The sequence below is a fragment of the Capricornis sumatraensis genome, chromosome 1 (assembly GCF_032405125.1).
Source record: "Capricornis sumatraensis isolate serow.1 chromosome 1, serow.2, whole genome shotgun sequence".
NCBI lineage: Eukaryota > Metazoa > Chordata > Mammalia > Artiodactyla > Bovidae > Capricornis > Capricornis sumatraensis.
The window spans coordinates 20,637,757-20,708,634 of NC_091069.1; the positions used below are offsets into that span (position 1 = coordinate 20,637,757).

The 70,878-nt window shown below is 47.7% G+C and overlaps 1 protein-coding gene across 3 annotated transcripts; it reads left to right on the top strand.

The window, feature by feature from the left end:
* Positions 1–7,302: 7,302 nt before the first annotated feature.
* On the top strand, positions 7,303–56,748 carry LPIN1 (lipin 1). 3 transcript variants are annotated; one of them, XM_068984650.1, is made up of 20 exons: positions 7,306–7,506; positions 8,301–8,396; positions 11,224–11,531; positions 14,322–14,447; positions 16,565–16,669; positions 20,224–20,353; positions 21,675–21,993; positions 22,998–23,091; positions 23,759–23,949; positions 24,950–25,043; positions 25,749–25,818; positions 29,372–29,464; positions 32,685–32,764; positions 38,467–38,593; positions 39,854–40,002; positions 40,523–40,609; positions 45,300–45,452; positions 48,613–48,727; positions 50,270–50,373; positions 54,238–56,748. In XM_068984650.1, the coding sequence occupies exons 1-20, from the start codon at positions 7,315–7,317 to the stop codon at positions 54,395–54,397; spliced, it is 2,793 nt and encodes a 930-aa protein (XP_068840751.1). In that variant the 5' UTR covers positions 7,306–7,314; the 3' UTR covers positions 54,398–56,748. The 3 variants fall into 3 exon arrangements, with proteins under 3 accessions (XP_068840825.1, XP_068840751.1, XP_068840684.1); XM_068984583.1 differs by lacking the exon at positions 16,565–16,669 and adding an exon at positions 29,142–29,219 and having other exon boundaries at positions 7,315–7,506; XM_068984724.1 differs by lacking the exon at positions 16,565–16,669 and having other exon boundaries at positions 7,303–7,506.
* Positions 56,749–70,878: the final 14,130 nt, after the last annotated feature.

Here is a 70,878-nt window from a genome sequence, read left to right on the forward strand (position 1 = left end):
ATATTTGGTACCTACTCACCAGCTCAGTTGGTATAGCATCTGCCTGCAATGCAGGAGACCCTGGTTCAATTCCTGGGTTGGCAAGATCTGCTGGAGAAAGGATAGCCTACCCATTCCAGTGTCCTTGGGCTTCCCTTGTGGCTCAGCTGGTAAAGAATCCGCCTGCAATGTGGGAGACCTGGGTTCGATCCCTGCGTTGGGAAGATCCCCTGGAGAAGGGAACAGCTACCCACTCCAGTATACTGGCCTGGAGAATTCCACGGAATATGTAGTCCATGGGGTTGCAAAGAGTTGGACACAACAGAATGACTTTCACTTTCACTCACCAGCATGTGTTTAGGAGACCTTGGAGGGGCAGAAGGTCAAGCAGAGCGTGGCTGCTTCCAGGCAGCGTGTGCTTCTTGGTCAAGCAGATGCTGGAGGTGACCTGGGTCTACTTTCTCCCCTTGGTCTCCTGGACCCAGTCTGTCACTCAAAGAAACTTTTAATTTTTAAAATATATTTTTACAGTCTTTATTGAATTTATCATAATATTGCTCCTGTTTTATGTCTTGTGTTTTTTGGCATATGGGGTCTTAGCTCCCCAGCTAGGGATCAAACCCACACCCTCTGCTTTGAAAGGTGAAGTCTTAACCACTGGACTGCCTGGGAAGTCCCTCCAAGAAACTTTTTATCTGTGTTGTAAATTAAAAAAAAAAAAATTGGTAAAATACACGACATAAAATCCAGTCTTTTAACCAATTTTAAGTGAACAGCTCAGTAGACGCAATACAAGTACACGTACGTGGCTGTGCATTCACACAGTTGACGGTCACTGTCCAGCTCCAGAGCTCTTCTCACCTTGCACACCTGAAGCTCTGTCCCCATGAAACACGAACTTCCTTCTCCCTGCCCCCACCCCTGGTAATCACCATTCTGCCTTCTGCTTCTGTGGCTTTATCTGCTCCGGATACCTTGTACAAGCAGAATCACACAGTATTTGTCTTTTGGTGACTGGTGTATGTCACTTAGCATAATGCCCTCAAGGTTCAGCCAAGCTGTAGCATGTGTCAGAATTTCATTCCTTTTGGAGACTGAATAATGTTCCATTGTGTGTATCATACTGCATTTTGTTTATCCGTTCATCCATCGATGGCCAGTTGGATTGTTTTTACCTTTTGGCTGTTGGGAATAATGTTGCTATAAACACAGATATATCTCTTTGAGACCTTGCTTTCCATTCTCTTGGCTGTGTACTCAGAAGTGGAATTGCTGGGTCATAGGGTAGGTCTGTTCATGGGGTTTTCAAGGCAAGAATACTGAAGTGGTTTGCCATTCCCTTCTCCAGTGGACCACGTTTCGTCAGAACTCTCCACCATGACCTTTCCGTTTTGGGTGGCCTTACGTGAGGCATGGCTCATCGTTTCATTGAGTTGGGCAAGGCTGTGATCCAGGTGATTAGTTTTCTGTGATTGTGGTGTCCATTTTGTTTGCCCTCTGATGGGTAAGGATAAGAGGCTTGTGGAAGCTTCCTGATGGGAGGAACTGGCTGTGGGGACGACAGAGGATGAGATGGTTGGATGGCATCACCTACTTGATGGACATGAGTTTGAGCAAGTTCTGAGAGTTGGTGATGGACAGGGAAGCCTGGCGTGCTGCAGTCCATGGGGTTGCAAAGAGTCGGATATGACTGAGCAACTGAACTGAACTGAGGGTAGGTCTATTTTAAATTTTTCTGAGGAATCACCATGCTGTGTTCTATAGCTGTACCCTTTACCCTCTGATAGTGTATGTAGGTGCCATATTCTTTACATCCTCACCAGTGCATGTTTTTTCCTGCTTTTTAGGCAGTAGTCATCCTAATGAGGCAAGAGATAGATGGGCCTCCGGCAAGGCATTTACAACTGGCCTCCTGTTTACATTTCTCTGGGGTGAGAAAAGATGGACTTCAGGCAAGACACTTAGAACTAGCCTCCTGTTTGCATTTCCTGAGACAGGAGGTAGGTGGGCTCCAGGTTAGATATTTACGACCAGGCTCCTATTTGCACTTGGAGATGGAAATAACAGAAACAGTATAAAGAGCCAGGCTTTGTCTCCTGAGGACACCTTAAGATAACAGTCATGGCAGGAACAGAGAAGGACTAAACTCCATTTGAGTAAAAGATCAAGAAGTCATTTATTAAAGCAATTATCCTTCAATTAAAAAATAAATTAAAAAATAAAGAAGTCTTTTATTTCCCATCCTTGGGGCAAGGGAGAACACTGCACATGCTCAGAAAGACTTCTTGGGGTCAAAAGGAGGGGGCACCACCCCATAATATGTGATGCCAAGAACCCTCCCCCCAGCCCCCATAGGCCTCTGGGTTGGAATTCTTGAAAAAAGTAGGGCATGGGTGTTGGAGAGGGTCCTATGGTAGGTCAGGTGAGGAAAAAGAAACCAGATAACTGGCCAAAGGAAGGCAAAGACCCAGAAGAACTGCCCTATGTAAACGACTTATCTGCCTCTTTACTCCTCGTTACAGGGGCCACCCACATCCTTTCTCTCCGGTGTGCATCTCTGCCTTGCTTCTGTCTTAACCATTTCTCTGTGAGCTCTCCCACTGGTGCTGTGTCTCTGATAATAAACTTTATACCTGTTTTTACAGTTTTCACCTTCTTGAGAAACGCATTTATCAGTAGGGACAAGAGCCAAGGCAAGCTTTGTTCCAGCCACTGTCTCTTGCTGGTAGTGGCTGAGATTCTTGGTTTTCATCCAGACCACCCAGGTTCGATTCCGGGCAGGGAACTAAGATCTCACTTCAAGATACCGCTCACTGCCGTGTCTCTGAAATCACAAATAGCTATGAGGTGGTAGTGAATGCTCTCCTTTTTAAAAAATTTTCAATGCTTGGTTCCTGCTGGCCTAGGGCGTAGACACTGACAGTTCCTAGGAGCGTGTTGGCAGGTGGGGCCCTGGCTCAGTCATTTGTTAAGGATTATAGAACAGATTTTCTGCTTCGGAATGGAGATATTTTCAGATTTGCAAATAAGTTATTCAATAGAGAGGGTAGCTAAAGATCTCAGAGCAACTTCTGATTATTTGTGGTAGAAAAAACACATCAGCCCACCCATGGCCCGCTACAGGGGAAATCCCAGGGCTGGAAATCGAGGAATTGATGTCTGCCTCTGTCTTGGTTGTGGAGCTCGCCTGAGCCATGTCCCACCTCTAGGCTTATTTCTTTAAAACGAGGATGTTGGGACACGAGCTCAGTCAGGATCCCGCCAGCTTCAGAATTCTCGGTCTCTGCCCATTTACCTTGAATTTACTCATTGGTGGGCAGGGAAGGATGCTTCGTTCTCGAGAACAAGAGTACAGATCAACATTTCATTTAAATTATGAAAGATGCCCTTCCAGTTGCTACGGATTGAAGAATGCAGCCTTTATCTCTGGATGATTGGAGCTGGACCTCGACCTTGCAGGTCACCCGGGCCGGTATGCTCATTTGACAGAAGAGAGGCTAGGACACAGAGCTGGTAATACCATCCAGTTATGAGCTTTCTCTTTCTTATGAATAAAAAATGCCTATCAGCAGGTCCTGAGGCCTTCTCAGGAGCCCTGCCAGCGGAGCGGTGACGTTGGCCTGGGTTCAGGACTGCAGTGCTGGGGAGCGGTTATTCAGGGGTCACTGTCATTCAGGGGTGGGCAGAGCCCATATGTGAGGGTGGTGAAGTTGGAGGAAGCCATGGGGGATGGGAGAGGGGCTCAACATAACCAAAGCCAAGGTCAGATTCCAGGTCGGTGACCTTGGGCATTTGCTGCATTGCACATTTGCTTGTCCTTCAGTTTTCCTACCTGAAAGGCCTTATACCTGCAGGGTTATTGTGAGAGTCACGAGAATATGACACAAGGGGCTTCCCAGGTGGCGCCAGCGGTAGGGAACCTGCCTGACAATGTAGGAGATGCGGGTTCGATTCCTGGGTTGGGATGATCCCCTGGAGGAGGGCATGGTAACCCACTCCGGAGAATTCTTGCGTGGAGAGAGGAGCCTGGCGGACTCCAGCCCATAGGGTTGAACACAACTGAAGTGACTTAGCATGCACGCACACACATGACAGAAATTGTAAGAAAATGTTATTATACTGCAGGCACTGCTGTCTCATGAGCCCAGGATGTTAAAGTCCAGGTTGACCATTGTGGTGATGCTTTCCTTTTATAAAATGACTCCCTAGAGAAAGTGTCAGAGTTATAAATAGTCCTTTTCTCTATGGCTCAGGAGATGTCCCGCCTCCCCTTGTGCATGGAGTTGGTTAACCTGTACCATTAAGCCAACTTAGAACGTGTGTGATTTTATGAATTTAGGTACCTGGGCCTTAGTGAATGGTGGAGGCTGTGCAGCTGGGAGGCAGGTCTGTGCATCTGAATGTGTTTACTGAAGGTCGGCTTACTTCTGCATCTGAGGGAGGAAGTGTATTAATCCAGAGAACGTCATTTAAAGTTGTGCCATGAGCCAGAGGACTTTCTCATGCTCTTTTCTTTGAGGGTTTTGCTCACTGCTTCAGTCTCTGGCTTGTTCTGTTAGAATCAAATCAGCAGTTCTTGTTTGCATGCAGGGCAGTTGACTGATCACTTTAGTGCTTCAGTTTCCTGTTTTGGGAGCAGGGAAAGTCGCAATCACTTCTGCTTATGTTGTAGGGGTTGAGATGAGAGGCTCATCGAAGGGAGTTTCTTTTTTTTTTTTGGTAATTGAAAGGACCAGGCTTGATCCTTGGCCTCAAGGAGAAGCTGGCTTCACTGAGTGACATGAAAACCACATGGCAAAATGGACACACATCAGAGCAAGAAAGTTCACAGTTACAAGCTGTGTAAATGGAGGTTTGCCAGGGCCAGGTGGGCACACACGTGCCGTGGCGGCTGCTGGAGTCATCGTAGGGCTCCTGGGTGGTGGTCAGTGTGGTCAGTCCCATGAGCTCCTGGTTAGATCTGCTAAGGAATCTAACCTGCTTGAGGGCAGGGAAACCGGCCGAGGGCTGGGGACCCGTCAGTCGGAAGTCACGTTGTGTGACCTCTCGGTGCTCAGATGATATTTGAAACCACGTGGCCTCACGAGTCCACCAAAGTATACAGAGCGGAGGGCACAGAACTCTGTGGACTCGGCCCTGAAGTGGAGGTGCTGCTGGAGCCGGAGGAGGCAGGACTCGGCAGGGACAAGACCGTGAGCCACACCCCCAGGGGTGGCTGGGCCCGTCTGAGCGTCTGAGTCCCATCAGGGCGGGCGACTGGCATCTGGAGGCCGGATGAGGCTGTTTGGGCAGCTGGGCGGATGCGGGTCACACTGGGGTGGCCGGTGGAGCCCCAGCTGTGAGGAGAGGACCAGGGCCCAGCGCCGCGCGGGCTCCCGTTGCTCCGGCCCCCAACGTTTGCCTTGTTTTTCCCCTCACTGCCGCCCTTCAGGCTGGCGTCCTTTCTTGTCTGTGTGATCATCAGCAGCTGCAGATTGGCCTGCCTGCCTTCAGGGTCTTTTCCTGCCAGCCTTCTCTACCTTTTTGTAACCGCAATGCTCTTTCTAAGTCATGGATGAAGTCATCATTTTGTGTTCTCGAGTCCCCAGTGGCTTCCCATTGCTACCACGTGCTGGCCCGTCTCCTGGCAGGTGTCAGCTCTGCTCCCCCATTGTGTGTTACCGCTGCAGGCACACATCTCTTCACGTGCAGTGTCCTGTCCACCTCCCTCTGCCAGTGAGCATCCCTGCCCTCCTCCCCGCCTGCTAACTGCCAGCTCCTCCGCGATGGCTCTTCTCCTTCCCTGGACAGAATTCCCTCAGTTCAGTTCAGCTGAGTTGCTCAGTCATGTCTGACTCTTTGCCACCCCATAGACTGCAGCACGGCAGGCCTCTGTGTCTATTGCCAACTCCCGGAGTTTACTCAAACTCATGTGCATTGAGTGGGTGGTGCCATCCAACCATCTCATCCTCTCTCATCCCCTTCTCCTCCCACCTTCAATCTTTCCCAGCATCAGGGTCTTGTCAAAGGAGTCAGCTCTTTGCATCAGTGAATATTCAGGACTAATCTCCTTTAGGATGGACTGCTTGGATCTCCTTACAGTCCAAGGGACTCTCAAGAGTCTTCTCCAACACCATAGTTCAAAAACATCAATTCTTCGGTGCTTGGCTTTCTTTATAGTACAACTCTCAGATCCATACGTGATGACTGGAAAAGCCATAGCTTTGACTAGATGGACCTTTGTTGGCAAAGTGAATTCCCTCAGTGTTTCCTTAAAAGAAGCCTCACGGATGTGCATTCTCCTTCTCGAGCCCAAGTCCCTCTTGGGGGCGGGGGCCTGTGTCTTTTGAATCTGTCTTCCCAGCACCAGGCCCCTTGCAGAGTAGTGGCCCTGGATGTTTGCTCAGGGGACTCCAGTGGGTCAGCTGTGCAGACAACCTGAAGCCTGGCACAGATATCCCTCAGAAATGTGAGAGCATGGGGCAGGCAGGCAAGGCCCAGGGTGGAAATTGTCCAAAATAAAAGTCATTTTTTTTTTCCTTCTCAAGGAAAAAAAGTCATTTGTCTCTAGTAATATTATTAAATACCTACTCTTTTGGGCTTCCCTGGTGGCTCAGCTGGTAAAGAATCCACTTGCGATGTGGGAGACCTGGGTTCGATCCCAGGGTTGAGAAGATCCCCTGGAGAAGGGAAAGACTACCCACTCCAGTATTCTGGCCTAGAGAATCCCATGGACTGTATAGTCCATGGGCTCACAAAGAGTCAGACACGACTGAGTGACTTTCATTTCACTCTTTTTGATGTGGTGGGGAATATGAAAGATTTCACGTACCGTCTCTCTTCTCAAGAGTCTGGAGATTTGGTTTGTAAAACCTGCACATGAGTTAGAGCAAGAAACGTAAGGACGGTGTCACAGGTACCGTGGACTCGGAGAGGAGTGGCCCAGGGACGACTGAGACTAAGCCTTGCTGGGTGGCTGGGGTTTGGGGTGGGGGTAGCTGAGTGAGGCGTGGGAGTCCCATTCCGGTAGGGCAAAATGCCCTGAGCAGGGTATGAAGTCAGGCGTGCGGTGCGCACATGTTCATCCTGACTGGCTCTTGGCAAAATGTCAGTCGCTCAGTTGTGTCTGATTCTCTGTGACCCCATGGACAGTAGCCCACCAGGCTTCCCTATCCATGGGATTCTCCAGGCAAGGATACGGGAGTGGGCTGTCCTTCCCTAGGGGATCTTCCTGACCTAGGGGTGGAACCTGGGTCTCCTGCACTGCAGGCAGATCCTTTACCATCGGAGCCACCTCTGGAGCTGAATTAATTGCGTGTGTGTCTCGCTTGTGTCTCTGTCGCCCAGGCTCAGACCATGAACTACGTCGGGCAGCTGGCGGGCCAGGTGTTCGTCACTGTGAAGGAGCTCTACAAGGGGCTGAACCCCGCCACCCTGTCGGGATGCATCGACATCATTGTGGTCCGCCAGCCCAACGGGAGCCTGCAGTGTTCCCCCTTCCACGTGCGCTTCGGGAAGATGGGGGTCCTGCGCTCCCGGGAGAAGGTGGTGAGTGGCCTGAGGGCAGGGGCAGCGTTATGTATCCGGAGCTCCTCGAGGACCCTTGACAGTTAGCTCTCCTTCGGGAAGGCTGGTCCCTAAATTGGCAATTAACAACTGTTCTCGTTAACTGTGACTGTGTCAATTTCTCCAAGATTTATAGTGGCATAAAGCAACTATTTATTAAGCTCTAGCGGGGAGGCGTCTGGCATGCAGGAGGCTGGCTAGTTTCTGCTCTTTGCTGCCTGGGGCCTCAGCTGAAGACTCGGGGTTGGAGGCTGGACTCCTCCGTGGATGCTCTGGCTCACTGGGTGGGTGGTCCTCAGCTGGACTCTGAGCTGAGGCTGTCGTCCAGAATGCCTCTGTCCTCTCCACGTGGCCTGGGCTTCATTATACCGTGGTGGCTGGCTGCAAGGGTGAGCCGCTTGCAAGAGAGGGGGCCAGGCGAACTAGCTTCAGTAGTCACTGCTGTTGTGTTCAACTCACTGGTGCCACAAGCCTGCAGGGATCCAGGGGATGATGGAGGGGGGGAGTAGACTCTGTTTCTTTTTGGCTACGATGTGACGTATGGGATCTTAGTTTCCTGACCAGGGATCGAACCCATGGCCCCTGCACTGGAAGCGTGGAGTCTTAGCCACTGGAGCACCAGAGAGGTCCCCTAGACTCTGTTTCTTGATGGACCAGATTGACCTGTTGAAATTAGGGACTGTGAGATATTTGGGAATGTATGTAACTGAAGTGTGTAGAGACTTGCGCATTCCCTGTGACGTTTCCTGTCGTGGTGAAGTATGTTTTTCCTTCAGGTTGACATAGAAATCAACGGGGAATCTGTGGATTTGCACATGAAACTGGGAGATAATGGAGAAGCATTTTTTGTTCAAGAGACTGATAATGATCAGGTAAGGACAGCTGGGTGATGCTGGCATGTATGCTCATTCAGTCGTGTCTAACGCTTTGTGACCCCATGGACCCGCCAGGCTCCTCTGTCCGTGGGGTTTCTCCAGCAAGAAAACTAGAGTGGGTGGCCGTTTCCTCCTCCAGAGGATCTTCCAACCCAGGGATCAAACCCAAGTCTCCTGCCTTGGCAGGGGGATTCTTTACTGCTGAGCCACCTGGGAAGCTGGGTGGTGATGCTTACTTCCTAGTTTTGAGCTTTGTGGGACGCTTCTCTGGGAGATGCAGAAGTGCAGGTGCCTGCTGTGTGGGTGAGGGTGGAGGAGGAAAGTGGCTTTTCCCTGTACCAAGGGATCGAGCCGCAGGGTGGGCGTGTGGTGTGTCCACACAAGACACGTCGGTCCCCGCCTCCTCCATTTTCCAGGGAGACAGAGGAGCTGAAGGATGCTGGCCTGAAGCCATCATCCAAAGTGTACAAATTATACTTGTGTGTCAAGTCTAGAATGGCTGAGTGACCAGATCACATCAATTTTTTATTATTAAAAACTGTTTAACAGCTTTATTAAGATAGAATTTTTATACCGTGTGATTTATCCATCTCACGTGTGCAGTTGTATTTTCACAGATACCTGCACTGATCACACAGTTAATTTTAGAGCTTCTTCATCACCTCAGAGACAGGCTATCCCCTCCCCTCTCCCTAAACCCCAATCTCCCCACTACCCTGAGCCCTCAGCAACCACTAATCTACTTTCTGTCTCTATAGAGCTCCCTAATCTGAGCTTTCATCGGAATAGAATCTCATGGTTTGTGATCTTTTGCTCCTGGCTTCTTTCATGTACCGTAATAATTTCACGAGTCACCCATATTGTGTCTGTGTCCGTACTCCATTCCTTTATTTGGCTGAGTAATACTCCACTGTATCTATAGACCATGTTTAGTCTCTTTTCATGTGTTGGTGGACACTTGGGTTGGTTTCTACCTTTTGGCTGCTGTGAATAATGCTGTGTACAGGTTTTCATATAGGCATATGTTTTCACTTTGGGGAGTTTGTACCTGGGAGTGGAATTGCTGAGTCATTTATTTTTGTTGTGCAGTTGCCAAGTCGTGTGCAACTCTTTGTGACCCCATGGACTGCAGCACGCCAGGCTTCCCTGTCCCTCACCATCTCCTGGATTTTGCCCAAGTTCATATCGATTGAATCGATGATGCCATGCAACCATCTGGTCCTCTGTCGCCCTCTTCTCCTCCTGCCTTCAATCTCCCCCAGCGTCAGGGTCCTTTCCAATGAGTTAGCTCTTTGCATCAGGTGGCCAAAGTATTGGAGCTTCGGCTTCAGCATCAGCCCTTCCAAAGAGTATTTAGGGTTGATTTCCTTTAAAATTGACTGGTTTGATCTCTTTGCTATCCAGGGGACCCTCAAGAATCTTCTCCAGCAACACTGAGTTTCACACTGAGGAGCTGCCAAGCTGTTGTCCAAAGCCGCTTCGCCATTTTCTGTTCCCATCAGCAGTGCACGAGGGTTCCGATCTCTCTGTAGCCTCATTGTTACTTTCTCTCTGGCCTTGTGATTCTAGCCATCCCAGTGGGCGTGAAGTAGTATCTCATTGTGGTGTGGATTTGCATTTCTCTATTGCCATGATGTTAAGCACTTCTTCCCATGCTTATTGACCTTGTGTATGTATTCTTTGGAGAAGTGTCTGTTCAGATCCTTTGATGATTTTTTTTTATTGGGTTATTTGTCTTATCATTTGAGCTGTAACAGTTCAGTATATAGTTCAGAAATAAGTCCCTCTTATGACTTGTTAAGGGACTTATATGATTTATAAGAGAGATGATTTGTAAAGATTTTCTTCCGTGGTGTGAGCTGTCTTTTCACTTTCTTGATGTTGCCCTTTGAAACACAAAACTTTTCAGTTTTGATGAAGTCCGTTTTATCTGCGTTTTCCTTGTGGCTCATGATTTTGTCGTCATATCTAAGAATCCTTTGCCAAATTCCAAGTCATGAAGGTTTAGCGCATGTTTTCTTCTAAGATAAACCATTTCTTTTCACTCTTTCATTCACTGAGAAGGTCGCTTTGAAGGGATCTGATGCAGTGATTCCTCAATAAAATCCTCTTGAACTGGTTCCTTTATGGGAAGATAGCCTGGCTATCAAGGAATGGCTCTGAGTAGCTTCAGGCTTTAAAATGAATATCCACAGTTTCAATCTCAGGACAAAACCGTCCCAGGCTTTGCTTTCTTTCAGTCTCCCCGGAGATGTGACCTATTACCCACCCTTCCCAGCCTCAGCCTCACCTTCCAGGTGTGGATTTTATACATGTAGTACATGATTTGATGTTCTCTAAGCCTCTTAATTTTATTTGGTATTTGGCTACACCAGAAAAACTTTCTTTAAAAATTATTATCATCATCTTAATTCAGTGTGTATTAAAAATACACATACGCATTCTCTTTTACACACACACACTGGAGTACAAAATTAAATTCAGCTCCCAGGGTATTATAATAGCTCCAAGCCGATTTTTTCCTCTTTTCCCTGGAAATTTCAGACCATGTTGAATTTTGGTAGTCTGAAATGACTGAAAATTACTTCGCTTTCTTACAATCATGAAAACGCGGGATTCAGTACAAAATGGCATTTAGTGACAAGTTGACTTTATGGCCATCTATCAAATCCTGCATTTGGTTGCCCTGCGCTCCTCATTGCACCCCTCCATCTGTGCTTGGACCCCTGAATTTATGCTGGCGGGTTGTCAGCACCGTTCCAACCCTTAACCACCCGCCCCCAGCTAACCTGGTTCCTTCTTGGACATGTTTGCTGCCCTTCAGGAGGTGATCCCCATGCACCTGGCCACCTCCCCAATCCTGTCGGAAGGAGCCTCGAGGATGGAGTCCCAGCTGAAGAGGAACTCCGCAGATCGGATAAGAGGCCTGGACGCCAACACGTCAGCCCAGGTCTCCCCTCCCAGTGAGACCCCGTCGAGTGGCTCTTTAGTGAAGAAGCGCAGGAAGAGGAGGAGGAAGTCGCAGCTGGACAGCCTGAAAAGGGACGAGAACATGAACACGTCCGAGGATGAAGACATGTTCCCCATAGAGATGAGCTCGGACGAGGAGGCCGAGCCACTGGACAGCAGTAGGTAAGTGTCGGGGACAGAAGGGGCGCACTAGATGAATTCAGTGTTTCGGATGGTCCTGTTTTTTTAAATTGATGTATCCCTGATTCACGGTGTTATGTTAGTTTCAGATGTACAGCAAAATAATTCACTTAGATGTGTATATATTCCTTTTCAGATTCTTTTCCATTACAAGTTATGATAAAATACTGAGTAGAGTTCCCTGTGCCATGTAGTAGGTCCTTGTGAGCTACCTATGTTTCACATAGCGTGTAAATGTTAATTCCAAAGTCCTCTCCCCTGCTTTCCCCTTTGGTAACCATAAGTTTGTTTTCTATGTTTGTGCTTCTATTTCTGTTTTATAGATAAGTTCATTTGTATCTTTTTCTCTTCTAAAGATTCCACATGTTAAGTGATATCATATGGTACTTGTTTTTCTCAGTTTGGCTTAGTATGACAATCTCTAGGTCCATCTGTGTTGCTCCAAATGGCATTATTTTATTATCTTTTAAGTCTGAGTACTATCCCACTATATATAGGTTCCACATCTTCTTTATCCGTTCATCTGTCGATGGACCTTTAGATTGCTTCGGTGTTGTAGCTGTTGTAAATAGTGCTGCTGTGAACACTGGGGGGCAGGTATCATTTTGAATCATGGTTTTCTTCTCTTATATTTGCCCAAGAGTGGGTTTACAGTAGAAAGATTTTTATAAATGTTTCCCCCACTAACACACACACACAGAATTTCTTATTTTTCTGTTAATGCATTAAAGACTGAATTTTGGAATCCTGCAGGCCCGATTCTAGAGTCACATGAAGATGGGATGGACATTGTAACCGAGACAGGATTGATAATAGCCTTGGTGATAACTCCAGCCTTCCAGATCAGAACCAAGAAACGGGAGCTCAGGAAGTGAACACTTCATTCACATAACTGTTGTTTCAGAACCTCCTTATTCTCACTTGAGCACCAACTATGAGCCCGGCAGTTGGACCAATTGATAGCCGGGGGCTGACCTGTGATAGACTGAGGGCCATAAATGAATCTAGAACATGATCAGTTTATCCACAAGCAGACTTTTCCTTTTCAGTTTTCATGAGGCCCAAAGTTGAGTTGGACATGTGTTTTATTTTTCTTTGCTTTTAATAGTGTGGTGAAATTCTATTTCTATGAATTACTATTTTGGTGAACAGGGCCAGTTTTAAAAGCCAAACTCTTTCAGATTTTTATGCAATTCAATGTAATTTATGATGACTGTTTCTGTGTCTTGTTAACACAGAAGAAGGGTGAAGGATGGATAACCGAATCACTTTAGTGTACATGTGCCCCTGACCCAACATTGTAAATTAACTGTACTTCAGTTAAAAAACAAAAGGAGGAAGAAGAAACACAGAATTCACCTCCCGCTTTGTTGTTTAGAATTTTTGTTTTTCTAGCTAACATGTAAAGGCCTGTGGGCAATGTTGCTTTACCTGACTGTGGCCTCTGCTTTGCTGTGGGCTCAGAAGTGGATGGTGGTGGTTGTTGAGTAGCTCAGTTGTCTCCGACTCTTTGCAACCCTGTGGACTACAGTATGCCAGGCTTCCCAGTCCTTCAGTATCTCCCAGAGTTTGCTCAAACTCATGTCCGTTTAGTCAGTGATGCCATCCAACCATCTCATCCTCTGTTGTCCCCTTCTCCTCCCGCCTTCAGTCTTTCCCAGCATCAAGGTCTTTTCCAGTGAGTCAGCTCTTTGCATCAGGTGGCCAAAGTATTGGAGCTTCAGGTTCCACGTCAGTTCTTCCAATGAATATTCAGAACTGATTTCCCTTAGGATTGACTGGTTTGATCTCCTTGCTGTCCAAGGGCCTCTGAAGAGTCTTTTCCAGCACTGCAGTTCGAAAGCATCGCTTCTTTGGCATCAGTCTTCTTTATGGGAGGGTGGTCAGGCTTATTACAGTCACCTGCCCTGCATGGCTTTTAATTGCAGAGTTTAGTGTCAGATGTTTGAGGTCACATCAAAAACAGAGACAGGTGGCCTCTGCATGGGTAAAATAGTGAGTCGTATTTCTTATTAAAGCATGCTGTGCCTGAAAGGAGGTAGATTTGCAGCCATTTTGCAAGTATAAGACACGATTGGCTGTGTCATTTATTTATTGTGCTGGACGAAACATTGTGTCCGTTTGGCCATTCAGGGATTTGGTAGCTCAGTCATGGGTGGCAAGAGTTTTATAACCTCTGGGACCAGTTTCAGGTGCCATCCACCTCTCAGGCTTTTTCGAGATGAAGTGTGAAAGATAAATCTGTAGGACCTACGGTGTAACTGGGCTTCCCTGGTGGACAGTGGTAAAGAATCCTCCTGGCAACGCAGAAGATGCGAGTTTGATCCCTGGGTCGGGAAGATCCTCTGGAGGAGGAAATGGCAACCCACTCCAGTATTCTTGTCTGGAGAATCCTATGGATAGAAGAGCCTGGAGGGCTGCAGTCCATGGGGTCGCAAAGAGCTGGACATGACTGAATGACTGAGAAGTCATGCACACATAGTGTAAAAAATGATAACAAGCAGTGTGGTCATCAGGCCCCTGTCTAAGTCCAAGTTCTTAAACAATCGTTTTCCGGTTATAATTCAGCCGAAGCGTGAACACACGAAACGTTTCTCTGAGTAACTTTTTTCATTTCTACTGCCCAGAATATGCCTGGGGTTTTACCAGGAGATCATGTTGATCTACAAAGCATTAGAGATAAGGAGAAATGGAAATTTGCCTTTATTATGTATCTATCAGTAAAATCTCTTTGACTTTGATGTTTTTTGTTTTTTGTTTCTCTTTTTCCAGAACTCTTCCTGATGATATACCTCCATTCCAAGAAGATGTCCCTAAGGAGAGCCATTCCCCTGTCATGACTTACCCTCAGTCAGCCTCTTACCCTAATTCTGACAGAGAGTGGTCACCCAATGCCAGGTGAGTGTCTGGTGTGTGTCCATGTGTGTTTCCCTGTCCTGGTCCAGAGGATTCCGAGTCAGCCACAGGAGGCATGTTTCACAGTGAAATCTATGTAAGAACATGAATAGAATTAGAACTCCCCCAAATTCAGCTTATGCTAGAAGGTTTGGATCAGGATTAAACACGGAACATGGGCAAATCATAAACTTCTATCTAGTAGCAAAATCAAACTGCAGATATGAAAGGGAAACCACGTGTTAAGTTACATAAAGCTTATTGTCAGGGGGAGAAAACAGTGACAGCCTTTTTTTGGATACTGATCCCTAAAGTGAGATTTCAGGAGCAGGGCAGCTGCATCAGGGGCCCTGAGGTCATCTGGGGCTGTGAGAATGATGCTGTCTTCCCCTGCTGCCCTCAGTGATTTTGGTTTCCCCGAAATGGACTCTCAGGGGCCATAGACTTCCAGGATGAGGTTGAAGAACCACAGCTGCTCAGTGTGCAGAGAAGACTCTAAAACATTTCAGGCTGTGAAGCCTGTGAGGACATGTGAGCCCTTCTGAGCAGTTTCCAGAAGAACTGGGTAGGGGACAGATCTGAAGCATGTGGGGATGGTTATCACCCCCGTTGGGACAAAAATTCATTCTTGGGTGGCAAAAAAAATCTTAGATATTACAATAGCCATGTGACCTCCAAAGGGGCATAGTAACATAAGCAGACGTGGAGTATATTCAGGGCACTGCAGTTTCATGGTGGAGGGAGGGCTCTTAGGAAAGGAAAGGTCTCAGGGGTCTGGCGAGAATGCAGAAGAGATGGGCGGCACTGGTCTAGGTGACAGTGACCTGCTCGGGTTACACGTGCTCCTAACGTGTCAGGGTTGCTCCTGGTGTCAGAGCCCCCACGTCCTGGAACATGCTTCAGGGCTTCCCCCCTGAAGTATACACGTCTCCCAGTTCCAGTTTGACTGGAGTGATCTCATTAATGAGACTGCATGGTCATCGCTGTGTGTCGAAGTTGAGGTTGGAGAGAAACAGACGCATCACATGATCATGAGTGGACATCAGCCAGGGTGGGACTGGAGGCCTGTGGAGTCCTCTCCCAGGGGTCTGTCCGTCCTCAGGCCAGCCCTGTCCGGTAGAAACATAATGCTAGATACATATGTAATTTAAAATTTTCTAGTAACCACCCTTAAAAAGTGAAAAGAAACTGATAAAATGAATTTTGATGATTTATGATGTATTTATTAAAAATTATTTTCAAGTAATCAGATTTTTTTTTTCAAGTCATCGTTTTGTAAAACACTGTGGAACTGTTTCACATTCTCATTTTCACAAGCCTTTGAAGTTGTGTATCTCAACATGTACAGACCCTCTCAGTTTGAACCAGTCACACATCAAATGCTCATAGCCCCACGCAACCTGTGGCTGTCTTACTGGACTGTATAGGTATAGAACCTATACAGGTTCTAGAACCTCATACATTCTCTCCCACGGTCTGTGGAGTTATAATCCTAAGGAGGGAAGTACATAAGTACATAGTACTTTAGGAAGAAATTATGTGGAATATTTAGAAGTGACTAATAGGTAGAAAACTCTGTTCAAACATTCTACATTAATTTTAAGCATTTAAAGCAAATCCTTTAAACACAATCCTGAATACATTTCTCTGTCTCCTCTGTTTTGCTCTATGAGTCCAGAATAATAACCATGTCAGGTGAGGTGATCTGACCACGGTTAAATGAAATTACAAATTAGAATACATAGACACATATCTATACTTGGGTTTATGTATTTTCTTTTAAGAGACAATTGCCAGCCCAGATTACCCAACATTTTGGAGTATGTCATTTGATTAGGCACTGAACTCTGACCCAAGAAAAGCAATTCATTATGGGCCTGCGGATGAAACAAAGTGAAACGGGCGTCTTGGCGGTTTTCTGTTTTCATGGTTAAGAAGATTGTGTTGATTTCTCTGTGATTTCAACATGTGGTCCTCTGCCATTGTCAGCTGCCCAAGTACCTTCACCTTCTTACAGTTGTTACTGTGAGAGCAGTCAAATACCTGATAAGAAATTTTATTTCATTGAATTGACCTCTGATTTCTCTTTCTTTTAATGTGGATCACATGGTATGCTGTAGCCTGGTAGATTGCAGGAGGCCCCCCCCTCATCTGGCGGTTGCGGCCGAGGGCGGTCTTTCTAGCTCTTGCCCTCCACAGTCTTCCCACTTCCACGCTTCGGAAAGGTAGAGGGGTTATTTTCCCGCTGTGGATGTCTTTATAATAAAAACTTTAACTCTTATAAATAAGTAAGTTTTGCCATTAACCAAATTACTTATGTGGAGAATCTGTATAGATTCTTGGAAGTGAAAATTTTGATCTAATCCTTACCAATTTATTTATCCACTAACCAAATTACTTATGAAGCAAATACATATAGATTATTTCTTTTCCTTTCATTTTAAGCACTTGTAGATGGTTATATTTTTTAAAAGTACTAAGTTTGACTCTGGAAATTAGGGTTAAGCATAGAGTCCTTTCTAATTTTGTGATGTGCTTTGAAAAATAGAATAAGGAATTGAAAATTGCGAATATGATCTTTGTGTCTGGGGTTGTTCAACAGATAAGTTTACAAAACTTTTTTCAGATATCACTTAAGCATGTCTGCCTGCCCATTTAGTCACCCAGTCGTGTCCAACTGTGACCCCATGGACTGTAGCTCTCCAGGCAAGAATACTGCAGTGGGTTACCATCCCTTCTTGAGGGGATCTTCCCAATCCAGGGATTGAACCCAAGTCTCCTTCATGTCAGGCAGATTTTTTTTTTAACCATCTGAGCCACTAGGGAAGTCCCATCATTTAAGCATAAGGAGAGTTATTGCAACTCAGTAAAGAGCTTATAGACTTTCTGAGTAATATGATCAGATGTGTCCACAGTATTTGTAGAATAGAATTGTGGAGAGTAGCATAGGATGGACCAGAAGGTTCAGAATGCCTAGGTTAGCATAGGATGGACCAGAAGGTTCAGAATCCTAGGTTAGTGTAGGATGGACCAGAAGGTTCAGAATCCTAGACGAGTTTTCATTTGATGCAGAAGCCATAGGTTCCTGCCTCCATCCCTTGGAATTGCCCACACTTTGACCTGCCTCCTTTGTAAAAAACTTGAGCAGTGAAGCTGTGATTAACTTCTGCCTGGGAAACTGTTTTTCTTTTTGAAGAACCAAGTCTTGGGATATATTTAATACTTCCCTCCCAGGTTATGGGTGCAGAACAAAGGCCATTTTAAAATGAGGTCAGCTAAGTTGTGAGCAGTTATATAACTGATGTGCCTAAATGGGATTTCAGCAAAAAATGCCAATAGCAATTATGGCTAGTAAATGCATTATTGATACAGATTGGTCAGTGTGACCTTGAAGCTTACTTTTTTGAACAACCTTTGATCTTGAAAGTCTCATATTTGATAATGGGCAATTTTGGAATCCTCTTTCTCATCAGTCACACTCAAGTGTCAGGAGTCTTTTCCCTCGTTTATGTCCCATCTGTCTGAATTCCCTCAACACTCAGCACAGATGGTGCGTGTGTATTTGGGTGCAGCATCCTTCTGTGGGGCTGGTGTGGCTGAGGGCACGTGACTGAGGGGTTGTGCGCCCGGCGTATGGATCACACAGGGCTCGGTCCTTTGTGAATCTGAATTTGCCCACCTCAGCATCTCGATGGCTTGTAGCTTTCATCACAGGATCAGATGTTAAGGATTCTGGATTTGGGCAGGGTGATGGAGACCTGTGTTCAGTGTTTACATTCTCCTAGAGCAGGGATCCATAAACTATAGCCTGTGGCCCCAGTCTGGCCCACCCTCTGTTTCTGTAAAGTTTTATGGGGCACAGCCAATTTGTCCACATACTGTTTGTGGCTGCATTTCCACCACAAGGGCAGGCTCAAGTTGTTGCCACAAAGACCACAACACTCCCAGAGCCTGGAGTACTTGCTGTCTGGCCTCTTGTAGAGGAAGTTTGCTGACACTTGGCTCCAGAGCAGGCTCAGTCTAGAGGGCTTTCCTTTAGTGCAGTGGATACTGTTCCAGAGAATTGTTATAGCAAAATAAAAAAATATGTTCCCTTTAAGCAAACAGTTTGAGGTTTGGGTGCTGCGCTGATGAGGGCAGGAAGCCAGTTATGATGGGTTTCCCCCTTGATGCCTCTGGAGAATCATCCAGGTCAGAACTGTCGGCACAAGGGCCCCTTGCTGGAGGCCGCAATGCTCTCTTTGCACATTTCATGGTCCTAAACATGTAATTCTGGACACCTCGGTGCCAGAAGAGCCTTGCCCTTCAGGGAAAAGCAGAATTAGGAAACTGGAGGAAGCAAGAGCAAGGAGGTGATACACACTTTCTCTCTCAGATGTCTGGAGGGCCCAGAGTTCCTTCTCAGGGGTCAGCTTTCTGAAGGGCATACTGTGTGTGTGTGTGTGTGTGTGTAGAGGTGTCCCCTTGGTTACACACCACAGTATGCGATCTCAGGCTCCTCCTGCCTCAATGTGGCAGACTGGCCGCATCAAGCCTGAAGGCTGCCACATGCCTTTCCATGGATGGAGGGTGCGGATGCCAAGGGAGGAGGGACCAGCCTGTGTCTACTTCAGTGTGAAATGATGCAGAGGAGCATTGAATCTATTTGTCTGAAAGGCTGGACTAAAGACAGCCAGCGTCAGTTTAGCCATTAAGGGTCCTCATCTGTCTGAGACAAGCTGTGGTTCATCTACGAGCTCACCTTGTTCCGACAGGCAAGTTCTGTCCCCTCGGAGCCGATGTCTGACTCAGGCAGATACGTGAGACCAAGCACATGATGTGAGGGGCTTGAGAGAGCCCATGTGAGGTGTGAGAGAAAGTGGAAAAGGAGAATTGCAGGGCTTGGTTTCTCACGTCATTAAAACTGTTGTCTGAAAGGAAAGGGTATAGGAGATCAAAGACTCAAATATTCAAGTGGGTCTTTTTTTCTCATCCGTATGTTGTTTAGAAGGCTCCAAGAATTTTGTACCTAAATCGATGGTTTCTGTAGTTGGAGAGAAGTAAGACAGCTCGGGTCTCAGGAGAGAAAAATATAGAAAAAGTGGAGACCCGAATGCAAGTCACAACCACTTAAAAGCTCGTTTGAGAATTAAGCTTCGTGCTGTGTTGTTGTAGGAAGAGTTTTAGCAAATAGGAATCTGGGAAGTATTTCTTGAAGATAAGATATTTTGCAGAATCTCAGCTCAGAGAGCCCTGCACGTTAGTGAGTTACTGGTGGCATCCAGCATTTGTGGTAAAGTTGACACATGATCCACTTCTTTGTTTTCAAAGCCGGTGCAGATGTATAAATATCTTCAATATAGGATGTGATGGGTGCATGTCCAAGATGGCCCGGACCTATTTGCAGCTGCGTGAGAGTTGAGGAGTTTGGTTTGAAAATTGGGCTTGCCAGGAGCCTTGAGGTCAGAGAGAGGCCTGCAAAGATGGCAGCAAATGTTTTTCTTCCCTTTTCCATTTCATCTCTTTTTCTCCATTCCCCCCTTTTAAATGCTACTTCTCATCTTTACTTGGAATTTGGCAGCAGGCTGGGACAAGGTTACTCAAATGGGGAATGCCTTCTCCCGGGTGCGTGTTCTGTCCACTCCTGGTGGCCACAGAGGGGATAGTCACAAAGCTGTGGTCACAAGGCCGTGGTGCGTTGGGGCCATTTTCTAGGTTCTCTGAACCATAGAATGCTGGGCACAAAAACATTTCCAAAGTTTCTCTTCCCACTTTAATCTTCCATTTGTGTTTCCTTAAGTCCTTCAGTTTCCCGACCCTCAACACCTAAAAGTGATTCAGAACTGGTCAGCAAATCTGCGGATAGGACAATTCAGAAGAATAATCTAGAAATGCTCTGGCTCTGGGGAGAACTGCCCCAAGCCACAAAGGTAGGTTTTTTTTTTTTTTCCTTCCTCATTTCTGCCATCCATCAAAGGTAGTTTCTGAAGACATGAAATGGTCACAATCTTTTCTTTCAAGAAATTTTATTTCATATTCCAATTTGTTATAAGAATCTCAAACTATATTCTGGTATTTCAAGCTGGGTATCTGTAAATACTGTAACACCCTTAGAAGATGATACCACCTCTTATATCCCCAGTAAATCTTTGTGATGTGAATAAATAAATGAGTGAGTAAGTGAAGACTGAAAGCATTTGTGTGATAAAGAGACAGCTCTTTGGAGAGTAGGTCTGCTGAGGCTGAAGCTGTGGGTTCATTGCCTTTCTAGGTTATATTTAGCTTTCATGGAAAATGCTGATTTCCCTGCCTATAAGCGGTCGTGCTGACCCAGCCAGCCATCTTTACAAATGCATGTCATCTGTTGCTGGAGAAATGGCACAAATGTGCAAACCCATCACTTTGGCAAAACAGTTCCGGCCACAGATCCACTACTGCATCGTTTTCTTCTGTGCTCGAAGCTGTAGGATCAGATGCAGAAATGCATACTCGCTCCCCGCTTTCCAGCCCACAAGCTGCGTTTTGATTTCTGTTTGGATAAATCTTTTCCATAACTGGAAATTCCTTGGAGAGTTAACGTCAGAAATGCCCTTTTCCCACTCATGGGAACCAGCCACCAAATCTGCCCTTGTTCACTCACGTTTTGGGGGTGGACTTCATTGAACTGTAACACACATGCAGAGAAACACCCAGATCCTGAGTGCCAAGACTGAAACATCTTCACTTCACACACTTCACACAGGTGAATGTGTCCACGTGACCTGCATCCAGACCAGGACTAAATCAGAACTTGGAAGCCCCCCCGACCCTTTGCAATTACTGTTCTGACGCCTCCCCCCCCCAATAATGATAAACCCAGTCTTGGCTTTAATAGCAGAGTTTAGTTTTGCAAGGCTCGTCCTGTTACCATGTGTCATAATTCACTTTCAGCACCTTGATCGCCCTGTGGTGTGAATACATTCCCCTTTCTCCTGCTGAACATTTGTGTTAGATTGGTGGTCTCATTCACTCACTCACTCACTCACTCCCATTTGGCAGTTAATGTTTTATATGAAAGTTCATTTGCTTTGGAAATACTAGCGTTGGTTTCCAGACCTTGTGGCAAGTATGGGAGTCACCAGGTGCGCCACCCCCTCCCACCCGCCAAGGCTTCACTGTGTCCTTTACAGTTGTGCCTGCCCAGGGCCCTTTGGTTGACTCGACTCTTCGCTGACCTCTCTCTCTCTCTCCCTCCCTGCCCCTTTGATCCAGTCCTCGCCACACAAGATGAAAGAGTCCAGCCCGTTGAACAGCAGGAAAATCTGTGATAAAATGCACTTCCAAGCCATCCACAGTGAATCTTCAGATGCGTTTAGTGACCAGTCACCAACACTGGTCAGGGCGTCTCCGGTGCAGCCACTGCTGGAGCAGAACAAGCCGCAGACAGAGATACAGTTTGTGAACGAAGACGACATTGAGGCTTTGGGAGCAGCAGCCCCCCCTTTACCCACGATCGAGGAGCCCAAAGCCCCTTCTGCCCACACTGCCCCAGTAGCTGCGAGCAAGACGGATTCGCCTTCCAGGAAAAAGGGTGAGAAAGCCGACGCTTCCCAGTGCCTTCCTGTGCACTGGGGGGCTCTGCCCTCCACAGCCTCTTCCCCCGGCCAAAGTTCAAGATTCTTCAGAGGGGAGACAGGACATCTCTCTTGTTCAGTCCCTTGCCCTTTTGCTGGATATGTGTTTTCTCAGAATTGAGTTGTAGAAAATCTGACCTGAAGGAGGCCTCAGGGATTGTGCAGTGATCCACCCCCACAGCCCTCCACTGGACAGGTCAGGGATGCTGGGGTCCCCCATGCTGGGACTGCACCAGACACTGATGATGAAGCTAGTCTGCACCCCGCTTTCCTTGCCCCTGGTTTCCCTCTAGTGCATTGCCCTGTGTTAATTTCTGCATACCATGTATCACTGTTTCAAGTGATTACTTGTTTGTTTTTTTGCCGGACTTCCGTACTAGAACATAACGTGCTCTGTGAGGTCAAGAATATTTCTGTCTTTTTACCTGTTTCCCTGGTGTTTCGTATACTGGTTGGCGCATGGTGGGGGCTCCATACATGTAGTCAAATGCCCACCTGGCTGCCTGTCCAGACCAATGACATGAAGCCTCATCTGTTAGCCGCGTGGCTTTGTGCGCGGTGGTTCTAGTCTGTATGAACCAATGATGTAATTCTTTGGCCACAGTAAACTGGAAGGCTGCAGTCTTGGTGCCAGGGGCCAACGATGTACCATTCAGGAGGCTTCAGAGTACTGATGGGGAAGTGCTCAGTGAAAGCTTTGCTGTTTAGTGATAATAATAACAAAACCAATACTGATAATAATAAAAATACCCATCACTGTGTCAGTGTGCTGAGTGCTTAGTACCTCTCAGGCCCCTCCCAGCTGGGGAGCTGAGGCTCACTGAAGCTCCCCGACTCACTCAGTGGACCCTTCTGAGCAGATCTGCACATGGTGCTCAAGTACTCTTTCTAGAGAGGCTCGGAAGTCTGTGAGGTTGCATCTGAAGAACGGTGCTCTGACCTGACCCGTGTGCCTTTTCAGACAAACGAAGCCGACACCTGGGGGCTGACGGCGTCTACTTAGATGACCTCACAGACATGGATCCCGAAGTCGCCGCCCTGTATTTCCCCAAAAAGTAAGAGCCCTTTTTATGCTTCCTGTTTTGTATATGTTAACCGGGGAGCCGCTTTTTCCTTATATTTGATTAGAAAGTGAGTGAGAAAAAGCTGCAGGAGTTCCATGTTTTACCGTGGGGAGCAACCTGTCAAAGCATGGACCCTGTGTAGACGTGAGGGCATGGCTGTCCCCCCCTCCTGGGATGGCTTTTGAGCTGGGGACACAGGCTCAAGGCCATCTCCCCAGGTACACCAAGGTGATGTTGCAGCGGTCAGTGATCCTCATCCCAGATCAGCTATGCACAGCCCTGCCCCTCCCCAGGGCAAGTCCCCTGGGGCCTTGGGGGCCCTGTGGTCTGGGATTCCCATCATTTGTGGGGAGTCCTGGCTCCGCAGAGGGCGTGACAGGATGGTGGCCTCTTGGGAGGGCATGCTCTCTATTCCGTCAATTCCAGTGCATTTGGGAGAAAAACGCAGGGAGGGGTAGGGGTTTAAAAATGGTTATTTCTCCTCCGAAGGTCATTCATGTAGCTCGTGTGCCTGCCATGGCGCCTTAGTGAGGGTCTGCTGGGATGACATCGTTTGTCCCTCTCACTGCCGGGGTCACCGGACATCTGAGTGAGACATCTCCCACCCGCCAGGCTCGGGAAGTCCTCCTCACAGCCCCTCCCTCTCCTCTCCTTCCAGCGGAGACCCTTCTGGGCTCACGAAACCCGCCAGCGACAACGGAGCCCGCTCCGCCAGCCAGTCCCCTCAGTCCGTGGGCAGCTCTGGCGTCGACAGCGGCGTGGAGAGCACGTCGGACGGCCTGAGGGACCTGCCGTCCATCGCCATCTCCCTGTGCGGGGGCCTCAGCGACAACCGGGAGATCACCAAAGGTACCGCGCGGCCGCCGCCATCTTTGAGCCGGCAGCGCCCCCTGGTGGCCGCCGGCTGGACCGGCCCGAAGCCCCGGGCTCATGAAGGAGCGCACGTGACTCACTGTGGCTCAGGACCCAAATGTTGCTGCTCGGCGGCGGCTGGCTGGCTGACCGCAGTGTTCGGCAGGGCACACACACAGGCGCCCCAGGCGACAACAAGGCCACTGGGTCACTGGTCGTCAGGCGTGTTTGAGCACAGCTTGTGCCTGTCCTGCAGTGGGGTGGGGCCCCAGGATAGTGGGAACGTCAACAGTGGGAAAAGAGTGCTAGCAAGTGTCCAGAAATGCTGGAGGAGGGAGGGGTGTCTGAGCGAGCCCTGGACCCTTCTTGGCTGTGTCAGAAGGGTGTCTCAGGGTTGGCTTAGGTGATCTGAGTTAAATCATAGCCCCCACCCTATTTTTATCCCTAGTTTCCCAGGATCTCATGCTATTTACATGGTGAGGTGGCCCTGAGACCTCCAGAGAGTGCAGTCAGCCACTGCAGCTGATGACCCCTGGACCAGGTGGCTCTAGGTGTCCCCACCTGCTCTAGGCAGGTCACCGAGCTTTCATTCATGACTTTGTCCATCCTCATGACCACTGGCGAGGAGGTGGGTGTGGAAGGTCACACCAATGACTGTGACTCACACCCGGGTGACCATACCTTGAGCTCCAGTGGTCTGCTTCTGCAGGGGCCTGTGTTTATGGTGTTTCCTACACGTCTGCTCCCATGTAAACACATGTGCCCTGATTAAGGATGCACTTGTCCCCCATCCTCTGGCTGCCCCCATCTCTCTTCATTTATGCACAGACACAACCCCCAAAACTAACTGAAGGCCCCTTGGCAAATAGGTTTGATAGGATTGTCTGCATAGCTGGATGGCATAAACTCTCAGAAGATACTTGTGAGGGAGTGAAAACAGGCATGGTGTTTGTACTAAATCTTCTTTGTATTTCCACCCCCCCCCTTGCCTTCACAGATGCATTTTTGGAACAGGCCGTGTCATATCAGCAGTTTGCGGACAACCCTGCCCTCATTGATGACCCCAATCTCGTGGTGAAGATCGGAAATAAGTAAGTTCCTCCCGAAAGTCATTTCAGTCGTTGTGTGATACCTGTTCAGCTTCAGCTTCTCAGTAACCCTTAGAAATGTATAAACTTAAGTCTTTGTTAAAATCTATTATTGTCTCTTCACTGTTGGCAAAATGCTGCATCGCTTATATGGTTAGAACGTTGATGTAACTGGATCCTGTGGGGCTTGCATTCAGCTGCACCAGATTTTACAGTGGGACGTGTGACGTCACAGCCCTGGCCTCTATCACAAGATAGACCGGGCACCCACTCCTTGAAAGCTTTGTTGTCTGGGGTCAGGGAATGTGCATGTATTTTTACAGGCTGCTGGCAAACTTTTCCCCATTAGAGGAAGCCACAGATGTTTACGTGTTAACTGAGGGTCTTCGTTTCCTTTTCCCTGAAGTGTAGGCCAGAAATGTTCCAGCGCATCAGTGGCTTGACTCCCAGCGGGGCATGGGCTGCTCTCAGCTGGCCGCTGGCTCACCTGCCATGTCGTTTGTCTTGCTGCCACAGTGGCCGCTGGGGGTTTGGCTGGAGGAAGGTCTTCTGCAAGGTTGGGGCATGTGGCAGCTGACCTGGGGTGTTTGCCACAGTACTGGGCTCTTTAAGGACCCTCTGAATGTCCAGAGCCTCACATGACCGTTTCTCGGGACATTAGAGGTCTGAGCCTTGGTCTTCTGACCGCTTTTCCTTGTTTTGTGTCAGATACTATAACTGGACGACAGCGGCGCCTCTGCTCCTGGCCATGCAGGCCTTCCAGAAACCATTGCCAAAGGTGAGCTTTACCATGAGAAAGAAAAGGGACATGAAAATGATGGCTCGCTGAATCTGGGGGGTTGGAATTTAGCTTTTATTTTAGACTTCCCTGGTGGCTCAGACGGTAAAGCGTCTGTCTACAGTGTGGGAGACTGGGTTCTATCCCTGGGTTGGGAAGATCGCCTGGAGAAGGAAATGGCAACCCACTCCAGTACTCTTGCCTGGTAAATCTCGTGAATGGAGGAGCCTGGTAGGCCACAGTCCATGGGGTAACAAAGAGTTGGACACAACTGAGCAACTTCACTTTCTTTCATTTTCTTTAGAAACCATGAGGTTAATTACAATGTGCTGGTTGGAAATTCACGGGTATAAACTGCAGGTGTCTCCCTTGCACTTTGAATGTCCTTCTCCCTTCTCTTGTCAAAGCAAAAGCTCCCAGTGGAGGCAGCGCCAGACCGAGTCCTGCCTCTCTAGGATTCCTGTCCCCGCACCTGCTGTGCCAGGGACACAGATGGGGGCAAAGCAGGTGGATGCTGAGCCCAAGGGTGATGAGGGGAGACAGGGTAGTACTATACCAGACACCAGGTGCCCACACTCACATCAGGCCTAGCTCAGCCAGGAAGCAGGCTAGGGCCCGATTGGCCAAGGAGGAGCAAGTGGGCAGCTCCTGGCTGCACCTGAGAGCAGGTGAGCAGCTACAGAAAAGAGCCAGGGTGGCAGTCAGATGCACTGCAGCAGCCCACCATGCCCGTGTCCTCCCCCTGCCGGTTCCCCAGGCCCCTCCTGGAATTGATCGCTTTCCGGCATTGGGTCTTTGTTCCAAATGCTCCGTTCTTTCGGCTGCAGAGCCCACATCTCACACTTGGATCCTTCACATGCTTAGCAAAGGCTTTGTGCTGCTGTGGCCGTTGTGGTCCGTCAGGCAGTTCTCATACCTGAGGGTCGTGCAGGCCTATTTTGACTTTGTTTAGCTTACGTCCTCTCCTTTGTGGCTATGTGTGTGCGCGCGTGCACACATGCTTTGGGATTGTGACTGCATCTTTCGTGGAGCTTTATCTGTGAGTATTCTTTGTGGACTGGGCTGAGGGCCTATGCTCCAGAGTGGCTTCTGTTTTGTCCTTGGCAGGTTCTGTACAGTGTTTGTGGCCCAGGACAAGTTTTTGTCTTACGTGTCTCAGTTCTTACAAATCAGTGAGAAGAAAGACCAGTGCAATAGAAATTTACTGATAAAGGCTATATAGTTCACAGAAAAACAAATACACATGGCTCCTGAACTTAAAGAAATTAGTCTTTGTGGTAGGCAGCCTAAATATTGTACAGGTTGTCAGTAATTTTTTGGACTCTTTTTTTTTGTGTGTTTATTTAATAATAGAAATTATTTTTATGCAGAGACTTCATCAGTCTTATCTTTTGAGGTTGCTAGGTTTTGTATCACACTTGGAATGGCCCTGCTTCCCATTTCAAAACTTATGAAAATATGCCCTGTCTTTTCTTCCAGCATTTTCTTAAATCTTTGATCCATCTTGATTTTATTTTGAAAGTCATGAGTTGAAGTATCAGAAATGAAATCAGTGGTGTTTTTTTTTTTTTTTCCAGCTGGTTATTGAATCAGGATGCTTTGGTTGCAGGAAACAGAATGACCACAAGTGACAGGATTAACAGGGGTTTATTATTTGACATAAGAAACTTAGAGGTTGGTAGTTTCAGGCTAGATGAAGCTGAATGAGCCTCTGTGATTTTCCTAGTTTCCCCTTTATGATCCCAAGATGACTGTTTTATCCAACAGCTCCTCATACAAGTGTCCAAAATAGGAATGACGGAGACAGGCTTCTCACATTTAATTGGCCACAGTTTGGTCACATGATCACCTCTCAGCCAGTTGTTGGCAACACAATGGAATGGCCATGAGTGGTGCAGACAAGTCTAAGTTTCTCCCCCCAGAATTGAGCCTGCCTTCATGGATAGTACAGTCTGATTCTTGAGCAGAGTTTTGGCTGTGATGGTGAGAACCAAAGGGGGTGTGGTTCACCCAGGGAGTCAACTGAGAGGGTCATGGTTGGCTCCCTAATTATCTCCATATGTTTCATTATGTAACTCTCTACCCATTGATATGCAATTACAGCTTTATGTTATATTACATTCCCCTGTGAATTTAGGTTTATTTCTGGACTTTGTCTTCTGTTCTAATAATGTGTTAAATTATGTCCCAAGACTGCATTCTTTTAATTGCTATAAGTTTTAAATATATTTTTATATCTAGTAAGGCTTGTGCCTGAGCTTCCCAGGTGGCACTAGTGGTAAGAAACCCACCTGCCAATGCAGGAAATATAAGAGACATGGGCTCAGTCCCTGGATTGGGATGATCCCCTGGAGGAGGGCATGGCAACCCACTCCAGTGTTCTGAAGCAGCATAGCACACACACATGCCAGGCTTATGCCTACTTGCTTTCAGTTTTCTTGGCCATTTCTGTTTGTTTTATAAATGAACTTTACAACCAGTTTGTCTAGGTTTGAAAATAATCCTGTTTTTTTTTCTTTCAAATTGGAATTTTGTTTACTGTATGGATGAAGTAGAAATAGGAGGAGTAGGGTAATTGGCATCTTTGTGAATTGTCCTGTTCATGAATCGAGGGGCATGATTGGCTTGTTCAGTGTATTCAGGTTTTCTTTTGTGTCAGGTAGGGATTCTTAAATGATAAAAAGAAGCACACTTCAGGCTAAATATGTGAATTGTTTATCTTTCCACTTACCTGCAACTTGTTTGGTTGAAAGACAGTTCTCTCATTACTCGCTGAGGTATTAGGGCCTGAGAGTTCTATAAACCAAAGAAGGGAAATTAGATACTATTTACTTTGGTACTTGAATTAGCCTCAAGATGACTATTTTGTTCTTTAAAATGTGTAGAAAATTATTATTATTTCTTAAAATTTATTGGAGTACAACTGATTTACAAAGAATATTACTAATTAATATTTAATCTCCTATTTAACTTGCATTTATTTAGGACGAGAGTATGGATTTCCTTTTTAATACTTGAGCTTTTAAGTCAAATGCATCTATGAATATTCAGTTTGCTAAAATTTGGAAATTTACATCTACTAAAAAGATCCCACGCATTTTACTTTTTGTTTAAAACTGTTTACCTTGTACCTCATATTAATCATTTCATTTTTCATTTGATAATCATCTTATTGAGAATAACAATATCTTAATCAGTAAACCACTTTAATTTGAAAACTTGCTGTCTGACTAATCACTAATGATTTTCAATGCTTTCTTTTTCTGTTGTTGTTGTGTTGTAATTTATTTGTTGTTTGTTTATTCCTTTAACATCTTCTTAAGTCTTCATGCCTAAGTTACCTTAATGTAATTTTGGATGCCATTAGGTTTTGCTTCTCGAAAATTTTTAATCCACAAATAGTATGTCGTGTTTTCTCTGATTTTTCTTTGTTTTTTTTTTTTTTTTTTTTTTAAATCTTACTTTAATTTGCATGTGTGTGTCTTTTGGTTTGAATGTGCTAAGTTGATCTTTTTTTGGTTCCATTATTTATGTTACCATCCATTTAAAACAGGCCACGGTGGAGTCTATCATGAGGGATAAGATGCCCAGAAAGGGAGGAAGATGGTGGTTTTCATGGAGGGGAAGAAACACCACAATCAAAGAGGTAAGCTTGGAGAACACAAGTGTTTCTGCCTGGCTCAGCAAGGGCTCGTGTGTCAGTGAGCAAACCCATCACACTGAGCCAGGAGCCAGCTCTGCCTCCCTGCAGGCGAAGGCAGCGTAGAACAAGGGGAGGTGGAGAAGGACCTGGATGGGTGGGCAGAGGTGGCCTCACTTCCTGGCTCTGTTACCTCTCAGCTTGGAAAGTGTGGTCAGGTCACTCCCGCTCTGGAATGTTTCTTCATCTATAGAAAAAAGAGATTTAACCTGATTTTTTTTTTTTTTAATGTTTAAGTAAAATATCTTCCTGTTGCTCATGAGAACAGTTTTAGCAAGGCAGACTTATAGCGTAGACTGATTCCTGTTAGTCATTTCATGTCAATAGCATGTCTAAAATATACATGACTTTGGTTTCTGTTTCTATAAACCCTTATACTTTTCTTCAGACCTTTGCCAGCCTCTCAGCCTATTTCTGGAAGTACTTTCTTTCTTGGCTTCCATATCAGTGTGTCCATCTGCCCTCCAACCCCCTGCCCCAGGGGCTGTTTGTCCTCTGGCTCAGCTGCTGTACAAGTGGGTCCTCAGGATTCCCTGGTGGTGGCTCAAACAGTAATGAATCTGCCCGCAACGCGAGAGACCTGGGTTCGATCCCTGGGTTGGGAAGATCCCTGGAGGAGGGCATGGCAGCCCACTCTACTATTCTTGCCCGGAGAATTTCATGGACAGAGGAGCCTGGTGGGCTACAGTCCTTGGGGTCACAAAGAGTCAGACACAACTGAGCAACTAATACCACTGCTGTTACAGGGTTGTCTTAGGAACCTCCCTTCTTCAAAGAACTGCCTTTTATTCCCCAGGCAACCTCACCCATGCCTATACAACGACTCCATTTTTATTAACCAAGAAGATATTTTATAATTCACATTAATTTATCAAATACCTAGCTAGGTAGATGTCTCCACTTGGATGCTTCAGCTCTTCAAACTCGTCATTTCTAAAATCAAACGGATGGTTTTCTTGAGAGTTCTTCCTTTGCTGGACCACATTCAGAAAACGATACCACTCTCCGTCTGTAAGCTAATACTTCCTTTTTCCCTCACCTCTCTTTTCAGTTTATCATCCAGTATGTTGCTCCAATTTTCCATTTCTCTCCGTCTTCACCCCCAAAAGTCTAGGCTGCCATTTTTTTCCTAAGATTGCTTGAAAATGGTCCATTTGTATCCACTCCTGCCTTTTCCTCTTTCTCATTCTCTGTAGTTGCCTTGGTCTTTTTAGGGTAATAGTCCAGTTTATATTACTCCCTTCTTAAAAGCTTTTAGTGGATTCCCAGATTCTTAAAGACCAAAATCCTTAATATGGTCCACAGGCCTTGTGTATCCTGGCCCCTGATTCCCTGCAGAATCTCATCTTCTGCCGTCTCCCCCTGCCCTCTCTGCTGTGGTGTCGCTTCTACCCCAGGACCCTTGCCTGTGTTATTTTCTCTGCCTGGTGTCCTTAGGACCCCTCTCATCCCTTTCACTTAGTTATCTAGCATCTTAAATGGCCCTTTCTTGGCAGGTTGATCTGGTCTGCTGTTCTCTGCCCTCATGGCCCTGCCTGTGAACTTTTCCTTCACAACTTTAGCCAGCATTTATAATTATACACTGATTAGTGTGGCTATTTGACCCTTCCAGACCCTAAACTCCATGAAAACAGAGACCATGTATGGCTTTGATCCCTGTGGTCTCCCTAGGACCCAGATGGACCCAGAGCAGATATTAGAGGGAATGCTGATCATACGAGGACAGTAGCTGAGTTGGTTATTACCAGAGTGAAAAAAAAAAAAGCTCAGATGTTCAGTTTGTTTATTTTATTACTTCAAAGGGAAAGAGTCTGTTGGAAGTGTTTTTACCAAGATGACACTGTTTTGGGGAGTTTTCTATTAGCATCCCTGAGCTTTTCTGACCGTCTCATTTCCTCCAAGAGGGAATAAACACGTTATAGCTAGCATTCACTTTACTTTAGAAGACTTAAAGTGGAAAACGCCTTTCTGATTCCTTTAGTAGAGAACAGAATGTTCTAGAATTTAGACAAAAGGCTATTTTAGGGACCTATTTTTTTTTTTTTGTAGAGTATCTAGAGTCTTGTTAGTTGGAATTGAGGGAAATGCCAGCATGAAATGAGGAAGAGTTATGAAATATCTCTTAAATATCTCTTAAAAACACTAACCACATTTCAGATAGACATGTATTTTTGAACAAGTCTAATAAAGAATTGTTAATAGCAGTGGCTAAGTTACCCGCCTCAATAGATAAATTAAACATTACTGGGCCTCTTTTCATGTCATTTATCTGCATGCTTATAAAAAGCTAAAGAATTTTTGAAAATAGCTTGGACCCTTCATATGTTAAGCTAGTCACCATGTTATATTGTTTCTATCACTCATTTTCTTTATCAACATTAAATGCATTAACCTTCCTCCAGATCGAATGACCATAGATAAGGAGATGTGACTGTAAAGCCTTTGTCCCTTGACACGTCCGTCTGGCCTGTGATGACTTCCTGCGATGTCTGCTGGCAGGTGGATGTCTTCTCCCTCCCCTGCCTGCTCTAGGCCAGGCTCTGGGATTATGTGTAGCATCTCTGTGGTCCTTCCAACACTGTTAGGAGCTGCATGTCATCACCCTTGCCTTGCTGGTGGGAAAAGGAAAACTCTGAAACATTCTATCACTTGCCTGAGCTTTTTAAGCCAGAGAAGCAGAACTAGCCCAGAGCTCTCAATATTCCAAAGCGCTGGCAGTACATTAAGGGAGCATCTTCTATTAAGAGCATGCGGGATTGAGAAAGAGAATGCATCCATGTTTTTCTCAAGCAAAATATGGTGTGAAAATATTTTCAGGCATTTCTATCAGCAATTAGAAGAAAATATTTTGAAAGCCCCCGCGTATCCAAGCAGCCCTTGATAAAGCATTTGCATAAGCTGCTGTGATTATGGAGCCTTGGTTTAGTGCCACAAGCGCTTATGGAAAACAGACTTATTTTTGTAAAAAATGTTTCTCAGCTCGATTGTAGACGATGGCTAAGCAAAGGAATAACTGGGACCCTCCATCCTTGGGGGTGGGGTGTGCCACTGGGGAAGGCATTGGGGGCCTGCCCTGGACTTCAGGGAGCCCCTCAGGGAATACCTGCTGTCACGCAGGTGGTTTCCCTCTGCTGTGTCCATGATTCTTTGTCGTCTTCTTCTCCAGGAAAGTAAGCCAGAGCAGTGCCTCGCGGGAAAGAGCCACAGCACCGGGGAGCAGCCGTCACAGCTGGGCATGGCCACCAGGTACAGTGCTAGTCATCTTGGGGTATTGTAGCCCCTGTCTGTGTCCAAAGGCAAGGCACACGCCCCACAGACGCTGCTAGGGTTCACCGCATTAGCTTGGGCCTTGAATGTAGACCAATCTTGGTTGCAGGCCTGGTGCTCTGTACTCAGTGACCTGGAGTAATTTACTGAAATTGATCTCATGAATCAGATGGAAGCACTCCATAGATACTGACTTTCCAAAGTAACTGAGATAATGTCACAAGAACATTCCTCATGGTTTTGGAACATGATAGCCCTCAGTCTGCAGAAGGTAATAACAGGGGTTGTGGTGATAAATAATGATATGGGTGATATGGGGATGATGTGAAAACAAGTGCTCCTTTTTTAGGAGCTTGCCTTTCTCTATGGTTTAATCACTTACCAGGACTTATTATGTTAAGTATTGATAGGGATTCATGTTAACTTGGCCTAGGAGACATTAGAATTTGACAATACTTATCTACATTAGTAGTGTTTTGTCTTCAGGGTAACCTCCTTGATATGTGTTTTTGTTTTGATGCTATGGGATTTGAGGGTAACTCCTCTGAGGGCAGTGCCATCAGCCACTAATTTGATTGTGTTATTGTATCAACACTGAGTGATCTGATATTTTATAATAACTTTACAGATGACCTTGCCCTTATATAGTATTCCTGTGCTTAAGAGAACCAGGATTGCATTTCTTATTTACAGGCAGAAAATTCTGACATATTCATTGAAGGCAAGCTGCCTACCTCCATCCTTTTATACCTCGGAGGCCAAGCCAGTGCCTGACTCAGAGTAGGCATGCTTTAAGTTACTGTTACTGAGCCAGTGAGATTTTCCCAATCTATTGTTTGCTAGGGAAGGCAGGCTTAGCTGTCCAGTCCTTGGCTTCCTGGCCATACCTCTGTATCTGAAATGATGTCATTTCTAGAATTCATTGTTGGAACTAGAAATGCATATAGGTGTCACGAAGGAGACAGTCTGATTTCTTTATTGTCCTCTGTGTGAGAAGAGTGTGTAGGACCGGATAAAACTGCATGGCGGGGCTGGCTCTCAGCTGGGCTGTTTATGGAGGACACCCTTTCTGTTCCTTCCGATGGTGCCCGGCATGGCTCCTTCCCACCTGCCCCCATGCAGGTCTGCCCTGGAGAAGGGAGAAAGGTTGACGCGCTTGTGTGTTTCTTTTCCGTTCTTCACCCTCGTCTCTGGCTCATTCTCTGGGGAGGGGCTTTCAAGCATGATTATCCGGATACCTTCCTGACCCAGAATTTAAAAAAAAAAAAAAAAAATTTTATTTATTTATTTATTTGGCTGCGCTGAGTCTTGGTTGCAGCATGCCAAATTTTGGTCTTAGTTTTTGGCATGTGGGATCTTTTTTTTTAAATTGTGCCAGGGGAACTCTTAGTTGCGGCATGTGGGATCTAGTTCCCTGATCAGGGATTAAACACTGGCCCCCTGCATTGGGAGCACAGACTCTTAGCCACCGGACCACCAGGGAAGTACCCCGACCTGGAACTTTGAGTGTACCTTGAGTGAGTTTGGAAGGGAGAGGGCAGGTGTGTTCAAGATGGAGCTTGGGCTAAGAGTGCACAGTCCTGAGCAGGTAAGGCAGTAACCAGGTAGGAAGTCAGTGGGTTTTCGGTAAGTAGTTGTTTGAAGCAGCAGGCTGTACACGGCAGGCTTTGGAGTCAAGCAGTTGGCTTGGAGTCCTGGCTTTGGGCAAACTCCTTTCTGAATCTGAGCTAAGGAACAAGTATGATGTCCATGCCGAGAGAAGCCCAGGCAAGGAGACAGAAGCAGAGATGCCACCCTTCTGTCCCGAGCAGTTTAACCCAGCAGTTAAAACTGCTGCACTGGAAATGCAGGGAACATTTTGAGAACCTCTCTGTCCCACAGTAGTTTCCAAGCGCAAGAGGCAGCGCGAGCCGGGACTTTCTCTCTAATCTTTGGCAAATCATCAGCCCCTCGGTGTTTCTTCCGTCATCTTGGAAATGGGCAGAAGACTGACACACACACCACACAAGTTGGCTCATCAAATCTGAGCTCACAGCTTCATGGGAAAGGAGGTCCAGAGTGTGAAACCCAACAGGACCACGCGGGCTGTGCCTGTGTCAGGAGGGTGGCTCTGTAGGACCCAGGCTTGTCCTAACCATGCAGCTGCAAGTGTTTTAAAATTATACTGTGCAGTACGAGCCAAACGCAGGATGTCAGCCAAGTGCAGCCTGCGATATGCCAGTCTGAGACCTGGGAACGGCAGGCCAGGGGCTCAGAGAGATTTAAAAGCAGGGCTAGAACACACCAGAGCCTGGTATAGGGTCTATATCCTTCCTTCCAGCAGCAGTGGTGGCTCCTGAAGGCCGTGGCGTGGGCCGAGGGTGTGCCTAGCAGCAGGTCACTTCTGCTGCTCTTCCCCAGTTGGAAGATCAGCTGACAGTTTGTCTAAAGCGTTTTGGATTTTCTTAGTATCTGATACGATCTACTTTGGCCACCTGATGCAAAGAACTCGCTCATTTGAAAAGACCCTGATACTGGGAAAGATTGAAGGTGGGAGGAGAAGGGGACAACAGAGGATGAGATGGTTAGATGGCATCACTAACTCAATGGACATGGGTTTGAGCAAGCTCTGGGAGTTGGTGATGGACAGGGAAGCCTGGTGTGCTGCAGTCCATGGGGTTACAAGGAGTCTGATACGACTGAGCAACTGAACTGAACTGATACGATCCCATGCAAGTGTTGACACCAATGCTTTACCCAGTTAGATAGAAATAGACTATTGATCACTCTGAGTTAGTCATGCTACGTATACTTCTTTACAAAACCTGAGAAATGAAGAACTGACTCCTGGCGGAAAGGATTTGAGATTTTGAAACGCCTTCCTACGAAGTTCTCCTGAGCAGTATGCCTCTTTTTATTTTTACTGGCATACTCATCTGCTAATTAGATTCATGCAATTGCCTGGGGGAAAAAAGTGTTGGAGTGCTCTCCTAATTGACAGACTTGTGATTGACAGAACAGTCCTTGAAGTCTCATAATTGAGCAAACAGCTTGTCATCGTGCAAGTCATTAAAATACCATCGGAACCTGTACACTGACAAGTGCGAACTTCAGTGTTGTTCACAGCTCCTCGGCTGAACACGGATACTTGAGTGAGACGAGCCCTTTTGTTCTTTTTTCCTGTCGCTTCTCGCAGACACTGCAAAGCCAGAGACATTAAGGACCATTGCAAGAGTAGGGGCGAGAGCGGCCAGGTCCAAGGGTGACACGACCTCGCCCCCAGCCGGCACTGCCAGCTCAGGTGTGCGGCTCCTGTCTCAGTTTCTGTCTCTGTGTTTTCCTTCCTCTGCTCCCTCCAACGAGGCTGACTGCACCGATCGAGGGGTTTGGGGTTTTGTCTTAAAGCGGCAGATGGAGCTGAGAGCTCACCCGCTTGGCTTGTGCATCGCCAGCAGCGGCTCACGTCAATCTGTAGTCACTGCGAGCTTCGGTTCACATTTGGATCTCATTTCCCTCCAGACTGTCTGCATGGAACATAAACATTTCCCAGTTCAACAAGGGGCCTGTAGCTGCCTGTCCTAGGTTCCCATCCCGGCTCTGGTCAGGTTGCTTTGGCTCCAGGACCATGTGTACCTGTCTGTCTGAAACCTCTAGGTTGTTGGTTCAGAGGGGTCAGCATTGCTCTTAGGATCGGCAAGGGTTGGGATGGAGAGGGGCTTTTGTGTCATTTTACAGATGAGCCGCTGAAGCCCGGGGAGGAATTCTGTGGTTGTGAGGCTTTTCCTGGGATGCGTGTCTGTCTGCCTGTCATCTGCTGGCTCCTGGGATCTCTTGCTGCATGGGATGCTGTTTGCTTCCCTTTGCTTTAAGATGAGGAAATCAAGCCAGGGAGAAAATAGTCTGAGCAGGAAAACACAGCCTGAAGTTCCTGTGGTTCAAACCTGGGCTTCCCAGGTCTCCACTCTACCTGAAACCCGTCCTCGATGTCACAGACATTGATTTGTCTACATGTGGCTTAGCCCTGCCATGGACCAATCAGGATTCTAGCCTGCGTGCTCTGTCTCCATGGACATAGCCACCTGTCCCCACCTTCATTCACCATGGCTATGACCCCGTGATGGCCAAGTCTGGGACTTCAGCTGCGGTTGATCTGCACAGGGCCTCCAGTCCAGCCAAAACCCAGGATGTTCTCTGCCCCAGGGCCTCTGGTCCAGCCACTCCCAGGACACCCTCTGTCCTCCTAATGCAGCCCTTGTCCTGCTCTGTTGTGATTATTCAGACAAAAAGCCCCAGGGAGCCAGGGCCAGGCTGTTTGCTGTATCCTCCACACCTGGCACTTTGATCCTTGGGTCAGGAAGATCCCCCGGAGCGGGGCATGGCAACCCACTCCAGTATTCTTGCCTGGAGAATCCCATGGACAGAGGGGACCCTGGCAGGCTACAGTCCATGGGTCGCAAAGAGTGGGACACGACTGAGTGACTAACACTTCCACTTTCACTTCTATGCCTGGCACGGTGCCTAGAAGCATTGGTAGCCTGAGCTACAGTCCACCAGCCCACTGCCCACTGGGGGCCGCCCCTTGTAGGGCCGAGAGCAGGGCCCTGGGGAGGGGCAGCTCGTTCTGGGTGGGGAAAGAGCTGGGAGAAACAACACAGAAGCAGAGTAACAGGCCTTCCCTTGCATCTCCCTAGTTCAGGGTGGTGTTGGGTTGGAGGAACTGCTTCTGGAATGAACACATGGGGCAAGAAAGCAATGAGCTGCAGAGGAAACACCTGACCGTTTTCTGATAGAAGGGGTGGGGAGGCAAGGGGGAAGGCCAGGGCACTGAGGACCAGGTGAGAGCCCCCTGAGACACCAGGAGAAGCTGGAGTCTTGCGTAAAGGGATGTGCTGAGCAGGAGGCTTTATCGGGAGGTGCACACCCGGGGCCTCGGGACCGGTTTGTTCCAGATCACTCAGCCATTACCCTTTAGCCTGATAGATGTTTAAGAAGCACTTTGTATGGTGTTAAGGCATTTTTAAAGAAGATGGTCCTGGGAAGCAGGTCTATAGATTGAGGACGGTGCCATAGCAGGATTCGAATCCAGGGAGCAGTTATTTGCTGACATGCTTTATACAGGTTATTTGCAGAAAATGAGCCTGCTCTCCAGCTGCACCTCCCAGGCCCTTCTCCCTGCCACCCGCTGTGTGGAGAGGTCCAGAGCCTGACTTCTGTGCAGGCGAATGAGGTGTGGCTCGTGGTCCAGGGGCAGCCTGCTGAGGGGTTCTGGAGGAGAGTAGGGGGTCCTTGGCACCTGTTTGTAAGTCCTTAAAGTGACCTCATTATTTAGAATTGTGTGTTTGGAGGGAACGGATGGGCTTGGACATGTAGGAAATATTTGGGCTCCTTGTGATTGGCCAGGCCGTCAGCCTGGGATGGGGGGAGAGAGAACACAGGCATCCTCCGAGGCTACAGGGAGGACAGGGTTAGGTGGGGGGGGCTCTCGGTTTAAAATAGAGTGATGATGCCAGCGAGCAGGCACCTCAATGAGGAGTGGCGGCCCCGGGTGAATAATGCAGGAGCCTCATGAATGGGATTAGTGACGGTATCTGCTAAGTGACCGCCCCAGGGACAGCACTCCGTCATCGATTCCGGCCTAATGCGTGTTTAATGGCTGCCCAGATGGACTTCCTAATTGGCGGTTACATCACTGTGTGTTCCAGAATAAAGCATGAGTCATCCTCTAGTGATGAGGAGCACGCGGCCGCCAAGCCGTCCAGCACAAGCCACCTCCCCCTGTTGTCCAGCGTCAGCTACAAGAAGACCCTGCGCCTCACGTCCGAGCAGCTGGTGAGGGCCCTTTCCTCTCTCTGCTGATATGTGGGTTCTGGCCCGGCTCCTGCCACCTGTGCTCAGCGGATTCCATGGACTGGGTTCCCCCAACCCTGAGTCAGCCCTGAGCCCCTTCTCTGTCCCAGTACCCACTGCCCTCCTCCTTGGGCTCACATCCCCCCCCCATTTCGGTGCCTCCTGTCCAGGCCGGCTCCTGTCCAGCCGCGCTCCCCTGTGTCTGCCCTGGAGGCTCCCTGGTCTCAAGTGTTGGAGGAGGGCAGCCTGAGGGTGTTTGTCTTGAGGTGTAAATGACTGATAGACCACACGTCATGGGGCTGTTTCCACTTTCTCGGAGATGTTTGTTAGTTAGGTCAGCTGCCTCTCCTGAATCCGGGGAAGCCGGAGTGCTTGTGATGGGTTCCGAGAGCTGCTGGTAGCAGGGGGCCGTCCTGATCACAGTGTCTTCTTCTGTGCATCTGTACCACCGGGATGAGTCAGGCCTGGACCCTGTTTCCCGTGAGCAGACAGTGAGCGGGTGTCTCCGTTCAGCTGTTCCAAGAGTTTGTGGCGGCCAGGCCTAGCCATGATGATGTTTTATGGAAAAAGAGAAGGGACCGGCCAGACCCCTGCAGCCCGCGGTCCTAGTGCAGCAGCTGGGTGACAGGGGCCCTGTCCAGCAGTGCTGGGGTTGACCTTGACTCTGGCCGCCAGCTGGCTGGCACCTGAGGGCCCTGGTGCAGAGATTCAGAACCCCCAAAAGGGGCTTCTGCTTTCAGAAGCTGGAGTGATTTCCTGGAACCTGGCCTCTGTGCTTCTGGACCTGAGACGTGCTTGATAACTGAGACTGCTTTCTTCCAGTCTGTGTGCGTCATCATCCATACTCATGACTGGTGTGGGGAACGTAGTTCTGCACTTGGCTTAGCCTCGTTTCGCTGGTCATGACCCTTTACGCTCAGCTGTGGCCAAGGAAGCACATCCCACTCTGGGGTCATGATTTCCTGTAGTGAGCCCCAGTGCCTGTCACCTGCCGCTGGGGGACGTGTCACAGCTGCTCTACACGTGGGCCTGTGAGGAGGGCTGGGGTTCAGGTTGCCCAAGTCCTGGAAAGAACCATCCTCATCAAGAGCAAGGCAGGGATAGAATTGCACGGTGGCCTGGGGTGGTGACTGAAGAAAAAATAAAGTCCAGATCTGGTTTCTCGTGGAATGGAAACCACGTGTCCCCCCACCGCCTCCCCGGGCCTCGCCCTCCAGTGGACACAGAGCTCCTGCCTTTCAGAAAAGCCTGAAGTTGAAGAACGGCCCCAACGACGTGGTGTTTAGCGTCACCACGCAGTACCAGGGCACGTGCCGCTGCGAGGGCACCATCTACTTGTGGAACTGGGACGACAAGGTGGTCATCTCTGACATTGATGGGACCATCACTAGGTGAGTTCAGCTACTCTGGGGCTATGGGCCCTGGGCCTGGAGGTGCGTTGGCTCCTCTTGCTGGGGCTAATTAGGGCTCGTGTAGTTCAGTTTCTGGGGCTCCTTGAATTAAACAGCTGCAGTGGGGGCTTGGGGATCTCTTCCCTCTGGGGCAGCGGCTCCCTGACATCGTTGCTCAGTCTCGGGGTTTCTGTCCAGAGAGCAAGTCGTGTATCTCACTTGCATTTTTAATGAGGCTTCCCTGGTGCAATGAATCAGAGTGAACTTTTTTTTTCCTTTAGTGATGCCCGCCTTTCTCTTAAAAAAAAAAAAAAAAATTTATTGAAGTATAGTTGATTTACAGTGTTGTGTTAATTTCTCCTGTGCAGCAAAGTGACTCCGTTGTACGTATTTTTCATATTCTCTTCCGTTGTGGTTTGTCACAGGATATCGACCATAGTTCCCTGTGCTAGTCAGTAGGGACTTGCTGTTCATGCAGGGCCCTTGTCATTTAATTTTTCTGTTCTCTGTCTTTATTCAGATCAGATACTCTCGGGCACATTTTGCCCACCCTGGGGAAGGATTGGACCCACCAGGGCATTGCCAAGCTGTACCATAAAGTGAGCCAGTAAGTCCACAGCTGGGGAACACGTGGCAGTCTGCATGCGTACCCTTTCTTGCTGGGTTGGCTTACACAGACAGGTGCACCCTCAGCCAGGGAGAGTTGGCGGGGGTGGTGGTGGAGCGCATGGTGGGAGCCTGCCAGCTCCGCATTTGAATTCAGTACCGAAAGGCAAGAAAGGAAGTGATCAGGATATAGAAAATTGATGGGGAGGGAAGATGGTGGCAGCCAGCCTTGGGTCGGGTCGAGGGTCACAGGTAGCCCGACGTTGGCCACGGGATGTATTTTAGGCTAAAAATGGTCCCGATTCCAAGCAGGTTTTGTGGGCCAGTCCGCAGGGCCCGTCTCGTCCACCTGGTCAGGGGAGCACTCCACTGAGGGGCCGGTGCCCGGGGCATCAGGATGGGAATGTGCATCTTGAGTTGCTCTCAAGCACTGGGCACGTGTGTCACTTCATTCTTACAGTAATTCTGAGAAGCAAGTATTGTCGTTTCTAAGCTTAGCGAATTAAAACGATTGGTCCGTATTCCCATAGATGCTACTGGGCAGAACCCCCTGGAGTCCTGGTCGGCCCAGCTCCCAGTCTGTTGCTTCTGCTCTGGTTCATCTCCAGGGTCAGAGCCCTTGGGGTTTCCCTCCCCCACACCGGCAGGTGCTTAGTCCCACTTCCTCCATCTCTCTGTGGACTGGAGTCTCCTGCAGCCTCCCCATGGCTGACTCTTTGCCTTGAAGATTAATGCACTGGTGACCTGTCTTGACTAGCCTGACACTGAAAACTGTCTCTATTTTTTATTCAAAAGAAACCCCTGTGGGTCACGATATTGAGTAGTTCCCAGCCTGGCTCATTCTGGATTTTGGAACATAAATCTGTTCCTGTTCTTACTGTATTGTTAAAAAAATATATATATAAAAGGTGCTGATGCTTTTTTTTTTTTTTTTTTAAATTTTTTGGTATTGATTTGTGTCCCTCTTAGGTTTTCCTACAAAAGTTATCTCCTTGAATAATAAAAGTTGAGTAGCTTACCAAACGGAGAAGGCAATGGCAACCCACTCCAGTACTCTTGCCTGGAGAATCCCATGGACGGAGGAGCCTGGTAGGCTATAGTCCATGGGGTCGCACAGAGTCGGACACGACTGACTCGACTTGGCAGCAGCAGCAGCTTACCAAAGAATGCCTGATCATTCTTTTGTTTGAGCGACTGGTTTAGAATGAGTCCGATCTGTGGATGAGGATCTGAGAGTTCCAGAGGGCTAGTGGTGTTTTCATTTTGGTTGCAATTGAGAGTAAGGAGCCTGACACTTAACTTGTTCACCAAGTTTGATGCGTGTCCTCGTTGGCACCCACAGGGTTAGACCAGTGATGTTCGGACCCTCACTCAGCTTGGGCGTGGCTTTCAGGGGCTGTGGACACAAGCGAGTGCAGGCCCCTCTGTATGGCTCTCAAACCCAGCAGTGTTGGCTCAGGCTTCTGCTAGCTCCTGATTTCTGTGGCTTCGCCCCATAACTTCTTGCTCGACCCCAGTCTGACTGTTCCCCACCCCATCCTTCGTCTTCCCATCGTCCCACTTTTCCTCACCTGATGGCTCCTGCTTGGAGGGCCTTTACCTCTGATGTTTGCCTCTCACAGGTTTCCTGCCTGTAATGCCTGGTTCAGACCCCATGGTTTCTCACAAAGCCTCTCCAGGCCGGAATCGATAACCCGGGCATCTCTGTGTCCTCCTCCCCTGGCCTCCCTGGTACCCAAGGGCTCGCCCTGTCTTGGTGGCCCAGGTGCCATCATGGAGTACTCGCTCAGGCTGGACATGGCGTCGGCTTTCGTAGCTGGTTAGAGCAAATATCCATCCAGGCAGCATCTCACACGCCACCTCCTCCAGGTCTTAGGCAGCCACAACTGGGAAAAGTACAGGGATTGAGAACTGGCAAAGGTTGGGAGGTCGTTTCTGTTGAGGTCATGTTTGTGATTACTCAGAGGCGCTTTTAGAGAAATGTTCAGCATGCAGAGTACCAGGGAGCAGAGGCCATTTACTTCCGGGGCTTTGGACTGATTGCTCTTGAATTTCTGCTTTCCTTGAGTTTGGGTCCCTCCTACATTTTATACTCTGCAGGATTTTTCTAATGGAAAGACCAGTTGCAGATGACCGTTTACCTGGAAACAACAGAAAAGGAGGACAATTTTTATTTTTTTGCCAGGTGTAATAACTTGAGTAAGTCAGCCCATGAGAAATTAGCTGTCAGGTTGATTATTACCTTGTTCACAGAGAGGATATAAAGCTTGCTTGGTTATCGATTTTAAAAAGCTGACTTGGTTATTGATTAAAAAGAACTCTAGCAGATACAAATGGAAGAGATCGGAAGACTCCCTCATTCAAATATACGTGTTCGATAAGTGGAAGGAAAGAAAAGAAGGACTGACTTCTAAAATATCTAGATCATTGAGCCAAGGAGGATTAGAGAATGGACAATAATTGTTCTAATTTCCCGTGTTGCTTGATAAATATTGTGATATTCATGTAACCAAATCAGTGCCTCCGTGACTTAGCAAGAGTGATTGCTTCCTGTGTTTCCATAGATAAATTAGTTCATCTAAGGCCTGAGGAATGCATCCTCTGAAGTCAGGATGGTGAGGATGGGAAGCGATCATTAGCAGACTCATTAGAATCTTTCTCCTGCCACAGCGGTTCTTGTCTTTCCCCTCAGGTTACTGCGTCACCATCACTGTCTGCTCGGAAAGGAGAGGGTCATGTGGCAAGTGGGAGGGAGTTGTGGACCTGGGCTCAAGGGGCTGTTGGCTCCCTGTAGACCCTCCGATCTGTCTCCCGCACCCAGCTGTAGTGCCCTCCTCTCTAAAGTGAGAAACCAGCTTGCACAATTCCCTAGGTCTTTGCTAGGCCAGCTGTGCTATGCCACTGGGTTGTGCGATTGAAGTCACAGGAGGGTGTTTTGTTCAAACCAATCCTCCACGAGAGCCCTGAGGATCTCACAGCCAAACCCCACTGTGCACCAGGGACTGTGCCGGGTGCTGTGCAGGGTGCTGCCTGTCCCCTGAGCGAGTGATGGGGACACCTGGTCTTTCACACGGCTCTCCTGCAGGTGAAGGCTCTGGAAAAGTGATCCCTGTTGCCACTAACAGGCGTTCCTCTGGTTAGGACATCCTGGAGCTGGTTTTCCAGCTAAGTTTAGAAACAGCCTTTGAAGCAAAACGCTTGCTCCACAAGGCCAGCCAGTGAGGACAGCCAGTGGCTTGATCCAGCCGTGAAGAGCATTTGCAAATCAAGGCTCGAATAAAATGAGCATTTCAGACCCCTGCAGGTGGCAGCTTTTAGCACTTTGATGTGAAGACCTGTATACAGAAATATTGATTAAAAAAAGTTACATTAATTAGACAGCTCAGATACAAAGATGTGTCCTTAAAAAGGTTGCTTGATTTTCAGATACATTTCTGTACTCCGGATAAGCTGGTGCTTGTAGATTCTCTGCATTGTAGCTCTTTCCTGTTTCCTGGTTTTAAAGAACATATTACTAGGAAAATCTTGAGGCAGGTTCTTTGGCCAGTGTGAAACAGTCAAAGTGGAGCAGTAAGTGGGATGGGAAGTGGGTAGTTTACGTTGTACTGTGCTAAATCGCTTCAATTATATACAACTCTTTGCTACCCTATAGACTGTAGCCCACCAAGCTCCTCTGTCCATGGAGTTCTCCAGGCAAGAATACTGAGGCTGGTTGCCATGCCTTTCTACAGGGGGTCTTCCTGACTCAGGCATTAAACCCACGTCTGCTGTGTCTCCTGCATTGGCAGGCAGGCTCTTTACCACTGGGCTACCAGGGAAGCCCATAGATGGTGTTTAAATTTTTAAAAATATATTTAATCCAATACATTAAAATGTTTGAACATGTCATCAATACAGAAATTCTTAGTGGTATGTATCTTATATTCTGTCTTTATAGTAAGGCATTGAATTCGGCATTCATTTAATATTTATGCCACGTCTGTTTTTGGACTCTAAGGTTTTCAGAGTCTCAAAAAAAGGGAAATTCATTTCTACTAAATAAAATTGTATTTAACAGAAGAATATCCTCATGTGATCTATTTTTCACAAGCAATCATGCAATTCTCTGCAGATACCAGCGGGTATCTGACAATTTAATTCTGTCATTACCTAGTTGGTGCAGACCCCACAGGTTAAGGGCTTATTCCCCCAAGGCTGCCCCAAATTCAGACACCAGTTATAGGTGGTAGGTCCCCAGCTTCCCCACACTTCTCCCTGACTTGAGTACAAAATGCAGGTTCCACACCCCCTCCTCAGGGCTGACCATGGCTCACAAGATGCAAGGAAACACATTCACATGTTTATTTTATCAGAGTTATAAAGGATACAGGTGACCAGCCAGATGGAAAGGTATGAATGATCCCAGTGCAGGTAGGTTGGCCAGTTTGGTGCCTCCAGCCTCAGTTTCCCTAACACTACAGTGGAAGGAGTGAGGTATCCATGAGGATTAAACCAAGTGAGGCCAGGAAGGTGCTTTAGTAATGACAGGAAATGGGTTTCAGTTGAAAATGAGATTTTAGAGGAGGTGGCCTCTTGCTTGGGAATTACAGCTGAGCCCATCTTCACGGAGCAGATGCGGATCAGGGTTTATGCACGCAAAACGGCTCCAGTGTGGGTTGCCCTTCACGGCGAACGTTTTGTCTCTCTTTCAGAAACGGATACAAGTTTCTGTACTGCTCGGCGCGGGCCATTGGCATGGCGGACATGACACGGGGCTACTTGCACTGGGTCAACGAGCGCGGCACGGTACTGCCCCAGGGCCCGCTGCTGCTCAGTCCGAGCAGCCTCTTCTCCGCCCTGCACAGGTGAGGCTCGGCCTGCCCAACCCCACAACCCCCCGCCCCGCACCTGTGGGCCTGTCCTGCTCGCTCGTCCTCCCCACCAACACCTCTGCTCCATGCTGGGCACTGGAGGGTTCATCCTCAAGGGCAGATCTGACCCCACGACCCTCAGCTTCTTCTGTCGGCCCATCGTGGCCCTCAGGAGAAAAGCCAGGGCGGCTGCGAGCTCGGCGTCACGGGCTCTCCGCCGCCTGCCTTGTCTTTCTCCCGCCTCATTCTCTCTGGCTGCCGGATGTGGTCTCCATTGTCCAGAGAGGTGGTCTCTGCTTGGAGCCTTGGCACGTGCTGCCCTCCTTTGTGGGGAGCTGCCCCCGCCCCAAACCTTGTGCTTCTGGCTTGCGTCTTAGCAACTCTGAGAATCCATGTGCTTCCTTCCTGTCTGATCAGGGACCTAGGCTGGGTTAAGTGGCCTCTCTGTAGCCACCACCACCTGGCCTGGGACTCCCTGAACCCTGGTCACACCGTTTTGTTTTTACAGACTGCCACCAGCCCATTTTCCGATGACCCTCTTCCCTTCGCCTTCATGCCCGCATTCAGGGCAACCAAGCCAAACTAAGTCTGGCCTCCTGGGGTGGGGACAGGAATAACAGCAACTTCCCTGGAGCTGGGGGCCCAGGGTGTTGTTCCACAGTGGATTAAAGTTTGAGGCTCATATAGCCACTCACATGTCTATAAGAGTCCTGAGATGTCAACAGTGAGGCCCTTATAGTGCTAAGGAGGGTTCTAGAGTCCACAGAAGTCCGTGCAGAGCCAAGACCAGCCCCTGGGTCTTCTGATACTCAGTTTGGGGCTCCGTTATCATAAGCATCATGATCACCATTCATCATCATTATCATCACCATCATCGTCTAAATTACATTTTGTTTAGCTGCAGAAGAATAGTTCTAAAATAGATGCAGTGTGTGTGTGTGTGTATACACACATATTGTATATGAGCTTCCCCTGTGGCTCAAATGGTAAAGAATCTGCCTGCAACGCAGGAGACCTGGGTTCAGTCCCTGGGTTGGGAAGATCCCTTGGAGAAGGAGATGGCTATCCACTCCAGTATTCTTGCCTGGAGAATCCCATGGACAGAGGACCCTGGAGGGCTACAGTCCATAGGGTCACAAAGAGTCTGACACGACTGAGTGACTCACACACACACACATACTGTACATCCACACACACGTATACGGTATTTTTATATGCAAGCTGAAAGGGACCTTTGAGATATCCAGTAATCAAACAGTGAACACTAGCGGGCCCCAGACTCAGATAAAGCCAGAGGATAAACCATTATGCCCCAAGTTCTGTTTGCTCTCATCCCTCATCCCTGGGGAGGAACTGTAACCCTTCTCCTTGGATTTTGTGTTCATCCCTCCCTGTTCCTCTAAGTAGTTAGTACAAATACATGTAATCCTAACGAGTATGTTTAATTGTGCACATTTGTGAACTTGATGTAAATAAACTGCGTGTCCTCCCGGAGCTTGTTTTTATTGCTCGATACTGTGTCTCCAGGATTGTTGGAAGTGGCCGTCACTGGCTCATCTTAGCTTCTGTAGGTCCCGTGGTTGGACTCTACTGCCGCCTGTTTATCCATTCTACTGTTGTTGGGTGCTCGAGCCACTTGGCGCTTCTCCACTGTTAGGGACTCTCATGAGCGGGGTCCCTGGGTCACAGAGCATGCACATGCTTGGCTTTCTTAAATCACGGCATGTTGTTGTCCAGAGTGGTTGAAACAATTTGTGCACCAACAGCAAACAGTGCTGGGTATTCCTCCCATCAGCTTTCCTTTCTTGCCTACCCACTGTCAGCTGTTTACATTTCTGCTAGTCTGGTGGGAAAGAAATGTCTTCGTGTGTTTCTGGGCCATTTGGGCGTCATCTTCTGTGAAGTGCCTGTTCATGTCTTTCCCTTGTTTTCCTTCTAATTTGTAAGAGTCTTACAGATTCTGTAGATGCGGCCTTTATTATGAGTACTACAAGTATCTTTCCCCAGCTTATGGCTTCTGATGAACATAAATCTTGAGTTTCGTGCAGTTGGACAGATCATTTCCTCTTGTAGTTTGTACTTTCTGTGCATTGACAAAGCCTTCTCTGACTGTGGCCAAGGAAAGTCTCCCATATTTTATCTGAAAGTGTTGTTTTTCACACCAGCATCTGTAATTCACCAGAAATTGAGTTCTGTACATAGAGTGCAGTAGGGTGTCCATTTTTTTTTTCCTCTGTGGATGTTCAGTTGCCTCAATTCCATTTGCTGAAAAGGCTACCCTTTTCCTCTGATCTGACTTGTTGTCAGGGTCATAAATCGAGGGCCCATAAATGTGAGCCTCCATTTCTGGCCTTTATTCATCTGTGTTATTCAAGTCACGCTCTATAAAAACATACAGACAACCTGGTGTGAGTTTAATTGAAATTACAGGGAATCTATAGACCAATAGGTGGCTTCCCTGGTGGCTCAGATGGTAGAGCGTCTGCCTTCAATGCGGGAGACCCGGGTTCAATCCCTGGGTCAGGAAGATCCCCTGGAGAAGGAAATGGCAACCCAGTCCAGTACTCTTGCCTGGAAAATCCCATGGACAGAGGAACCTGGTAGGTTATACAGTCCATGGGGTCACAAAGAGTTGGACATAACTGAGAAACTTCACTTTTACTTGACAGACCGATAGAGAGTTAATATTATAATGTCGAATCTTCAGTTAGATAGTATATTTCTTCATTTATTTAGGTCCTCCCTAATCTGTGGCAGTGAGGTTTTTCACTTATTTAGAACCTTTGCACCAACCCTCCTTTCCACCTGCTTCACTCTTTAGGTTTAGTTTCTGAGGTCCTGTTGGCCTCATGAAGAGAGTGAAGAGGCTCTCTCTTCTGTGCCCTGGAATTCTTTGTTCTTTGGATGATTGGTTGAGGTCTTCAGCAAAATCACTGCTCCAGGGCATTTTCTTTGTGGGCAGACTTGAAAGTACGGATTCACTTTCTGTCTAGTGCTTCTCCTGGGATGGCTTAGCTGATTTACACATATTTAATTTCCAAAGATATGAATGCACTCAGTATCCCAGCATCTTTGACGATTAAAAGCAGTTTGATGCTAATGAATTCTTAATAGGCTCGCACTGACCCATTATTTTATCGATTTGTTTTAACAGGGAAGTGATCGAAAAGAAGCCAGAGAAGTTTAAAGTCCAGTGTTTGACAGACATCAAAAACCTGTTTTTCCCGAACACAGAACCCTTCTATGCTGCCTTTGGAAACCGACCGGCTGTGAGTAGTAGTTGGGTATATCCAAACTCTTGAAATTACTGACTGTTTTAATGGCCATCACCTGAAAGGCTGGCTGGTCACCGTGAGGCCCTCCTCTTCCTAGACATAGCTGCTAAAGATCCATTTGCCTGCATCTGAAGGCAAGGACGGCATCTTCATTTCACGGCCTCTAGTTTTCTTTGAAGGTGGGCTCGTGGGTTTCAGCTTGAAATTTGAAACTAGAAACTTGACAGTCCAGATTATGTGCTAAATTAGCAAAACAAGAATGTTAAATAGGATTAGAGCCTTTCTACAGGAAGGGAACCACGAAACCACAGAGCACAGAGGTGAATTCAGGGTTTTATGTGAATGCTGTTGTTTTCTATGGCAAGAGTCATACTTAGAGATTTTATGCATACCACCCAAATTGGCTGGAAAGTTCAGCATATTAGAGAATATAGTTGGGACTTCCTAATGATCAAATTCTCCTGTTTTCGAAACTCATGCCCAAGAAAATGGGTGAGTGAAGAACCTTAAGGAAAGTTGTTAGACTTGCAGGGGATGTGATAGGTGGTTGATTTTTTAACTCAGCTCTTCAACAGATGAGTAAACTGAGGCTCATAGAGGACAACTGACTTACTAGTTTCACATCCAGAGATATTATTTCTTCATTGTACTTGGGGGTATTATTTTGGTTTAATGAAATTTCTGTAATACAGGTGGAGCTTGTTTTATTGTGCTTTGCAGGTAATGCACTTTTTCTTTTTTTTTTTTTCTTTTGCCAAGTTGAAAGTTTGTGTCTCAGCAAACAAAGTTGAAACACCCTGCATCAAGTGGGCCTGTTGGTACAATTTTCCCAACAGCATTTGTTCACTTTCTGTCCCTGTGTCACACTTTGGTAATTCTTGCACTATTTCAAGCTTTTTCATGATTTTATATGTTGTGCTGATCTGGGATCAGTGATCTCTTATGTGACTACTAGGATTCACTGAAAGCTCAACAGTGCTTTCAAAAATGATGGTTAGCATTTTTCAGCAGTTTTTTTTTTTTATCATAGCATTTTTTGTAATTGGAGGATAATTGCTTTACAGTGTTGTGTTAGTTTTCACTGTACAGCAATGTGAATCGGCTCCAAGTATACATATATCCTTGTCCCTCTTGAGCCTTGTCCCTCCCACCCATCTAGGTCATCACAAAGCACCAAGCTGAGCTACCTGTGCTACACAGCAGCTTCCCATTAGCTATCTGTTTTATACATGCTGGTGTATATATGTCAATTCAGCAGTAGTTTTTAATTAAGGTATGCACATTTTTTTTTAGAGACATAAAGTTGTTGCACACTTGACCGAGTACAGTATAGTGTAAACCTCACTTTTATGTACACCATGAAACCAAAACATTTATGCGATTGGCTTTACTTGTTTGGTTGTGGCGTCTGGATCCAAATCTGCCCTATCCCCAAGGTCTGCCCTTTCTACCTTTGTATTTGTATCAAACCTGAAAAATCATGTATTTGTATATACAGTGAACTCTTCTGATTAATTAACACTTCTCCAAATATAGGATGTGTACTCGTACAAGCAAGTGGGAGTGTCTCTGAACAGGATATTCACAGTGAACCCCAAAGGAGAGCTCGTGCAGGAACATGCCAAGACCAACATCTCCTCGTGAGTATCACTGTCACTGGCAATGACCTTGGAGTGACATCTTACAGTTAACAGTATACCTTTCTAATCCTTTGGTTGCCTACATTTTAATCTTTAAGTCCTACAAAGAAACCATGTTTTAATTTCTAAGATTTTGTCCAGAACCTAAGTTTTGGATAACCTGAATTAAATCAGATCCATCACTTCAGGGCACATAGAAGGGGAAAAAGTGGAAACAGTGGCTTGGGCTCCAAAATCACTGCAGACAGTGACTGCAGCCATGAAATTAAAGGATGCTTTCTCCTTGGAAGAAGGAAGCTGTGTCAAACCCAGACCCTGTATTAAAAAGCATTGACATCACTTTGCCAGCAAAGATCCATACAGTCTAAGCTATGGTTTTTCCAGTAGTGATGTACAGATGTGAGAGTTGGACCATAAAGAAGGCTGAGCACCAAAGAATTGATGCTTTCACATTTTCACTGGAGAAGACTAGTCCCTTGGACAGCAAGGAGATCAAACCAGTCAGTCCTAAAGGAAATCAACCTTGAATACTCACTGGAAAGACTGATGCTAAAGCTGAAGCTCCAATACTTTGGCCACCTGATGTGAAGAGCTGATTCATTGGAAAAGATGGTGATGCTGGGAAAGATTGAAGGCAACAGGAGAAGAGGGCGACAGAGGATGAGATGGTTAGATAGCATCACCAACTCAATGGACATAAATTTGAGGAAATTCCAGGATATCGTGGAGGACAGAGGAGCCTGGTGTACGTACTGCAGGCCATTAAGTCGCAAGAGTTGGACAGGACTTAGCAAGTGAGCAATGACTGTTGCTACTGTAACAACCACCTCTGGGTTAAATATTTAAACACATAATTAGATGCTGCTACAGAGTAGAATGGCATGAATTTGAAAACTATTGGCTGAGATTTGCCAAATTTGCTTTGAAAGCCTAGAATGTGAATAAGAAATGTAACCAAATTAAAATATCATGAGAAGCTATATTTAAAGATGAGGAATGTATATAGCCCTTCGCATCCTGACCTGTAATAATATTCTCACCAGAAACATCACCGTGTGACTATAAGAGTTCCTCTCGTATTTTTGGCCGAAGCCCTTCCTCCCCAAGGCTGTGGGCCCAACAGGGTTACTGTCTGCAGGGAAGCTGCCTGGCTGGATGGGGGCCCTCTTGACTTGGATGTGTCTTGCTTTGGGTTCTTAACTGCTCCAAGTGGATCACATGTCCTCAGCTGTGCCCACTGGGTGATGTCACCTGTCACTGGGTGACGTCGGGCAGACAGACGTCTTCCTGCCTTGTCTGTATTAGAGGCCGTACCCCTGTTGGCCTGGTCGCTGGAGATCTGGAAAGCTGCCTCTGGCTTAGGCCACCCTAGGGGGCCTGCGGGGCCTTCCTTGTATGGAGGAGTTAGACTTGTGAAGTTTGGGTCCAGCAGCTTCCCAAGGATTGTTTTTTTGGTAAATTAGAGATCTAGATTCTCCTCAAGCAGATGCTCATTTTCAAGATGGTCCTTTTACCTGTTGGAGTCTAATCCAGCCTAAATAGGACAGTTGTAGGTTAGAGGCCCTCTAGGGGCTGCCCCCTAAGCCTCTCTCCCCGAGGCCAGGCCAGACCTAAGGAGTGAGGGGAGGGCGGAGCAAGGAAGCCAGGACCCTCCTCCAATCCCTGGGAACCGGAGGCGGTGCTGGGCATGTCCTGGGGAGCGCATGACAGCGGGAACTCTTCCTTCCTCCCCCTCTCTGTGTAGTTCCTCCCTCTCCCGAGTTCTCAGTGGCGGGCCCCCTACCCCCGACAGTGTCTCAGTTCCCTTAGCCACCCCCCCCCGCCGCCCCCCGACCCCAATCACCCATGACAGTGGTTCCTGGTCTCGAGACAGCAGATTTCCATTTAGGGTCAAAAGAAGTCAAGTGAAACGTTCCCCGGAAATGGCAAAGGTTTCTGCTCAGCCAGCAGCCAAGAGGCAAGTCTTGTCATGAGGGGCATGGGAAGGGGGACTGCCGCAGCTCTGCAGATTTGCCCAGGAGCCCACATGCACGCTGTACCCATGCCTTGTGGGAGAAAACTTTACATGTTGGCAAATAATGATGTCACCTTCTACCTGGACCAGCTGTTTCTGTGGGAGAGCAGCCCTCCTTCCCCAGGAAAGCAGGCGCTTTTCTCTGGCTTGGAGCTCGGGTGCCAAGCTGGTGCCCTGAACTTGGAACCCCTGTGTCTGAGCTCGGAATCCTGGCATTGGAGCCCAGCAGGTGCTTGCCCGTAGGGAGCTGGCATGTTGTCTCTGAGAAGTCAGGAGCCCACCCCAGGTGGGGGCTTTAGCGCTTTCTTTCTTGGCCTTGTGGCCAGCAGTGCTCTGGTGCTGCTTGCTCTGAAGGAGCCCCTGGTGAGGAAGGTTGGCCCGAGAGAGGCGTGGACGGACCGGGTTTGGGTCTGGTGCTGCCAAACCGTGATGATGAATGTGAGCCGGCCCCTGGCAGGCAGGGGCCACCTCCCCGAGTCACACAACTCAGACAGACAGGTCTCCAAGCCAGGAAGTATTCTAAAATTTTGTTTGAATCCTTGGGAAAGACACAATTCTTGCTTGTTAAGGGAGATTTTGTCCATTTTGTGTAAGCACAATGTTTCTCTGGAAGTCCTTTGTTAAATACACACACTCACCCAAAAGTTGTTTTATGCCTCAGAAATGTGAATTCCTGGAGTTTGGATTTCAAAAGCCCTTTCTGGTTCTTAGCAAATTGGAACTGGAGAGGGACCCGGGGACTGTCAGGGAAGTCTCTGGGAACATGCAAGGAGGCCTGGGCTCATCATAGTTTCTGGTCGGAGCCCAGAGGTCTGAAAATGCGTGTTCGACATACAACTTTCTCTTTGTAGTTCTAGGCCACAGAAACTAATATGCAACGTCTCCTTGGGAATACACAGAAAATAGAGTGAGAGAGCATTACAGGGAGGATTGAGAAACACTGGTGAGGCCCATGTCCACATTCTAGAAGGACCTGAAACCCAGAGAGGGCAAGACACCTGCCCAGGGTCCCACAGCAGAAAGACAGGAGTAGATAGATCCCAGGTCTTGTGACCCTTGTGCCAACTAGGGCTTTTTTCCCTTGAGACTAATAATTAGCCAAGGCAAACTATTTTACAATGTTAATGATTAATTGTTACATTTATGGAGCATTGGTTCCCATTATTTCACTGTGGATACATACGTCTTTTAATTTAATCCTCGCACATACTCTGTGCACAGTTTTCATCTTCTCCCTTTCCAGTTGAGGAAATTATGGCTTAGAAAGATGAAACTGCTTGTCGGAGACGGCATAGCTCATCAGTGACAAGGATACTGGAGTGGGTAGCCATTTCTGTCTCCAGGGGGTCTTCCTGACCCAGGGATCAAACCTCGAGTCTTTAGATTCTTTACTGTCTCAGCCACCAGGGAAGCCCTCAATGGCAGAGCTGAAGGTCGCATCCGAGTCTCCTTAGGCCCGGGGCCCAGCACCCTTTCACTGCACCGTGTTGCAGCCTCCGGGTGATGCCCAGGAGATGTTTCTTTTCTGTGGTTCCCCACTTCCCAGGCAGGCGATGTGTCTGTGTGTCTGTCCTACTGATAGCTTCCTGTCTTCACTTCTGCTCTGTCCTTCGAGTCAGGTCGGGTCACAACCGCCTCGCCCACGGGGCCGTCTCTGACGCCACCTTGGTTGGCGGACCCTCTGATTTTCCTGTAAGTTAGCAAGGGACTACTCTAGAACAGCCTCCATTGCGTTAATCGCGTGGTCCCCTCCCCGGGCTCGTGGATTCCCGCTGACTCCCAGGCGCAGCATGGGCTGCGTCCAGGTGTGCCTCACATCCAGGCGGTGATCCCGTCCCTTCTCCTTCCAGGTACGTGAGACTCTGTGAAGTCGTCGACCACGTCTTCCCTTTGCTGAAAAGGAGCCACTCTTCTGACTTCCCCTGCTCGGACACCTTCAGTAACTTCACCTTTTGGAGAGAGCCACCGCCACCCTTTGAAAACCAGGATGTTCATTCTGCATCAGCCTAGAAGGTTCCCGGCCACCCCCTCCTGACATCCCGTGAAGACTGGGCACTCCCATTAAAGGATAGGTTTGGGGACGTACAGTCATTTGCTTAAGAGCAGAGAGCACCGAGGAGGGGGTTTCCCCTCCCCACCCCCGCTCTGGGGTTGTCATTTCTAAGTGACACGCGAAGGGTGTCTGTCCCTGGGGGGGCATCGGCTGACCCCTGGTGTGGGGGGCCATGCTCTGCTGCCCTCTGCAGCCCATTCCAGGCTGGGAGTGGTTAGTGTGCAAGATGGGCTGTGAACCCTGGGGGTCCTTGGGATGACGAGATCCAGGGAGGGGCGCCAAGTATGCAGGACTTCCAGGAGAGTGGGGGACACATCGTCACTTGGTGGTTTGTCCCATGGCTGCTGCGCGCGGCAGGAGGGCTGTGCAGGGTCCTGTGAGCTGGACCTGAGGTCTTGGGAGGGATTCCAGACCTCCTTGTGCTGGGCCTTGACCTTGCGGATGTCCCTTTGCGGTGTTTGCTGACCGGTCAAATGTTTGGCTAAGTTCTCTCATTCCTCCAGTTAAAGCTAACTTACATAAACAGGCATATTTTCCCCCATTTTTTGCGGCACGAGGCTGGAATGTCTATGCCTTAAAGCATCCATGGCAGACATTTTATGTAGAATGTGCTTTGGCTAGCTCCCTGTGACTCTGCAATGCCTTAAGTTCAGATTATAGGAAAGAACTACCAAGGCAGTATTTCGAATTAGTCTGACACTCTGCCAGCAACCTAGCCTGCAAGGTGCTGCTGAAAATGGGGGCTTGAACAGAGGTTATGCCAAACGGTGATGGTGTCGCTTTCTTTAGCGAGCTCTCAACAGAAACTGGTTGATTTTAAGAAAAGCAGTTTGTAAAAGTTAAATTATATATTCTTTGTAGATAGTGTTATTTATTCCTTTACTCTGATTGGGGTTACTGTTAATAAGCATTGTAGCCATAATCTATTATAACTGTCAGTAATACATTAAAAAGATAATATGTGTTAGACATCCAAAGAGCCTTATTCTGTAATCCTCACCATGCTGACCTTCTTTTGGAATTTATGAGTAATACTTTTTATTTCCCTTTGCTTTTCCCACTCAGATTAAGGGCAAGTGGGTCAGCAATTATTTGAATGACATTCTTCAAGCTGGTAGAAGATGATGATCTTTTACTTGTTAATTAAATTGGCTCCTGGAGAGAATAATTTGAAAAGTGAAAAAATTATTTTGGTGAAAGATTTTGCTTTACTTTCTGAGCTATTATTTTTTTTTAAAGAGTGTTTTACTCCATTGGTTGAAATGCTCTCCTATTTAAATCGCATGGTTAGAGTCATAGGAGGCAAACAGCAGAACAGCTGAGGCAATTCTACTCTTTCTGTGAAAGAAAATCCTTTCTTGTAATTGGTGGGCTTTGCTGCAATGGATGCCCTCCCGAGTGGTCCATGTGGCCACACAGGAAACACCAATGCCTGTGCATAGCTAATCGCAGATTTGCACGGAAGCATGATCCTCATGTGCAGATCCCTTTTTGGAGGCATTAAAAACAATTTAAAATAATCCTGCCTTACCTTGGGCTTGCTCATTAGTGACGTTTGGAGGCTGCACTCATTCTTTCTGTCTCAAGGGTATTTTGGGGTGAATTTTAACTGCTCTGAACTGAGTATCAGCTCACAGGTCTGCAGAGGATGGCCCAGTTTCTCCCTTGCCCTGGGAGGAATTTGGCCGTGGCCCTGGGTCACCTGTCCCTTGTGGCGAATGCCCTTCATCAGGATGACTGGCCGCTGAGAGCATGCAACTTGGATGTACCCTAAGCTTCCACACCACTGCCCTCTGAAACAGTGCGCGCCTTCCAGAAAGTTGCAGCGTCAGGTTTGTGTCACAGTCAGAGCGTGACCCCCCTGGAGAGGCTGTAACTTTCACACTTGCCTCGTGGGCTTTGGAAAATGAGATTTATGCCTGGGAAGCACTCAGTCGCATGTGTGTGCTAGTTTAATCAGTGTTCACACACCCACAACTCTGTGACCCCATGGCCATGGGCTAGGATGCTGTGTTTGGACCACACATTTCAAAGCTGCCCAATGGAAACGAATCCCTCCATAGTGACAGGTCATCAAACATTCATCACACGTGATGGAGAAAAATGTACATCCCGGGTACACTGGGGAAAATGATGATAACTTCAAAGAGAATTCCCTTTTCCATTTTAGGTTTGGGATCGCCATTTAAAATATATTTTATTTACAACACTTGATCTGTATTTGTATATGCTGGTACAATGATAAAAAAATCACTGTAATCCTTGATTGCGTTGTCCTGGATGCAGAGCTAGAATATATTGTAATAAAAGAGACCAATGAAAGACTTCTCTGAAAGCCAGGCGTGTGAATTTTAGTTTTGGCTAAGTTATTAAGTTATTGATTTCCTATTGTGTGATATCAAGCATACTGTTTTATTTTCTACTCAAAAAGCAAAAACCTTAAAGCTTTGAACTGTTCAATATTGGAATAAAAAAAGCCCACCTTTTCTGATGCCTTTGGTGAAATCCTGACCCTCTGTGTGCACTTGGGAGGGAAAGAGGGTGAAGACAGGAGAGAGCTGGGCTCCTACCCACGCAGGGACTCATCTCACCTTGAAGGGAATGACTTAGAAGCAGGGGGAATTGTGCTAGATGCTGTATGTGAGGTATCTCCCAGGACTCGGCCCATAATCGATGTTTAACATGTGGCTCTTGCACAGGCAGGCTGTGTTCTGTGCTCTCGTATGGGACATCAGTCAGGTGCAGCCCCAGGAGAGCTCAGGAGAACCAAGCGTATTACACTTGCAGCTTCTCAGAGTGGGAGGCCACATGGGAAAACCCCCAGGGTGGTCAGGAGGCAGAAGAGTGAGGGGAGAGCCGAGGACACAGCCTTTAACGGGGTCTCTGCCCAAAAGGCAGGGCCAGGGGAGCTGCTGAGGACTACCAGGTGGAGCTCATTTCAGTGGCCTCTAAGCTATAGGCGTGGCCTTTTGTTGCTTGGTGCCCGGTCCCGGGCTGATGAGGGGCGAGGAATAGTGCCAACGCCGGTGTAGCTGCGGTGCCAGCCGTACAGAGGAGGCCTACGCTGGGTCTCGGCATCATCTAGTTTGCATTCCACAGGCATGCTCTAGTCTGGCCCTCTGCTATCTCTAAAAAATGCCTGGCCATCTCTCCTAGCCAGAAAGTTGTTTAGATCTGTTCACGTGAAACTGTCACAACACTGTGAATTGGCTTTGAACAGTGGAAGTGTTAGGAGCTCAGTTGTGTCCGACTTTGCAACCCCATGGACTGTAGCCCCCCAGGCTCCTCTGTCCATGGGATTCACCAGGCAAGATTACAGGGGTGGGTAGCCATTCCCATCTCCAGGGAATCTTCCCGATCCAGGGATCAAACCCAGGTCTCCTGAATTGCAGGCAGATTCTTCTTTACCATTTGAACCACCAGGGAAGCCCTAATTGCCTATACTCTTAATACAAAATTAAAAGGTTTTTAAAAAGTCACTAAGCAGCATGATACACGTAAAGTAAAAGTAGAGACAGTACGGGTGTCCTTGCCTCAGGTCCACTGTCCGCAGTTTTTGGACTTTTTGAACAAATCAAAACCCTTGACGAGTTCACCCAGATAACTTGAAAACCATCAAAATTCCTACTGATTTTGCATATTGTTGACATGCCCAAGATATCCTATCAGCTTACCTGTATCAGTCTAAATCTTTTTGGAATAAATATTGGCCCCAAAGGTGGCCACCCAGGGTACCAGGTTATTTCCCTGTGAAGCCCAGATCCAAGCAGTTCATCTCAAGGTGTCTGTAGAGTTCATGCCTGTGCATCTTAAAAACAAACTGTCGTTTAGCTGAACATTGCAGATTTAGTCCTACCCTGAATTCAAATGGTAGGTGCTTTTCTGGAAAGTGAGTATAAACTGCAGTCTCGAGCCTGTCTCCACTCCTCTGTGGAACCACTAGGCTATGCTATTTCCATTCGGTTGTGCAGACAGCCCTCACACGTGCAAGGGAAAACCAGTTCGACAGCTTGCATTTCCTGACATCTCAGCTGTAATCCCCTGAATATTTAAAATACTTCCTACCTTGGTTTTCAAACTCTGACACACCCCACCAGATGCACCAGCCCTTTGAGCGGATGTTAAGCAACAACTGACAACCAGCCAGTGACCACTGGGCTTCAGAGTGACCTTTCCTATAAAACGTAACACAAGCAGCCCTCGTACAATCCTAAGACAGAAGAATAGGCGTGGAGGCAAGTTACACAGCATTATTTTAAAAAATTGAACTCTGGAATCTGACTTCCTCTTTCCAGCAGGAGTGTCGTCACCAGCTGTTCCAGGGAGCTTTGCCACATCTGCCATCATTTCGTATTCATCTGCCTCCCTTTGAAACTGCACAAAGCACTGTGCCCTGTTTCTGCAGAGCTGGGGGTCACGGGGGGCGGATCCTGGCTCTACCCGACATCTATGGGCTTCTGTGGTGGAACTAGTGGTAAAGAACCCGCCTGCCACTGCAGGAGACATAAGAGACGTGGGTTCGATTCCTGGGTTGGGAAGATCCCTTGCGGGGAAGCGGTGGCATGGCAACCCACTTTGGTATTCTTGCCTGGAGAACCCCGTGGACCGAGGAGCTCTCCAGGCTCTAAAAAGAGTCAGACACGCTGAAGCGACTGAGCATGCATTCACATGGCATTTTACTTTAATCCAGCCTGGTCAGGGCCACATGAGTTGCTGAGAGAGGACCTCTGGAAATCCAATACAGCGGCTCGCCAGAGCCACAAGTTATCCTGAGCCTTTGATGCATAGCCACTAGCCTCAGCCACCTTCTTGGGCATTCATTGCCATGTCTGCTGGTCCCAGTTGGGAGGAGGCAGTGCCCTCGACCAGACCAGACCAGGCTGGGCAGCCAGAGTGCGTGTGAACCAGCAGCCCTGGGCTGGGCCCAGATTTCTGATGGCTCCCTCCCCCAGCTTGTTGGAGCCTTGAGGTGCTGTCCTGACGCCAGCGATCTTTTCACTGGTGCAGGAAGTCCATTCAGGCCTGCATTGCCTTTAATGAGTTTTGCAAGCAAGTAGCCTTTTCCGGTGACTCATTCTGCCTTTTGTGAACCGGAGATGGTGGTTTTAAGTTTCACTTTGGAAAGTAACCGCGACTTCTGCAGCTTTCTCCCACTGCTGGAATCCGAACAAGTTACATTCATTTTGCAACAAAGAAATGTAAATGTAGGAGCGCCAGTCATATTTCTGCTCTGATTGTAAAAACATCCTTTTCCGAGATGGATGACAGTGCCAAGCTAAGGAGAAATGGTTTATATTTTCAAGGAACACATTCATTTGGGAACTTTATATTTTTCCTTCCAGAGTGACCTGATAGTTTCACTTTTATTCTTTTGTCTTCTTGATTCATACCTCTGGGATATCCGAAAAATAAACAGTGCCTGTTGATTGAGTGAGGCGGTTAACCTCTGATTTATTGAAGGAGATTTAGTCCTGGACAAAAGTTTGTGTTCTTGCTTTCATGCGGCTCACAAAGAATGATAAAGGAGATAATTTGTTACGCAGTAAAATTGTTTTCATCTGGACTTTCTGCAGAAGTCAGTTTATGATACCTAAAATAGGTGACCTCTTAGGATTAGAGAGTGTATGCTCAGTGGACCAGCATCTTTCCCCCAACTCAAATAATACAGTGATTCTCAAAATGTTGAACTAAATTGTTTTTGTATAATTTTATTGAAATACGTGTCAACAGAAAGCACTAGTCCTTGTTTGTTGTTGTTTAATTGCTAAGTTGTGTCCGACCCAGTGGACTGTAGCCTGCCAGTCTCCTCCGTCCGTGGGATTTATTTACCAGGCAAGAACACTGGAGTGGGTTGGCATTTTCTCAAAATGTTGAACAAAATTGTTTCTATATAATTTTATTTAAATATGCATCAACAGAAAGCAATAGCCCTTATATAATAATAAATCCAAAATGCATTTAAAATTATAGCATCAGTGAAATTCAAATAAACCTGAATGTTACGTGGTAGAAAATGATGTATTAAAGCCAGTGAGATGATCCTCACTTTTGGGGTTGATAATAGAGGTATCCATGCTTTATGTTTCATTTGTCAACTTTATTCTGCTAATTTTTGAGCACGGGGAGGGGGTCATCATTTAAACGATCATTAGCACTGACATACAAATCAGTGATTAAGAAGTTCTTATTACCCATTTCCATCTACACTGATGGCTAACAAGCTGTTGCAGATTCTCCCAACAGGATGGGGTCCCCTCAGTGAGTTTTCTGATGGGACAGGCCTGCCGCAGACTTGGAAACGGGACTTTTGTGCTTAGCCAGGGATTGCACTGTGGAGACTCCATTGTCCTAGGCTGTGTTTGATGTGCTGTTAAACCTCCTTTTGGACATTGTATGACATCGTTTGGGACTCAAGGCATCAGCACACTTGGAGGTTGGGTCCTGAATGCCCATCACCCTTCTGTCTTCCAGGATTCTGACTGATGGAGTACAGCTGAATCCAATGGACATTCGTGGGTCAGTTTTCTTTCCCAAAGTGACCGAAATTATGGAAGTTGCCTGAAGTCACATTGGGACATTTAAATACCTCTTTTCATCCCCTGAACTAGAAAATTCCTCCCATCTCTGGCTTCATGGAGGACAGAGCCTGCCTCCTGCTTTTGATTCCAGCCGGCCTGCACCCCTCTCACGTGGCAGACGCCCAGCCATCCCATCTGCCAGATGGAGCAGAGAGGACAGGTCCTGCTGGCAGCTGCTTCCCTCATACTCCCTCCCGCCGCGTCCCTCTAACAAGGTGGAGGGTCCAATAAGCTAAATTCTCATCTGTGCGCTTTAAGGGAGGCAGGTGGGCAATTCTGTTTCTAGGGAGCCAAAGCTGTTATGAAACTTTGAAGGATGGTTTGGCTTGCTTTGAGAGGAAGTTGGCGAGTGGCCAGGTACAGCACCTTTGCATGGATTTGGGGGGTCCTGGGATGGCTTTCCTGGGGACTGGGGAACCAGGCCTGACACCTCCCCTTCCCACGAGCACTTCCTGTTGCAGGAACTGGGGTGGGGGAGCCAAGCAGCTCGCAGATCCCCAGTCTGTCCCAGTTCACACAGCATCTGGAGAAAAGATGGGGGAATGATCCAACCTTGACATCCAGGATGAATGGGACATTGGCGTCTTTCTCACCTGAGTTCCTAGCTCCTCACCCCTGCAATACTCAGCTGATGAGAAAGCTCCAGCCAGACCTGGGTGCCTGAGATACCCCCGACATGCTCTGGGGGTAAGGTGGGGAGAGAGGACAATGGACTTGACTTGGGGCTCAGAGATGGCTTGGCTTTTTCTCCCAGCCGCACAGCCGTACCTGCAATCAGCATTCTTTTACGACAGCGTAAAACCATCAACTAATGTACAAAAATTGAAAATTGAAACTGAGGGACTTCCCTGGTGGTCCAGTGGTTAAGATTCCATGCAATTTCCACCTCGGGGGGCATGGATTCAATCCTTGGTCGAAGAACTAAGATCCTGCTTCCTGCACTGCATGGTCAAAAAAAAAAAAAAAAATTCAGACAAAAAATAATTTAGGGTGTCGATGTATAACGTTTGAAAAATGTGAGCTTATCAAAAGGGCAGGCATTAAAACTGAGCATGTCCTAAGTGTCCGTGGGAGGACCTCACCCAGGCCTGTGGATAAAACATCACTCTTGAGGCAGTTTGCTTCTGTGTAGTTGATTATGTCTGTTCATGGTGATAAAAGAAATGGTCACATATTGAGGTCTGTGGAAGTCGTTCAGGCTTACACATGAGATAACCTGAATTTTATGGTAATTAGAACTGGTTTTTTTGTGGCCTACCAATGTGCGTTGTAAATCTGCTGTAAGTATTGAAGAAAAGGTCTCGCTGACCTCAAAGAATGTCCATTTAAAAAATAAACACCTCCCTTCCTGGGATGCTAGCACTGGGACACCTAATATGCTAAGGCTCCCTTCCCAGGTGCTGAGGATTCTGCATGTGTTGGTATGTTTTTCTGTTTTTTTCTAACAACAGCTTGAAGAAATGTACCTCCGATTAATATTTTTTGTTTTGATAAGATATAAAAGATATGTTTCACATGCTGAAAATGAGGCTTCTCTGGAGCAATTTCTCAGTGTGATCTGGAAGCTGGCTTCCAGGTGATTGGCCTCAGTGAGGCTCAAATAGAACTCTCTAGATGGTGCTAGTGGTAAAGAATCTGCCTGCCAATGCAGAGACATAAGAGACTCGGGTTTGATCTTGAGTTGTGAAGATCCCCTGGAGGAGGAAATGACAACTCACTCCACTATTCTTGCCTGGAGAATCCCATGGACAGAGGAGCTACAGTCCATAGAGGTCCAGAGTCAGACACGAATGAAGCAACTTAGCACGCAGCACACACGTTCTTATTATAGATTGTTTATTGATTATTTTCACTGACAATGTGTTCATTGAAGCCAAGCCTCTAAGCCCACCTTTCAGCTAGGGTGCTGGTAGGCTGCATTTACAGTAATGCCCCTCAGTGCATCTCTTTCCAGTTTGCGATGTGTTCGCACATTCTTAGCTCACTGGCCTGCCCTGCTTGCCCCTTGGTGAGTCTCCAGCATCTCTGGAGGCCTGGTGTAATCGCCACCATCTAGTCTGCAACTGGCTCACAGGAAGCTCTCTGGATGGCCATCACATGCCCATTGTTGATTTCTTCCCAACTTGCCGAGCAAGAGGGAAACAGGCCAGGAACAGGAATTCTCCATTTCCCTCTGTTATCCCAGGTCTATTCAGAGCCCCACAGAAGGACATCCTCTTAGATGTCTTTTCTGAAACAATGATCCCAGTGCCTCAGTTCAGTTCAGTTCAGTTCAGTCCCTCAGTTTTGTGACTTTGTGACCCCAAGGACTGCAGCACGCCAGGCCTCCCTGTCCATCACCAACTCTCGGAGTTTGCTCAAACTCACGTCCATCGAGTCGGTGATGCCATCCAACCATCTCATCCTATGTCATCCCCTTCTCCTCCTGCCTTCAGTCTTTCCCAGCATCAGGGTCTTTTCCAAAGAGTCAGTTCTTCGCATGGATATTCAGGACTGATTTCCTTTAGGATGGACTGGTTGGATCTCCTTGCAGTCCAAGGGACTCTCAAGAGTCTTCTCCAACACCGCAGTTCAAAAGCATCAATTCTTTGGTACTCAGCCCTCTTTATAGTCCATCTCCCACATCCATACATGACTACTGGAAAAAATCAGTGCCTGGCACCTGGTTTATGCCCAGAAAGGTTGATTTGAAACAATGTGGGCTATCACCAGTCAGCTTGTGGTCTTCTGTTTTGTGCTCCAGCGTCCTACCTGGGCCTGGGTTTCTTAGTCGTTTTCCCTGCTGGGCTGCATGGTTGCCATGGAGCAGAAAACAGCACAAAATAATGGGTGTATCTGTACTTTGGACCTGGGACAATCCTAACTTTTGTTATCATTGCTGTTGCAGATCGCTTTTTACATTCTGTTTGTTTTCTTGAGAAAATCGACATTCAGAGAGACTGATTTGTCTGGTGTCCTCTGATGAGTAAAAGGTAGAGCAGGAACTCAGATCTCCAAATCCAGAATGTTCTCAAGTGCCAACAGGCCCCGTCCCATGACGCCAACCGAGAGTGGCAGTCGTATGGGTGGCCGCTGGGGTGATGGCGGTGAAGTGGGCAAAGGTCCGAGTCACTCCACCGTGTGCCCTGGCCTCTGCACACAGAGGCACTGACATCTGTCCTGGTGGAGCTGGTGGAGATGAGAGGACCCAGAGCAGGGAACAGGCCGTGAGAAAGACCTGCAGACTCAGGGCTGAATCACTGTGTGTGCCACAATGCCTTTTGCTTTGAAAGAGCTAACACATTTCGAAAAATGGGGTAAGCACCCCTTGCTTTGGCCAGAAACAGATGCAAACCAGGGCCCGTTCTTCTCACCAAGCAGAGCTCAACCTTTCAATTTGAAAATATCTGCAAGGACCCAGTTCTGCTTGGGTGGGCGATGGAGCGTATGTCATGGACACTCCTGCCAAAGGCACCACTGTCAGGCTACACTGGAGGACTTGCCAGGCACCCTGAGACCTGCCGAATGGTCACAGCAGGGTGAGCTGAGGAAGCAGTGTCTGGGGCAGGGGACGGAATGGATAGTGCACTCCTCTCCAGCCTTCTGTTCTGCGTTTGCCATAGACGTGTTACAACAGCCTAGCTACACAGAGGGACGACACTCATGTTCAGTTGCTACATTCCTGCTGTATAATATCCTGGTGGAAATACAAATCAATATTGGACTTGCTGTGAAAATGAGGCAGGGACAAGGAATCTGGGGACCCTGAGCCTTAGGAGGTGTGGCAGAAGTGGCTAGCTGTCTTCTAAAGAGTCCTACTGTTCTGGAGAGTTACTGCTGAAAAAGAGCTTCTTCCCTGGGACTGACTTACCTCAGTTCCCAGCCCCCTATCTGGGGGCTGAATTCCACTGCATCTTGGCGGTGGAAATCAAAGCAGCAGTGATTGAACCACCTCTGGGCCAGATCAGATAATACACAGGTGTGCCTTTTTCACATTCCCTGTCTCTCTTCATCACTGGAAGCAAAGGTCTCCAGGGCAGAGTCACAAGATGGAAGGAACCTGGATCACTGAACGTGCTGAATACGTGCGTGAAATTTGTGGAGTGAATATGTTTCTATGGCGATAGCCTCTGAGATTCAGAGGTTTATTTGCGATAGCAACTAGCATTATCCAATGGAATGAGTAGTCATTTTTCTAGTAGTCATGTGTGGATATGAGAGTTGGGCTATAAAGAAGGCTGAGTGCCAAAGAATTGATGCTTTCGAACTGTGGTGCGGAGAAGACTCTTGGGAGTCCCTTGGACTTCAAGGATATCCAACCAGTCCATCCTAAAGGAAATCAGTCCTGAATATTCACTGGAAGGACTGATGCTGAAGCAGAAGCTCTAATACTTGGGCCACCTGATGCAAAGAGCCAACTGATTGGAGAAGACCCTGATGCTGGAAAAGGTTGAAGGCATGGGGAGAGGGGATGACAGAGAATGAGATGGTCGGATGGCATCATTGACACAATGGACATGAGTCTGAGCAAACTCCAGGAGATGGTGAAGGACAGGAAAGCCCAGCGTGCTGCAGTTCATGGGGTTGCAAAGAGTTGGACACAACTGAGCAACTGAACAGCAACAATGGAATGAGAGAACAGATTAGGGAAGAGGGATTGGAGAGAAATACAATGGCAGACCGGCCCTGGGGAGTTGGGAGGTGGCTGCCGAGGCCTCCTGTGATGGAGAGGGTCACTGTGCTTTAGGGAAAGTAGTGTTTCATCCTGAGTTTTATTTCTTCTTTTTTCTGTTTGTAAAAGGGTGGAGGGGAGGGAAGAGAGATTTGACAGTGGGAAAAAATGTTATTGAGAAGCTTTCTTCTCCCATAATATCTTTTTCTGGGGAAGGGGTGAGCATTAGTAATATATACAAAGAGTAATGAGCAATAAAAAATGGAGCAACTCTCAGCCTCAGGAGGAGAAAAAATTATAGACCTACAAAATATCATATCATTTATACTAGAAGGTTTGGGGATGAGAAAAGGTATGTGGGAGATAAAATCTTCATCCTAATAAGTCAATAGTGTGTTAGTCATTCAGTTGTTTCCCACTCTTTGCGACCCCATGGACTGTAGCCCACCAGGTTCCTCTGTCCATGAGATTCTCCAGGCAAGAAGGCTAGAGTTATTTGCCATTCCCTTCTCCAGGATATCTTCCCATCCCAGGGATTGAACCCGAGTCTCCTGAAGCTCCTGTATTACAGGTGGATTCTTTACCAGTGGGCCACTGGGGAAGACTGCAGACCTATTATATGCCCAATAAAATGCCAGGTGATGCCCAATAAAATGCCAGGTCCTAGGGGACTGGAGGAGGTAGTGGCCAGGGAGAGATGGATGTTTAAGAAATCATGTGCTGCTGTTTACAATAGCTAGGACATGGAAGCAACCTAGATGTCCCTCGGCAGACGAATGGGTGAGAAAGTTGTGGTACGTATATACAATGGAATATTACTCAGCTATTAAAAAGAACGCATTTGAGTCAGTTCTAATGAGGCAGATGAAACTGGAGCCTATTATACAGAGTGGAGTAAGTCAGAAAGAAAAACACTAATACAGTTTATTAGCATATATATATGGAATTTAGAAAAATAGTAACGATGACCCTATATGCAAGACAGCAAAAGAGACATAGATGTAAAGAGCAGACTCTTGGACTCTGTGGGAGAAGGGGAGGGTGGGATGGTTTGAGAGAAAAGCACTGAAACGTGTACATTACCATTTGCGAAATAGGTGACCAATGCAAGTTTGACGCATGAAACAGGGCACTCAAAGCTGGTGCATTGGGACAACCCAGGGGGATGGGAGGGGGAGGGAGGCGGGAGTGGGGTTTGGAACTGGGGGACACATGTACACCCAAGGCTGAGTCATGTCAATGTGAGGCAAAAACCACCACGGTATTGTAAAGAAATTAGCTTCCAATTAAATAATTTTAAAAAATCCTGTGCTGGACTTCCCTGGTGGTCCATTGATTATGCCTCAGTGCTTCCACGGCAGGGGGCTTGGTTTCTGTTCCTGGTCAGGGAACTAAGATCCCACGTGCCGTGCAGCAGCCCCCCGAAAAAGAAAGAAAGCGTGTGCTGAGGTGGGGCAGGACCAGGGACAGGACTGTCTGGGTGTGCCTGGGGAGCAGCGTCGGGGGAGGGTCAAGTGTACCTCGGGGTGGGGGTGGGGGCGGTGAGTGTGAAGGCAGAGGAAGGTGTCCTCGGGCGCCGGTGCCTGTACTGAGTCCCCAGTGACGCCTGCATCTTCTCTACCTGGAAAGCGGGGAGAGGCATGGGGGTGGGAGGAGCTTCATGAACTTGATGTGGTTAGAGGAGGGGTTAGGAGTGTATTGGGCTTCCCTGGTGGCTCAGAGGGTAAAGCGTCTGCCTGCAATGCAGGAGACCTGGGTTCGATCCCTGGGTCAGGAAGATCCCCTGGAGAAAGGAAATGGCAACCCACTCCAGTACTCTTGCCTGGAAATTCCCATGGACAGAAAAGCCTGCTAGACGACAGTCCATGGGATTGCAAAGAGTCGGACACGACTGAGTGACTTCACCCTTGTTGAGACACTGTCGAGAAGTGTAGCCAGGCCAGAGGGTCTGGCCTCGTCTCATGTGCAAGTGCAGGCCATTTGAATGAAGGAGGGGGTCACTGCGGCCACAGCGTGCATGGGCCAGAGGGGTGGGCTGAGCCCAAGGAGTCACTGGAGAGGATGGGGCAGCCTCCCGGGGCATGGGGAGGCTGAGGCCCTGAGCATGGCAGCAACACGGCATGAAGGAGGGGGAACCAGGGGTGCCCGGGGGAACTCAGGAGAACTTCTGAGGTCTGACATGAACCTGAGTGCTGGAGGTGTCCCCACAGGACCGGGAGCCCAGGCACACAGGACGAGCCCAGGAATCCTGCAGATAGAGTCAGCCCGAGACGTGTGTTTGGTTCAGCCCCAAGGACTCCCCACCTGGCAGCATGAACTGCAGGCAATGTGTCCAGCTGGACAGGCTTTTGTCTCCAAGGAGGTGGACAGGAGAGATTCTGACATGGGACCTGCCCACCCACTGCCCCCCCCCCCACCTCCAATGCTGGTCCCGTCTTCCCTCCCCTAGAAGTCTGTCTGTCCCCTGAGACCTAAACTCCCGGAGGAGGAAGGGCTGGTCTGCTCAGGGAGGACTCCGGAGCCAGGACAGGACTCACTTTTGGGTCAAGCAACTCTTGGACCCTCTCAGACCCTCTCTGATAACCCCCTGCCCCAGGCATAGCTCTAATAATGTGTGCAGGGGGATGGGTCCCAACTTCTGTCCCTGACTCTTTCAAACTCTTGAGTCCAAGGCTGGCCAAGCAGGCCCACAGCATCTTCACACCTGTGGAGAGGCAGGTGGGGTTTCACCTGAGCTCAGATCCAGGCCATCTTCATCCCAGCTCTTCTCCTGTTCTTCCAGGAGAGAAGGGTTTGTGGACACCTTGTCCAGTTCAGTTCAGTTCAGTCACTCAGTTGTGTCCAACTCTTTGCAATCCTATGGACTGCAGCATGCCAGGCCTCCGTGTCCATCATTAACTCCTGGAGTTTGCTCAAACTCATGTCCATCGAGTCTGTGATGTCATCCAACCATCTCATCCTCTGTCGTCCCCTGCTTCTCCTGCCTTCAATCTTTCCCAGCATCAGGGTCTTTTCCAATGAGTCACCTCTTTGCATCAGGTGGCCAAAGTATTAGAGTTTCAGCTTCAGCATCAGTCCTTCCAATGAATATTTAGGACTGATTTCCTTTAGGATGGACTGGTTGGATCTCTCCTTGCTTGTCCAGGTTTTAAAAAAACCTGCCAATTGTTCCCGTTATGCCTATGAGTTCATGCAGGATGGAGGAGGAGTAATAGATACTTCTGGTGCATTCTCGCTGGGAATCTTTGAGCATAAGCGTTGTGAGTTTTACATGAAGAGGAGATGCTTGGCGGGGAGGCAGAGCTTTGCCAGACCCTGTGGGCCTCCCTTGTCCTGAGCCGAGGCCGCAGCTGCGTGCCTCCCACAGAATTACAGCTGTGGCTGATGCTGGTGAGAAGTCTCAGAGCAGAGAATCTTTGAGGCCTTACCATAAAAGCTGCTCAACTTTGGTGGGTTATTAGAATTAATTGAGGGGGATGTTTTAAATGTCACTGATGTGTAAGTCTGATCCCAGACCAACTGAATCTGAGTCTATGAATCTCCATCCTCCGGGGGAAGGGGTGGTCAGTTTGCTCAGAAGTGCTCAGATCATAAACTCTGATTATTGGAGGTTTGAAAGACCCAGACTGTGGGTTGAACCACAGTGGATGGTGGTGGATATTATCTACAAAAGATAAAGACCTTTGTGAGCTGGGGAAAGGAGTTGTTTAATGAGGGATATTTCATCTTCTTGAGTAATGCAGAGGAAAAAAAAACCCCAAAATGAATTATCAGGAAACAAAATGCTAAAAATAAATGTGGTGTGCTCTGCTGACAGGAGGGAGCGGAGACAGAGCGGATACAGGGTTCAGCATGGGGGTGCCAGGAACATCTGAGGAGACAGAAAGAAGAGATTTTAAGAGGCAGAAGGGAGCCTCTAATAAGTTCGGAGACTTCACGTGTTTCAAATTTTCAGGAAGACGGCAGTGTCTCAAATGTCACTTTCTGAAGAGCAGCCTATGTGTAGCCATCACCATGAACCTCCTCAAAGGTGAAAGCTTCCTGCTGAATTTGTGTTTCTGGGAAAAACAAAAAGCATGACAAACAACAGGCCAGACTCACGGGGCTTCTGCTGAAGTTGAAACCAAGCATATTGAACATTTTCCATATGTTTTCCTTTTATTCTCCTCTCACAGACATTTTTGAAATCTGTAATGGTGTTTGGCTGAGCTCTGAACCCTGCAATGAACTGGTCTTGTCACCATAGTTTTCACAGGGCTAGGAATTTGCTAGGGTTTTCTAACGTATGTGGGTGTAAGGATGGTACTGGATCTTTGGGAAACTGGGGTGTATGAGAGACTTGGCATTGGACATCTGCCCCTTTGCAGGTGTTAAAAAAAAATCACATTTGTTCCATTGGAAGGAGCTTAGGAGGCAGCAACTTCAGAATAAATCCATCCAAAAGCTACTTCTGTCAGGACCTCTTTCTTTAATCCTGAGCAGAATGAGACACTTGAAGGGAGATTATGTTAGACTTCAATTTCTGGCCTTTAGTTCCTGTCTGGAAATTCACAAATGGGAAACAATTTTCAGTGTCTGTATTCGAGAGCCTTCTTTAATGTATATTTGGATTCAGTGGGCAGTCTCTCCTGGGTTGTATTAGACAATATGTTTGAATTCATATGTACAAAGTGAAATAGAACGAGGGTGAATTTTCAGAAAAGAGAGAGATGTGGTCCTGGAATTAATTATTATGTCTGTTCTTTCGCATTTCAGAGTCTTAGGCAATACATTCAGAAGAGTGGTAGGAGTTGAGAGGGTGGAAGTCACGCCTTGGGGAGTGACATCCCCTCAGGAGGACAGCTGACTCATAGACACAATGCAGTTGAAACGAGTCCCGTGAATGCGTCCCGGGGTCTTGGTGGCAGCAGCCAAGCTATCGTTTTCAGTCTGCATTTGATCAGGTGGAATAACCTGGGGACCGTGGGTGACATAAGACATTCAAGTACTTTCCCAACAACCCAGTCATTGACCTTTCCAGGGTTGGTAAAGTGCTCCTCAGAAGAGATCACATTCTTGTAAATCATCTTTCATTTTTTAGTTGTGCAACATTTCAGGTGAATTATGGATTTGATACCACCCGCTAAGTCGCTTCAGTTGCGTCCGACTCTGTGCGACCCCAGAGACGGCAGCCCACCAGGGCCCCCCGTCCCTGGGATTCTCCAGGCAA

Coding starts and splice junctions, on each gene's coding strand:
- LPIN1 (XM_068984650.1), top strand. CDS start 7,315: ATGAACTACGTCGGGCAGCTGGCGGGCCAGGTGTTCGTCACTGTGAAG. Junction 23,950..24,949: donor CAACCGGGAGATCACCAAAG/GTACCGCGCGGC, acceptor TTGCCTTCACAG/ATGCATTTTTGGAACAGGCC. Junction 25,819..29,371: donor TCCAGAAACCATTGCCAAAG/GTGAGCTTTACC, acceptor CATTTAAAACAG/GCCACGGTGGAGTCTATCAT.